Source organism: Oryx dammah, unplaced genomic scaffold, assembly GCF_014754425.2.
Source record: "Oryx dammah isolate SB20612 unplaced genomic scaffold, SCBI_Odam_1.1 HiC_scaffold_12, whole genome shotgun sequence".
In the NCBI taxonomy this organism is placed as follows: Eukaryota; Metazoa; Chordata; class Mammalia; order Artiodactyla; family Bovidae; genus Oryx; species Oryx dammah.
Genome location: NW_024070196.1, coordinates 23,284,609 through 23,356,697, shown reverse-complemented (window position 1 = coordinate 23,356,697; position 72,089 = coordinate 23,284,609).

The following is a 72,089-nucleotide window of genomic DNA, read 5'->3' as shown; positions in this document are numbered from 1 at the left end:
AAATTCACCCATTCCAGTCCATTTTAGTTCGCTGATTCCTAGAATGTCAATGTTCATTCTTGCCATCTCCTGTTTGACCACTTCCAATTTGCCTTGATTCATGGACCTGACATTCCAGGTTCCTATGCAACATTGCTCTTTACAGCATCGAACCATGCTTCTATCACCAGTCACATCCACAACTGGGTACTGTTTTTTGCTTTGGCTCCATCCCTTCATTCTTTCTGGAGTTATTTCTCCACTGATCTCCAGTAGCATATTGGGCACCTACCAACCCGGGGAGTTCCCCTTTCACTATCCTATCATTTTGCCTTTTCATATTGTTTATGGGGTTCTCAAGGCAAGAAAACTGAAGTGGTTTGCCATTCCCTTCTCCAGTGGACCACATTCTGTCAGACCCCTCCATCATGACCCACCTTTCTTGGGTGGCCTCACATGGAATGGCTTAGTTTCATTGAGTTAGATAAGACTGTGGTCCATGTGATCAGATTAGCTAGTTTTCTGTGATTAAGGTTTCAGTGTGTCTGCCCTGTGATGCCCTCTCACAACACCTATCATCTTACTTGGGTTTCTCTTACCTTTGACGTGGGGTATCTCTTCACAGTTGCTCCAGCAAAGCGCAGCCACTGCTCCATAGTTTGGATGAGGGGTATCTCCTCACAACCACCCCTCCTGACCTTGAACGTGGATTAGCTCCTCTCAGCCTCCACCCCTGAACTCAGGAGTGTGGTAGCTCCTCCCGGTCGCTGCCCTGACCTTGCCGGTGTGATAGCTCATCTTGGCTGTGGCCCTTGATCTACTTCTGGGGGCAGGAATCCCTTAGAAGAAATGGATTAGCCATCAGGGTCAACAAAAGAGTCTGAAATGCAGTACTTGGATGCAATCTCAAAAGCGACAGAATGAGCTCTGTTTGTTTCTAAGGCAAAAAATTCAATATCATGGTAATCCAAGCCTATGCCCCAACCAGTAATGCTGAAGAAGCTGAAGTTGAACGGTTCTATGAAGACCTACAAGACCTTTTAGAACTAACACCCCAAAATGATGTCCTTTTCACTATAGGGGACTGGAATGCAAAAGTAGGAAGTCAAGAAACACCTGGAGTCACAGGCAAATTTGGCCTTGGAGTACAGAATGAAGCAGGGCAAAGACTAATAGAGTTTTGCCAAGAGAATGCACTGGTCATAGCAAACACCCTCTTCAACAACACAAGAGAAGACTCTACACATGGACATCACCAGATTGTCAACATCGGAATCAGATTGATTATATTGTTTGCAGCCAAAGATGGAGAATCTCTAATCAGTCAGCAAAAACAAGACCAGGAGCTGACTGTGGCTCAGATCACGAACTCCTTATTGCCAAATTCAGACTTAAATTGAAGAAAGTAGGGAAAACCACTAGATCATTCAGGTATGACCTAAATCAAAAGTGAGACATAGATTTAAGGGACTAGATCTGATAGACCGAGTGCCTGATGAACTATGGATAGAGGTTCATGACATTGTACAGGAGACAGGGATCAAGACCATCCCCATGGAAAAGAAATGCAAAAAAAAAAAAAAAAGCAAAATGGCTGTCTGAGGAGGCCTTACAAATAGCTCTGAAAAGAAGAGAAGCGAAAAGCAAAGGAGAAAAGGAAAGATATAAGCCTCTGAATGCAGAGTTCCAAAGAATAACAAGGAGAGATAAGAAACCTTCCTCAGTGATCACTGCAAGGAAATAGAGGAAAACAATAGAATGGGAAAGGCCAGAGAGCTCTTCAGGAAAATTAGAGATACCAAGGGCACATTTCATGCAAAGATGGGCTCGATAAAGGACAGAAATGGTATAGACCTAACAGAAGCAGAAAATATTAAAAAGAGGTGGCAAGCATACATAGCAGAACTGTACACAAAAGATCTTCATGACCCAGATAATCACGGTGGTTTGATCACTCACCCAGAGCCAGACATCCTAGAATGTGAAGGCACGTGGGCCTTAGAAAGCATCACTAGGAACAAAAGTAGTGGAAGTGATGGAATTCCAGTTGAGCTATTTCAAGTCCTGGAAGATGATGCTGTGAAAGTGCTGCACTCAATATGCCAACAAATTTGGAAAACTCAGCAATGGCCACAGGACTGGAAAAGGTCACTTTTCATTTCAATCCCAAAGAAAGGCAATGCCAAAGAATGCTCAAACTACTGCACAATTGCTCTCATCTCACACACTAGTAAAGTAAAAGTAATGCTCAAAATTCTGCAAGCCAAGCTTCATCTGTACGTGAACCATGAACTTCCAGATGTTCAAGCTGGTATTAGAAAAGGCAGAGGAACCAGAGATCAAATTGCCAACATCCGCTGGATCATGGAAAAAACAAGAGAGTTCCAGAAAAAGATCTATCTCTGCTTTATTGACTATGACAAAGCCTTTGATTGTGTGAACCACAATAAACTGTGGAAAATTCTGAGAGAGATGGGAATACGAGACCACCTGACCTGCCTCTTGGGAAATCTGTATGCAGGTCAGGAAGCAACAGTTAGAATTGGACATGGAACAACAGACTGGTTCCAAATAGGAAAAGGAGTACGTGAAGGCTGTATATGGTCACCCTGCTTATTTAACTTATATGCAGAGTACATCATGAGAAACGCTGGGCTGGGAGAAGCACAAGATGGAATCAAGTTTGCCAGGAGAAATATCAATAACCCCAGATATGCAGATGACACCACCCTTATAGCTGAAAGTGGAGAGGAACTAAAAAGCCTCTTGATGAAAGTGAAAGAGGAGAATGAATAAGTTGGCTTAAAGCTCAACATTCAGAAAACGAAGATCATGGCATCCGGTCCCATCATTTCATGGGAAATAGATGGGGAAACAGTGGAAATAGTGGCTGACTTAATTTTTATGGGTTCCAAAATCACTGCAGATGGTGATTCCAGGGATGAAATTAAAAGACACTTACCCCTTGGAAGGAAAGTTATGACCAACCTAGATAGCATATTCAAAAGCAAAGATATTACTTTGCCAACAAAGGTCCATCTAGTCAAGGCTATTGTTTTTCCAGTGACCGTGTATGGATGTGAGAGTTGGACTGTGAAGAAAGGTAAGTGCCGAAGAATTGATGCTTTTGAACTGTGTTGTTGGGGAAGACTCTTGAGAGTCCCTTGGACTGCAAGGATATCCAATCAGTCCATCCTAAAGGAGACCAGTCCTGGGTGTTCATTGGAAGGATGATGCTGAAGCTGAAACTCCAATAATTTGGCCACATCATGCAAAGAGTTGACTCACTGGAAAATATCCTTATGCTGGGAGAGATTGGGGGCAGGAGGAGAAGGGGACAACAGAGGATGAGATGGCTGGATTGCATCGCCGACTCAATGAACATGAGTTTGAGTTAACTCCGGGAGTTGGTGATGGACAGGGAGGCCTGTCATGTTGTGATTTTGGGGGTCGCACAGTCGGACACGATTGAGTGACTGAACTGACTGAGGTGGCCAGGACTGAGTACAGGAGAAAGGGAGGGACCAAAAATAGAGTAATTAATAGGATAGATATGGAAAGTTTGGGCCCAGGATTCCTTCAAAGCCTTCATCGTGTCACTCTGTAGTCCCAAGTGTAACCTCATGAACCTCATAAATAAAGTGGTGATGCTCCTTTACATCTTCTTAATATGGATTGGCATGAGAGAAAAACAGGAAGAGGCTGCTTTGAACCTTATCAAAAATTACCTAGAAAACATACAAAGGAAGAGAGAAAATTTAAAAATAAAATATAGTATAGTTTACAAACCCAGATTAAATCTTTCTTACTTTTTTATTCTCATGGCTAATGGCTATTTTCTATAAGAGAGTTTCAATTGGAGGCTCTGTTTAAATTCCCCTGGCCCCTGCCCCTTACCCACACAGCCACAGCCAGGTTGTACACAAAATGGATAAATAGGTTTGGAACAGACTTTCAAAACTGGATATAAGCAACTTGCTTGCAATCAAAAGACAATGTTTTATTTGTGTTTATGTGACTAGTTAAAAATCATTAATCATTTGGAAAAAAAAAAGCAAACTGAAAAATCATGGGAATAAAATAATTGACCTGAGGAGAAGCAGAAATTACATAAAAAGAAAAAAAAAAAAAAACTTGATTTATTTCCTCAGGAGAGTCTACAAAGTGTTTGAGGTGGTGTTGAAATATCAAGTAAGATCAGTCACAAATGAAAAATAGCATAATAGGAGAACAAGAAGCATTCTTGAAAAATATGAACATAATTGATATATATGTGATGTGTGATAATTAAACTTGAATAAATGGTTATATCTAGCTTCTCATTTGGTGGGAATTGTAAATGTTAGCTATTCTCAATTATATAAGACAGAAATATTTAAATGCCATCTGAAAATTAAAATTAAGTTCTGAAAGAATACAAGTAGTGTGTAATTCCCTTATACTAGTAATATAAAATATGAAATTTCAATCAGTTCTGAAGCATAAAGGGAAAAGAAGCAAAAGATCACAAGATAGCTTAGCAAATAAAATGTATATAAAATATAACATTGAGTAGAGGCCAAACATAACCATACTTATCCAAATAGGAATAACCTATACTTTTTAAAGATAGAGACCTTCATATCATTAATTTTTAAGTTTGCATACTTTTCAGAAATATGTTTATAAAAATGATACAGGTTTTGTACATAGAATAATACAGGTTTTGAACAAGAATGCTAAATGAATAACAATATAAAAATAACATACAATCTGTGGCCAAGTCAAATATTGAATAAAAAAGATAATTTATATATTATTTATGCTGCCAGGTAAAAGAACATATATTGTTTATACTGTAAACAATTCTACATTACTGTTTATCTGTTTTAAAATAAATTGATTTAAACAGTATTATTGGGAGGAAGTTCTGACCCAGAAAGATATTCTTCCTAAAAGCCCCTACATAATAAGAGATGCAAAACTAAGAGTGTAAATGCCTGACATATTTGTTTGAAGGAACGTGACTAGCGTTCCACTGAGCAGTAATACAAGGTGTGCAACGTTGTGTAAGTTCAGTTCAGTTCAGTCGCTCAGTCTTGTTCAACTCTTTGTGACCCCATGGATGCAGCACACCAGGTTTCCCTGTCCTTCACTATCTCTCAGAGTTTCCTCAAATTCATGTCCATTGAGTCAGTGATGTCATCCTCTGTTGTCCCCTTCTCCTCCGGCCTTCAGTATTTCCCAGCATCAGGGTCCTTTCTACTGAGTCAGCTCCTCTCATCAGGTGACCAATATATAGGAGCTTCAGCTCCAGCGTCAGTCCTTCCAATGAATGTTCAGGGTTGATTTTCTTTAGGATTGACTAGCTGGGTCTCCTTGCTGTCCAAGGGACTCTCAAGAGTTTTCTCCAGCACTACAGTTTGAAAGCCTCAATTATTTGGTGCTCAGCCTTCTTTATGGTCCAACTCTCATATCCACACATGACTACTGGAAAAACTATAGCTTTGCCTAAATGGACCATTGTTGGCAAAGTGATGTCTCTGCTTTTGAGTATGCTGTCTAAGTTTGTCATAGCTTTTCTTCCAAGGAGCAAGTGTCTTTTAATGGCTGCAGTCACCATCTGCAATGATTTTGGAGCCCAAGAAAATAAAGTCTGTCACTGTTTCCATTGTTTCCCCATCTAATTGCCATGCAGTGATGGGACCAAGTGCCATAATCTTAGTTTTTTGAATGTTGAGTTTTAAGCCAGCTTTTTCACTCTCCCCTTTCACTTTCATCAAGAAGTTCATCCTTTTCACTTTCTACCGCTGGATATACTTCCTGCATATCTGAGGGTGTTTGATAGTTCTCCCAGATCTTTATTCCAGCATGAGCTTCATTCAGCCTGGCATTTTGCATGATATACTCTGCATATAAGTTAAATAAGCAGGGTGACAATATACAGCCTTGACATATGCTCCTTTCCTAATTTTGAATCAGTCCATTCAGTGGGTACCTCAGGTTTATTTGTAAACATCACTTCTCTGAATATATACTGCCAAACTGTTGAAGAGAGGTGAGATATTTGAAACAAAACAAAACAAAAAACACTCTTGCAGTAAGGGACAAGAAATCCATTTTTTTCTGGCTTACTTCACTCTGTATAATAGGCTCCAGTTTCATCCACCTCATTAGAACTGATTCAAATGCATTCTTTTGAATGGCTGAGTAATACTCCATTGTGTATACAGTATACTAATGCATATATATGGAATTTAGAAAGATGGTAATGATAACCCTGTATGCAAGACAGCAAAAGAGACACGGATGTATAGAACAGTGTTTTGGACTCTGTGGGAGAGGGCGAGGGTGGGATGATTTGGGAGAATGGCATTGAAACATGTATAATATCATAGAAGAAATGAATCTCCAGTCCAGGTTTGATGCAGGATACAGGATGCTTGGGGCTGGTGCACTGGGATGACCCAGAGGGATGGTACGGGGAGGGAGGTGGGAGGGGCATTCAGCATGGGGAACATGTGTACACCTGTGGTGGATTCATGTTGATGTATGGCAAAACCAATACAATTACTTTACAACTGTAAAGTAATTAGCCTCCAATTAAAATGAATAAATTGAAATTTAAGAAAAGAAATCCATTTCTATAGTAAGTGTGTATCCTTCACTCAAATTTGTGTCTTTATGACCATATTTTATACTCTTAATATGTGAGGGACATTAGGCCTCATGTACTTTCATATACAATTTTGATTCTCATGAAAACTTTTGAGATAGATGTTATTAGTATATTTTTTGAGATAAAAATTCAGGTCTTGGGAATTAAGAAAATTGTCAAGATCTTACATCTAAAAGGTGGCAGAGCCTAAATTTGAGCAGATTTCAGTCTGTTGTCAAATGTGTGTTCCTAACCACCTCATTTTATTGGTTTGCAAATTTTCCTGTGAAAGAAGATTTGAACTAAGGAAACTATTCTGCACTGTGCAGCCTTCCCTTTCAAGGACAAGGTCAACACATGCTTAGGTTATTCAAAGGGACAACAGATGACACAAAGTAAATCAGATGATATAGCTGTGCCATTAACATTCTTCTGCTTTAACCTTCCTATTTTTTCCTTTTGCGTTGACTAAGTGGTTTACTGGACAAATAAAACACAACAGCTTTTTGAAGAAAAAGCCTCCTGTTTGAGAGATCATCTGAAGAAAAGACAAATGATGAAAGATTAATGAATATAAAGTTTTTGATTTTTTCATACTGTATGTTTCCAATTTTAAAAAATTTGAAGAAAGTTATTTTTATACACAGTAGTTCACCACCTACAGGTCTTGGGAAACAGACCCTCAACGTTTAAAATATTTATGTATCTACAAAACTAAATTCCAGGGTAATATTTTATATAGTTTTTCATTGCAGCATTTTGATGTGACAGCATTAAGTAACAGACGTTCTTTATATGAAGAGGTAGAAGGCTTGGTGTTTAGAAAATTTCTTCACCATTGTGAGGAATTTAGCATATGTATTTTTGTGAGGAGAAGATATATTGTTATTTCTAAATTAAGGTGGTATTTTATTTTTGTGAACTTATCTGTAATGAAATTCCTTTTGAATGAAATAAAATGGAATTTCATAAATGTTTAGAGAATGGCAAGAAACCAATTGCAATTCCTTGTGAATGGAAAATTGAACTTTCATGACACTGTCTTTGAAAATAAAACCATTAATAACTTTAGATCCATGACAGAATTTCATACCTTTTACTGAATAGAATTAGGCTAACAAAATATTTTGGGAATGTTGATCCAGTTGGATTAAGAGAGTGAAAATAAAAATTACCAGCAGATACTTTTCTTAGATAAGGACTGACAGTAACCTTTACTGTTAATCACATAATTTTGTCTTGGAATAATTTTGGTAGTAATACCAATAAATCCAAGCATCTGTAGTTCTGCCAGTTACTAATTTTACACAGTCTCTCCCTTTTATAGTCATATGACATAGGGGAGGCACTGAATATGTACTAAGAATTCTTCTGTCATGTGAAGTAGGAATTCTTCCTATTTCCAAAAAAATATAAAGTATGCCTTTTGTGAATGATGAGATCTAAACTGCAATTGGAAAATCTTTTGTTAATGCCTTCATTATTTTCGGGTCACATAAGGTATGTCATCACCCTCTAAACTTCTTAATTCCTTCTCTAAGTAGAATGGTGTAGGAAAGGTAAAGGGAGATTAAATTTGATTCCAGTAAATGGCATGATAATTTTTAAATATTTATTTTATCCTTTTTAATTTGTCAGCATATCAATGTCTTTCTAAATTAAGTACATATATATATATATTCTGTGATATATAGCAGCAAACTAAAAGAAACATAAGTGTATGGTTTTAGTTATATAATACAAAAAAAATGACTCATTTTTTTCTGAGGTGATTTTATGACACTATATTTAACATTTTTTAGCAAAGCAATGACTAAGTACTTTATGGGAAGATAAAAGCTATTTATCCATAAATTAAGGTTGAGAAAGTAAACTTTGGAGACTTGCAGTAAAATCTTAAAAATATATACTAATAAATATTTTTACTGTTAATTGATGTAATTTCCAACATTTTAAGGGATTCTATATCATAATGTGTCATTCTGTACTGTACTAATACCCACACAAACTGTACACATATACCCACACAAAGTATGATTTTAAACATGTTAATATGCATATTATACATATATATATGTCCATTTTCTATGTCAAGATTATTCAAGTTAAAATTATTATTATATTTAGATTAATGTGTATTAAAAGTAAAAGTATAATTTTGGGAGAGGCTATGGATTTATTTATTTGTCTCTGGTTTGTTAAAATGGAAATGCAAAACAGGAGTAAACCTTCAGCAACAATGTACTCTTTCTTTACGATCACTCTTAATATGGGTTAAAAATCCTTAGTATACACTGAAGTTAGAAAGTGTGGTGGAAAGGATCAAATTTTACTGTAGAAACCTTGTCTTAGTTCTAAGTTAAACTTTAGATTCTTTTGTGAGAGTAGATGCATTGCTTAGCCTTTTTAGCCTTAGTTTTTAAAATCAGAGCACCTGGGTTAGGTTCCTTGTAGTAAGTTTCTTATGTTTTCAAATTAGTTTATAATAGAATAATATAGTAATAATTATAGTTGCTGCTGCTGCTAAGTTGCGTCAGTCGTGTCTGACTCTGTGCGACCCCATAGACAGCAGCCCAACAGTCTCCTCTGTCCTTGAGATTCTGCAGTCAGGAATACTGGAGTGGGTTACCATTTCCTTCTCCAATGCATGAAACTGAAAAGTGAAAGTGAAGTCGCTCAGTTGTGTCCAGACTCTTAGCAACCACATGGACTGTAGCCTTCCAGGCTGCTCCTTCCATGGGAATCTCCAGGCAAGAGGACAGGAGTGGGTTGCCATTTCCTTCTCAGAATAATTACAGTTAAGTGCACATAGTAGTTATAATTTCTAGAGCATTAATTTTGTGTCAGGCACTATTTAAGTACTTACATATTTGACTTAATTTAAGGCTCAAATCAACTCTATGAAATCGACAATATTATTATCCCCATTTCAATGATCAGGAAACTAAGGAATAATGAGATCCAAAGTTACACCTATTACAGTTGATATCTACTGAACCAAAAAGCAGTGACTGATAAAAGCATAAATTTTCAAAATTTCTTCAACTTTATCAATCTCTAAAATCTAAAATATTCTTGAATACACACAAATTTACTACAAATGTGCATTTTGTCATCTAAACATATATACATATGAAAATTATATTTATATTAAAATTTTATTAAATAATTGAACTTAATGGCAACAAATATTTTCAAAATATTAAAATATAAATTTAAATATGTAATGTAAAACAAAATAAAATTTAAAAATTAGATATTGCATCTCCTTAAATATTTTCTAACTGAAGAAATAACCTAAAAATTTTGATCATGAATAGTAAATAAAGGAACCACATTTTATTGTAATTGTCATCAATAGTTTATGTGATTTAAGACATGTTATGACCTTTGAATTAAGCTATGAAATGTGCATTTTTAAGATAATGAGTAAAGCTTTAGCTTTACCAGTGACTTCTGCAGACTTAAAAAAAAATGCCAGACGTGTTGAGAATTAAGTTTTATTTGAGCAAAATGAGAACTGCAGCCCAGGAAAAAGCACTTCATATAGTTCTGAGTAACTGCTCCAAAGAGACTGGGATGGTCAGTATATATGATTTTGGTGAAGGGAGAGTACATGCAATAAAGCACATATTTTTCCAGGCGTTTCTGTTAATCTCTTGAGGAATAGTTGTCACCATGAAGGATTTTAGTGCTTTTACTAGATATGAAGAGATTCAAGAATTGGGCTCATAAAATCGGGTCCTGAAAATATCTATTTTAAGACCTATCCTACCAATTTTCCCCCCAAGCACAGAGTGCTCTCAATCCTGAATTCCTTTTGTGCGTGTGTGCTCAGTCATGTCTGACTCTTTGCAACTCCATGGACTGTATGTAGCCTGCCAGGTTACTCTATCCATGTGATTTTCCAGGCAAGAATACTGAAGTGGACTATACCAATACCTCTCTTATTATCTGTACCTACACTTGTTAATTATATCTCTTCATATTCCTATGCCTACTGAAAATCTTCAGCATCATACTCAATATTTCCATTGTTTCTATATCCTCAGTGGTACTACTTACATATCTATTCAATAAATATGGAGGGGATTAGTTGATTACTTATCTCTACTAAATTTTCCCTATCTCCATCAAATTTTCAATCTTCCATAAAACTATCAAAAAGAACCCAAAGACTGTCTGGAATTAGGTTCTGTGTATTGGAAGTCTGTTTTACAATACAATTGTTACCTGATTTGTCATGTAATGGATATAATGGATATAATGATTCATTGCTTTTTGGAGCAGGTCAGGGGGCTTATTTCCTTCTTGTAGAAATTTCATTTTTAAAAAGGAAGCTGTTTTAGTGTAAAGTTCTTTTCCATTTTTATTCCCTTCAGTTCCCTATGCGATAGTGTTGCTGGAATGATTTTGCTGTTTTAGGATGTAGAAAAGAGACTAGAGAATATGAAGTATAGCTCTTTTCTTCTCACTGCTCATTGCTCTCCTGTTCCTGTCTGTACCTTTATTCCTAATTTTTTTTTAACTGTAAATCCTGTGACAGAGACATCTGTCCTAATGCATTACTGACAATGAGAAGATGGGAAGTCTGTCTCACTCCCAGACTAAATTTTTGGAAACTTAATTGTTTCAAATATGAACTGAAACCTCTGAGGTCAGCTTGTTCTGCAACAAAGACACACTTATCTCTACTAAGCCTTAGAACTTTATCTAATTTCTCAAGTAGTTCAGCACTTAATAAAATCAATGGTAAGACTATGATAATTTTCGCTTGAATACATGTGCCAGTCACTATTCTAAACATATTATATATATATATATATAATAAACATATTATATATAATATTATAAATTGTATATGTAATTTATAAAATATTATATATATAATTTCATGTGTATCATCCTTATCAGTTAGGTGCTATTATTTTCTCTATGACTTCAAAACTATTAATTGGCAAAGACTTGTTTCAAACCCAACAGCTTGGCTCCAAACCTCACTACATCATTTATTGGACTCCTAAATCTCCTATCCTGAGATAATTTCAAAAACAAGAAACCCACAAACTTTTCCTTTTGAACCAACCCATCTTTGATTTTATTTTCCATTTCAAGCTTAAGGGAAATAACTCAGTTCTAAAGTCAATAAAACTGATTTAACTTTTTCTTTCTTTGTCAAAACTTTAACATGTGCTTTCTATTTTTTGTTGCAATTCTTATTTTCTTGACATAAATACAAGCTCTTTAATTTAATTTATGGATATATTTATGCATTTAAATACTCTCAATAAATATACTTTTGAATTTATACAATGATTGAATAGTGCCCAATATTAGTAAGATGCTTATGTGTTGAATTAATTTTAAGAAATAAGAAACTTAGTATATAAATATGCCTAATAGTATCAATAAGTAAACCAAAGGTAATGGATTGAATTTAAAAGCACTAAAAAAGTACACCTAAAGTAAATGGATTTTAGAAAATGATTGCATACATATCATATGCATACTGGTACACACTAAAGAGGGAAATATATACTTTATAAAAAACTTAAGCCTGGACAAAGCAAAATCAAGAATAACAGAATAGAGAGGAATAAAAATTATAGATATCATATAGCAGATATAGATGGATTTTATAGAAATAATATCCAGAAAAAAATTAATAGATAATTATTTACTGGCTAACTACAATGCACAAAGCTAATTTATAAAACAATAGTCATTTCTGCAGCACATGGATTATAGAAATCATGGAAAAGGTAAATAAAAACTATAGCTGAGAAAAATTAAATTAGTGGTCAATAATTTTCCTTTAGTCATGTCAATTTTAAAAATTCATTTCCATTAAGTCATCAAATTTCCTTAATATCCAGAAGACATCCATTATTAATACATTGCTTTAATTTCTTCATATCCTGAAAAGGCAGAGATTGTCACATTGTAATACTGATTTGAAAGGGTGCCAAATCCTAGCACCTTTTGCATGAAGGCACAGGAGACTGCCCTAAAAGTGCCACATAAGATAAAGACAAAATTCTCTCTGCCTTGCCAGGGCTCAAATGATCACAGGCCGGCTTACAATGATTGTCCTTTATATTGGATATTTCATAATATCTAAATTTTACAATTTAGGTATTTTATATTATTTTATATTATGAATACAAGTTATAAAATTCAATATTTTCAGATTGGCAATATGCATATTTCCAAAAATAAGTGTGATACAGCAAGGGAGTCAACTTCAGATTTCGAAGTTCTGTATTATAAATTCATGTTATGTTACTATGGAACTGCAATGAACTTTCCAGAAATTTTATATGTGTGTGTGTCTATATATTACCCAACACTGCACGTTTATGTTTAGGCTTCATTTCTAGTTTTGTTAATTTTTCTCTACCTGTAGTTGTATAGTCAGAAAAGAAAGTGAAAATGAAAGTGTTAGTCCTTTGGTCTTGTCCAGCTTTTTACAATCCCATGAACTGTAGCTTTTCAGGCTCCTCTGTCCATAGAGTTCTGCAGGCAAGAATACTGGAGTGGGTAGGCATTTCCTTCTCCAAGGGGTCTTTCTGACCCAGGGATCCAACCCAGATCTCCCCCATTGCAGGCAGATTCTTTACTGGCTGAGCCACCAGGGAGAACACTCAATACAAGTATTGCAGAAAAGCATTTTTGGAATGGTGTTTGTAATATTCTAGTTAGAATTTATATTCCATAAAACACTCTTTTAAAGATAGAAAGCAGTTACAGTGAAATTTAAAAGGTACATACTTTTCCTATCCTTTTGCCCGGCTGGATTTCATAACCTTTCACAAAGAGCCAATGAAAACCTTATATAGACAGTAAGATGAAAAAGAAAAAAAAAATCACCTTAATTTAAGTTAAAATTTATCTTCTAAGTAAACCTCTCCTAAAAGACAAAGTGCTTTGATCTTATTGAATTATACACATTTAAATGTAGACTCTGAATAGCAGCCAAGGCTGTGTGGGAAACCTTTCCACTAATAAACAGGAGACTGAAAGCTCAGTCAGCTACAGTAGTTTGTTTTTTCCTCTAAGGTGAGGCTTTGATATATTTCAGGATATTGACTTTCAGATAATAATATCTTTACTTCAGAGTGTTAACATGATGGAGTCAGAGGAAGACAGAGGTACAAATTTTTAAAAAATTGACAAAACCAAAACACCTAAATTGTTTAGCCTCAGAGCTCCTATTTAATTTTGTTGGATTTTCTCCTCAAGCAACGTAAATTATTCTCCAAATGAGAATGTTCTCTTTTTTTTTTTCTTCTTCTTCTTCTTCTTGTTTCATTACAGTTTATTTTAATCCAGCTGTTCATGTCTTCCTGTGGGACAAGCAATAACCTACAATTAAATACAGGTGCTTTGTGAAAGGAGTACCCCTGTTCTTCCTAATTACTTGAGGGAAATGCAAAGAAAGGAGAAAAGAGTGAAACCTAAATATATTGCCTACTTAGTTAAATATGAGCTCTTTTTCCAGACATGAAAACAAGGGTCTGCTTTATATTAGGGATGTGATTCCCTTGGACAAGTAAAAGGGTTTTTAAAAGTATTATTATTAATTGGTTTTATAAGGATAAAATTAAACAACAGTGATGGGAAAGTATATGTATTCAGTTGAAAAGAGGAAAGAACAAGAAGGAAAGAAGAAAAGAGGAAGAGGGAAGGGGGGAGAGCAAGAGAAAATGGCAAGAAGAGAAAGAGGAAGGAGTCAGGCAAAGAAAGGAAAAAGAAAGAAAGGAGGGATTGAAGGAGAGAAGAAAAAAAAGAGGAAAAGAAAAAATACAGTGGCTTCTATAAAAATGCAAAAATGTTTAACCTCTAAAATGCAAAATAGTTCTGCTTTCATACTAACTAACAACAAACAGAAGAGCTTCTTCTTACACAGTATTTTGTTGATTGAGAAGTTGAGAATATTGTATGCTGATTATTATCTATTATATTAAAAATATTTTCACTTTTTGTATTTTATTTTTATTCATCTATACACAAGCAGTAGATGAATTTGACATATTAGTAGTTACATTGAATACACTTTTATAATTACCCAAGTAGATAACACATAATCTTAAAACATCAATTTGAAAAAAATCAACCTGACACACATTTTTAATTTCTTCAAAATGTTATTTATTTATTCAGAATAATCATCAAGTGAATTAATAATATCAACTTCACAAAACAAAATGTCATATATGAATTTGCTTCTGAGTGAAACAACCAAATGTAACACATATAAAGGCAGGAAAATAACACTATAAAATACCATGACCTTGCTTCCCAATTTAGTTTTTTTGTGTGTGTTAGTCGCTCAGTCGTGTCTTACTCTTTGAGATACCACAGACTGTACCACCAGGCTTCTCTGTCCGTGAAATTCTCCAGGCAAGAATACTGGAGTGGATTGCCATTCCCTTCTCCAGAGGATCTTCCCAACCAGGGATGGAGGGCTGGTCTCCTACATTGCAGGCAGATTCTTTACCATTTGAGTTCCAGGGAAGTCCTCAATATAGCTTTGCTACTGCCTAAACCTAGAGTTAAGACAGAGTTAAATGGGATTTCCTAACAATATATTCATTTAAAATCCATAAGTCTGCTTGTGTGTTAATTGATATACTGGATTACAGAGACCATTACTGATGGATACACGTTTTGAATAGTTATTAAGATGGCAAATCCATTCATTACTATCAGTTATGCAATAGAATTCAACTCAATATTCTATTCTATTAATTTCTTTGTCCATTTCATAACTGTAGAATATAGTTGATATTATTAGAATTTCAATATATGGTAGAGAAAGGTTCATATTATTGTCTATCTAAAAACTGTTGTGCAATGTATTATTTCTTCTCAATAATTTAAGAATCACAAAGATTCCAAAAAATGCCTATTCTTTGAATTTAGACAAATTTTATTTTACTATGCTTTTGTTATCTCTAATGAGAATGATTAATTTTCACAGTACTATTTTATAGACATTTAAACTAAGAGATAGAATGTAATAATAATAAAAAGTTTACAAGTTGTTATCAGATTAGTGTGAGTTCAAATATCAACTTTGCTACTTTTTTTTTTTTAATTTTTAGTGGAGTATAGTTGACTTACAATTTTGTGTTAATTCCTGCTGTACATCAAAGTGAGTCCATTATATGTATACATATATCTACTCTTTTTTAGATTCTTTTCCTATATCACTCATTACAGAGTATCGAGTAAATTATAGAGTATTGAATAAAGTCCTCTGTGTTATACATTTGATCTTTATTAGTTATCTATTTTATATATATTAATAGTAGTATGTATAGTTAACCTCAATCTGTCAATTTATCCTTCAATTCTGCTATTTAAATGCATGACATTGACAAATTACTCAAATATATTTAAATGCTTTTTTTAAGTACTGACATACATCATATTTTATAAATATGTTTTCAAATTAATGTTTATTGATATAATTAAATCATGATACAATTCATGCCTAGAAAAGGATGTATATTAATGTCAATTCAGAAATGAATACACTTAAGAAAACTAAATCATTTTTCAGATCCAATTACTATGAGGTCCTAGTATTATCAGGATCTAGGAATACAATAATGGAGCCTAGGCAACAGATACAATAAAAGAAAGAGAAGGCTATGGTTGAAATTGTTAATCAGAGATGTCTGGTACAATCTACTGTGCCACTCACATTTATTCATACCTTCACTATTACCATCTCCCAGTACTACAAGAGGGAACACGTGTGTAAATAAGGTGCTCTTATTTCTTATCTGAGAGAGAAGTTTCAGTCATCACAATCCTTTTCAAGTGTCTTTAAGAAACAAGTTCCAGTCCTGCTGATCCAACTGCTCTTATAGCTGAGAATTTTCCCACCATCTCCTTTAACATATTCTAGATTTCTCTTATCCTGGGCAGCACTTTGGTGAGGCAGCTATGCTTGTATGGTGAAATGATTACTATGGTCTGAAAGTTTTGTTCCCCTGAAATTCATATGTTGAAGCCTAATGACCAATGAAATGGTTTCGGAGCTGGGGTCTTTAGGAAGTGATTAGTTTATGAGGATGGAGTCTTGATCAATGGAAATAATGCCTTTATAAAAGAGGCCCTAGAAAGCTCCCTCGCTTCTTTTACCATGTGAAAATACAGTGAAAAGACACTATCTTATGAACCAGGATGTGCTCTCTCACTAGACATCTAATCTGCTGGTGCCTTGATCACAGACTTACCAGTGTCTAGAACTGTGAGAGATAAACTTAAGTTGTGCATAAATTATGCAGTCTGTGATAATTATTTATAGCTGTGCAAACATGCTAACTTAGAGACTAAACAGATCTATGCTTCAGGTGATGGAGTCTTAGTTGTTTTGCCTTTCTTATCACAATTGTTTTTTCCATTATCACAGAATATATATTCACCATGATAATCAATGTCCAGTGAACCAATAGGTTCCAAATGCTTTTCTTTCTGTTGCAATTGTATAGTAGCAATTACAGCTTCTCATGGTAATCAGGCTATACTTTCACTGACAGCAAATTGGTTTGATCCTTTACCAGCTGATCCATAGCCTAAGTGACCAGTGGGAAGTGGCAGCTCCAGTTCAGTGGACTTTATGCTGTGTCCCTTGGCAGAAATAACTCCTCTCTGCTCCCCATGGGCTAGGATCCTTAATCTAGTTTTCAGCATAGGATGAATAATTTATTATCATGCATATAGATTATCAGTAATGACAGTGAGAGGAGCCATTTTTATTTCAGCATTTCTTCTAATCCCATGTTTTAGAGATATTAATTACACAGTAAAACATAGTGCTATATTGCTTAATCCATTGAACTGAATATATCACTATTGACATGAAGCTGATATTTTCATTATTTAATATATTTATTTATTACTGAAATACAGTTTACTCACAATGTTGTGTTGGCTTCCTGTGTATAGCAAAATGATTCAGCTATACATAATAGGAAGCTGGTATTTTATGTTACCAAAAAGTAAAGTTAAATTATCAGTTAAACTACTACATAGCATTTTCATATCACGCAGTCTAGAATCATTTTATACCTCCTGAATAAGCTTTTACAAACTAACCATATTTCAATTAAAATCTAAGACAAAGCATTGTTTTCTACACTATCAAGAAAAACACCTTGAAAATTAAATTTAATATGTCATACATTGTAAATGACATCCTTATTCCATATATGGTAAAAAAGTGAAAAAATATGACTTTAACAAATGATAATATAAAATAAAGCAGGAAGGGAAATGATAACACCTAATTCTGACAGAGTTGTATTCTAATGCACTGTATGGTAGAAATTCCTACCTTGTTGAGAAATCAAGTATGTCAACATCTATTAAAGTGAAAATGCTCATGCTCTTAGAAACATTTTCAATACTGTTACTCTACTAGATAAAAATAGATATCATATTTCAAAAACTTTGTAGTAGATCATATTTACTATATTTGGTAATATTTACCATATATATATGGAAAAAATATGACTTCCCTGATAGCTCGGTTGGTAAAGAATACGCCTGCAAAGCAAGAGACCCCAGTTCAATTCCTGGGTTGGGAAGAGCCACTAGAGAAGGGATAGGCTACCCACTCCAGTATTCTTGGGCTTTCCTTGTGGCTCAGCTGGTAAAGAATTGGCCTGCAATGTGGAAGAACTGGGTTCATTCCCTGGGTTGGGAAAATACCCTGGGGAAGGGAAAGGCTACTCCAGTATTCTGGCCTGAAGATTTCCATGGACTTCCAAGATTTGCAAAGATTTGAACGTGACTGAATGACTTTCACTTTCACTTTCAATATTTACTGCAGAGTTGCTTATAGTATCAAAACTATCCACAAATTTGTTGAATGCCCAACCCATTTGAATTTCTGAGGAAGTTTTGACCATACAAGTGATAAAATAAATCTTAAGTTAATATAAAGAATTAATTAAAAGATTAAAAACATAATTACATGCAGTGACAAATAGGAAGAGAAAACATATAAAAGGAAACAATTTTCTTAAACAGTAAAATATCTTCCATGTATATTTTTATATTATTAATTAGTATGGAGAAAAGTATAGAGTAATGTATATACTACAGAGCCCCTGTTTGAGATTCCTGAGCCATACACAAATTCCAATTGACTATCTATTTTACATACTGTAATGTAAGTTTCCACGTTACTCATTCCATACATCTCACCCTCTCCTTCCGTCTCCCCGTGTCCATAAGTCTATTCTCTATGTCTTTCTCCATTGAGGCCCTGCAAATACATTTTTCAGTAACATTTTTTTTGGATTCCATATCTATGCGTTAGAATATGGTGTTTATCTTTCTTTCTGACTCACTTCACTCTGTATAATAGGTTCTAGGTTCATCCACCTCATTAGAACTGACTCACATGCCTTCCCTTTTATGGCCAAGCAATATCCCATTGTGTATATGTACCACAACTTCTTTATCCATTAATCTGTTGATGGACATCTATGCTGTTTCCATGTTCTAGCTATTGTAAATAGTGCTACAATGAATGATGGGGTACATGTGTCTCTCAGTTTTGGTTTCCTCAGGGTATATGCCTAGGAATGGGATTGCTGGGCCCATTTCTAGGCATATGGTGGTTTTATTCCTAATTTTTAAGGAATCTCCATACCGTCTTCCATAGTGGCTTTATCAATTTACATTTCCTCCAACAGTGCAAAAGCATTCCCTTTTCTACATAACCTCTCCAGCATTTATTGTTTGTAGACTTTTGGATGAGGACCATTCTGACCAGTGTGAGGTGATAACTCATTGTAGTATTGATTTGCATTTAGAGAAATATTGAGTGATTTTGAGCATCTTTTCATGTGTTTGTTAGCTGTCTGTTTTCTTTGGAGAAATGTCTGTGTAGGTCTTTTTCCCAATTTTTGATTGTGTTGTTCATTTTTCTGGTATTGAGTTGTATGAGCTGCTTGTATATTTTGGATATTAATCCTTTGTCAGTTGTTTCCTTTTCTATTATTTTCTCCCATTTGGAGGGTTGTCTTTTCACCTTGATTATAGTTTCCTTTGCTGTGCAAAAGCTTTTAAGTTTAATCAGGTGCCACTTGTTTACTTTTGTTTTTATTTCCATTATTCTAGGAGGTGAGTCACAGAGGATCTTGCTTTGATTTATGTCACTGAGTGTTCTGTCTATGTTTTCCTCTAAGACCTATAGTTTCTTGTCTTACATTTAGGTCTTTAATCCATTTTAAGTTTATCTTTGTGTAGGGGCTTCCGTGGTGGCTCAGAGGTTAAAACGGCTGCCTCTATTATGGGAGACCTGGGTTTGATCCCTGGGTCAGGAAGATCCCCTGGAGAAGAAAATGGCAACCCACTCCAGTATTCTTGCCTGGAGAATCCCATGGACGGAGGAGCCTGGTGGGCTACAGTCCATGGGGTCACAAAGAGTCAGACACGACTGAGCGACTTAACTTAACTTACGGTGTTAGGAGATGTTCTAATTTCATTCTTTTACATGCAGCTGTCTGGTTTTCCCAGCACCACTTATTGAAGAGGCTGTCTTTTCCCCATTGTATACTTGCCTCCTTTGTCAAAAAACAGGTACACATAGGAGCATGGATTTATCTCTGGGCTTTCTATTTTGTTTCACTGGTCTATATTCTGTTTGTGCCAGAACCATACTGTCTTGATGACTGTAGGTTTGTAGTATAATCTGAAGTCAGGAAGGTTGATCCCTCCAGCTCCATTCTTCTTTCTCAAGCTTGCTTTGGCTATTTGGGGTCTTTTGTGTTTCCATACGAATTGTGAATTTTTTTTGTTCTAGTTCTGTTAAAAATGCCATTGGTAATTTGATAGGGATCACATTCAATCTGTAGATTGCATTTGGTAGTATAGTCATTTTCACAGTATTGACTCTTCCTACCCAGGAACATGGAGTATCTCTCCATCTGTTTATATCATATTTGATTCCTTTCATTAGAGTCTTATAATTTTCTGTGTACAGTTCTTTTGTCTCTTTCAGTTCAGTTCAGTTCAGTTCAGTCACTCAGTCTTGTCTGACTCTTTGCAACCCTATGAATCGCAGCATGCCGGGCCTCCCTGTCCATCACCAACTCCCAGAGTTCACTCAAACTCACGTCCATCAAGTTGGTGATGCCATCCAGCCATCTCATCCTCTGTCGTCCCCTTCTTCCCCTGCCCCCAATCCCTCCCAGCATCAGAATCTTTTCCAATGAGTCAACTCTTTTCCCATGAGGTGGCCAAAGTATTGGAGTTTCAGCTTCAGCATCAGTCCTTCCAATGAACACCCAGGACTGGTCTCTTTTAGGATGGACTGGTTGGATCTCCTTGCAGTCCAAGGGACTCTGAAGAGTCCTCTCCAACACCACAGTTCAAAAGCATCAATTCTTCAGTGCTCAGCTTTTTTACATCCATACATGACCACTGGAAAAACCATAGCCTTGACTAGATGGACCTTTGTTGGTAAAGTAATATCTCTGCTTTTGAATACGCTATCTAGGTTGGTCATAACTTTCTTTCCAAGGAGTAAGCGTCTATTTTTAATTTCATGGCTGCAATCACCATCTGCAGTGATTTTGGAGCCCCCCAAAATAAAATCTGACACTGGTTCCACTGTTTCCCCATCTATTTCCCATGAAGTGATGGGACCGGATGCCATGATCTTAGTTTTCTGAATGTTGAGCTTTAAGCCAACTTTTTCACTATCCTCTTTCACTTTCATCAAGAGGCTTTTTAGTTCCTCTTTAGGTAAGTTTATTCCCAGATATTTAATTCTTTTTGCTGAAATGGTGAATGGGATTGATTCCTTAATTTTTCTTTCTGATTTTTCATTGTTAGGATATGGAAATGCAAGTGATTTCTCTGTATTGATTTTGTATCCTGAAACTATTCTAAATTCACAGATGCACTCTAGTAATTTTCTGATACTATCTTTAGGGTTTTCTATATAAAGTATCATGTCATCTGCAAACAGTGAGCTGTACTTCTTCTTTTCCAATCTGGATTCTTTTTATTTCTTTTTTCTTCTTTGATCACTATAGCTAGGACTTCCAGAATTATCTTGAATAATAGTGGTGAAAGTGGACAACTTGTCTTCTTCCTGATCTTGGGAACACTTACCATTTTTCACCATTGACAATAATGTTTGCTGTAGGCTTATCATATATGGCCTTTACTACGTTGAAGTAGGTTACTTTCATGACCAGTTTTTCAAGAGTTTTAATCATAAATAGGTACTGATTTTGTCAAAGGCTTTTTCTGCATCTATTGAGATGATCATATGGTTTTTGTCTTTCAATTTGTTAATACGGTGTATCATGTTGACTGATTTGAATATATTGAAGAATCCTTGCATCCCTGGAATAAACCCAAATTTATCATGGCGTATGAGCTTTTTTGATGTGTTACTGAACTATGTTTGTTAAAAAATTTTTGAGGATTTTTGCATCTATATTCATCAGTGATATTGGCCTGTAGTTTCCTTTTTTGTGTGTTGTCTTTGTCTGGTTTTCATATCAGGGTGATGGTGGCCTTGTAGAATGAATTTGGAAGTGTGCCTTCCTATGCAATTTTTTGAAAGAGTTTTAGAAGGATAGGCATTAGCTCTTCTCTAAATGTTTGATAGAATTCTGTGAAGCCATCTGGTTCTGGGCTTTTTTTTGATGGGAGATTTTTTTTTTTATCACAGCTTCAATTTCAGTTCCTGTAATTGGTTTGTTCATAATTTCTGTTTTTTCCTGGTTCAGTCTTGGAAGATTGAATTTTTCTAAGAATCTGTCCATTTCTTCCAGGTTATCTATTTTATTTCCATATGGTTGTTTATAATAGTCTCGTATAGTCCTTTGTGTTTCTGCATTGTCTGTTGTAACCTCTCCTTTTTCATTTCTAATTTTGTTGATTTAATTCTCTCTTTTTTTCTTGATGAGTCTGGCTAAAGTTTTGTCAATTTTGTTTATTTCTCAAAGAACCAGCTTTTAGATTTATTATACTTTACTATTGTTTATTTCATTTCTTTTTCATTTATTTCTCCTCAGATCTTTATGATTTCTATCCTTCTACTAATTTTTGGATTTTTTTTCTTTTTCCAGTTGTTTTAGGTGTAAAGTTAGCTTGTTTATTTGATGTTTTTCTTGTTTCTTGAGGTAGGATTGTATTGCTATAAATTTCCCTCTTAGAACTGTTTTTGCTGCATCCCATAGGTTTTGAGTTGTCATGTTTTCACTGTCATTTGTTGCTAGAAATTTTTTTTATTTCCCTTTTGAATGCTTCAGTAACCTGATGTTTATTTAGAAAAGTGTTTAGTCTCCATGTGTTTGTTTCTTATGCTTTTTTTCTTGTAATTGATATCTAGTCTCATAGCATTGTGGTCAGAGAAGATGCTTGATATGATTTCAATTTTCTTAAATTTACTGAAGTTTGATTTGTGACCCAAGATGTGGTCTATACTGGAGAATGTTCCCTGTGCACTTGAGAAGAAGGTGTATTCTTCTGCATTTGGATGGAATGTCCTGAAGATATCAGTGAGATACATCTCATCTAATGTATCATTTAAGACTTGTATTTCTTTATGGATTTTCTGTTTTGATGATCTGTCCATTGGTGTGAGAAGGGATGTTAAAGTCTCCTACTATTATTGTGCTACTGTAAATTTTTCCTTTTATATCCTTTAGTGTTTGTCTTATGTATTGAGGTACTCCTATGTTGGGTGCATAGATATTTACAACTGTTATGTCTTCCTCATGGGTTGATCCCATGATCATTATGTAGTGTCCTTCCTTATCTCTTATAATCTTCTTTATTTTAAGGTTTATTTTGTCTGATATGAGGATTTCTACTGCAGCTTTCTTTTGCTTCCCATTTGCATGGAATATATTTTTCCATCCTCTCACTTTCAGTCTATATATGTCTTGAGGTATGAAGTGGGTTTCTTGTAGAAAGCATATTTAAGGATCTTGTTTTTGTATCCATTCAGCCAGTCTATGTCTTTTGGTTGGAGCATTTAATCTATTTACATTTAAATTAATTATTGATATAGATGTTCCTATTGACATTGTTTTAATTGTTTGGGGTTGATTTTGTAGATCTTTTTTCTTCTGTTGTATTTCTTGACTATGTAAGTCCCTTTAACATTTGTTGTAAAGCTGGTTTGGTGGTATTCAGTTCTCTGAACTTTTGCTTGTCTGAAAAGCTTTTTATTTCCCCATCAATTCTGAATGAGATCCTTGCCAGGTACAGTAATCTTGGTTGTAGATTTTTCCCTTTCAGTACTTTAAATATGTCTTGCTATTTGTTCTGGCCTGCAGAGTTTCTCCTCAAAGATCAGCTGTTAAGCATGTGGGGTTTTCCTTGTATGTTTCTTGTTGCTTCTCCCTTGCTGCTTTCAATATTCTTTCAGTTTAGTCATTGTTAGTTTGATTAATGTGTGTCTTGATATATTTCTCCTTGGGTTTATCCTGTATGGGACTCTTTGTGTCTCTCGGACTTGATTGACTGCTTCCTTTTCCATGTTGGTGAAATTTTCAACTATAATCCCTTCAAAAGTTTTCTCATACCTTTTTTCTCTTCTTCTGGAACCCCTATAATTTCAATGTGTTTGATATGGTCCCAGAGGTCTCTGATACTGTCCCTGTCCTCAGCTCTTTTCATTCTTTTTACTTTATTCTGCTCTTTAGAAGTTATTTCCACCATGTTATATTCCAGCTCACTGATTCGTTTTCCTGCTTCAGATATTCTTCTATTGATTCATTTTTAACATATTTATAATTTCAGTAATTGTGTTGTTTTTCTCTGTATGTTTATTCTTTAATTCTTCTAGGTCTTTGTTAAATGATTTTTGCATTTTCTCCATTTTGTTTTCAAGGTTTTTGATAATCTTTATTACCATCATTCTGACTTCTTTTTCAGATAGTTTACCTATTTCCTTTTCATTTGTTTGGACTTCTGTGTTTCTAGTTTGTTCCTTCATTTGTGCACTGTTTCTCTTTTCATTATTATTATTTTTTTAAGTTATTATGTTTGTGGTCTCTTTTTCCCAGGCTTCAAAGAAAGTTGACTTCTTTCCTTGAAGAAGGTTGAATTCTTTCTTCCTTTTGGTTTCTTCCTTCCTTTGTGTGAGCTTCCTATAGGGTGAGAATTGTGCTGAATTTTTGTTTGTTTATCCACTGATGGGCAAGGTTGAGTGAGGTGGCAATCCTGTCTGCTGATGATTGGGTTCGTATTTTTGTTTTGTTTATTGTTTAGATGAGGTGTTCTGCACAGGGTGTTACTGGTGGTTGGGTGATGCCAGATCTTATATTCAAGTGGTTTCTTTTGTGTTAGTTCTCACTATTTGATACTCCCTAGGGTTAGTTCTCTGTTAGTCTAGGGTCTTGGAGTCAGGGCCTCCACTCCAAAGGCTCAGGGATTGATCTCTGGTCAGGAATGAAGATTCTACAAATGGTTTGTTATGGCATTAAGTGAAATCAAAACAAATATCCAAAAAGAGAAACAAAACCCCAGACAAATGGCAGTTACAAAATCAGGCAAATAACAATTAAAATATGTAATATACACATACACATATACACCCATGAGCAAAGTGAAAACAGTCCAACAAAAATAAGGTACAGTAGGTTGACCCGGCAAACAAAGGAAATCAAAAATTATGTTTAACAGTTAAGAAAAAAAAAAAAAAACTTACTTAAGCACAAACTGAAAAATAAAACTAAAGCAAGGTGCCAAGTTTCCTTCTCCAGGGATGAAGGGCTACCCTGGTGGCTCAGAGGTTAAAACGTTTGCCTGCAAGGTGGGAGACCCGGGTTCAATCCCTGGGTTGGGAAGATCCCCTGGAGAAGGAAATGGCAACCCACTCCAGTATTCTTGCCTGGAAAATCCCATTGACGGAGGAGCCTAGTAGGTTACAGTCCACTGGGTCGCAAAGAGTCAGACACGACTGAGCAACTTCACTCAACTCACTCACTGAGAACAAAGGAAACCAAAAATTATATCTTCCTGAACAAAACTAATTAAAGCACAAACTGGAAAACCAAACTGAATCAAGGTGCCAACTGGGGAATAAAGCAATGAAAATAAAACTAATAGATATGTTGACAGAAAAAGAAAAGAAAGAAAGAATAGACACACAAAGTTAAATAGAGGTAGATAAAGAAGATTTATATACATTAAAGATTAACTACAAGGGGTAAAGAACAGTATTAAAAGCAAACAATGAAATAAATGTGGAAAAATAATAATAGGTTTTAAAAATTAAAATTAAAAAAAAGAGAAAAGGAAAACTCCACAGAACTGCAAAAGCCCAACATAGAGGCAGAGGTGTATGACAACAACAAAAACTGTGACTGAGGAAAAAAATTAAAAGCTCAAAAGTTTAATTGGATTTCTTAGTGTCAATAAGGGCTTCCCTTCTAGCTCAGATGGTAAAATTGACAACTACAACAGAGGGGGAAAAATAAATTAAAAAATCCAGAAGAATCTTCAGAACAAGTCATAAAATAATAATAAATGTTTTTTTTTGAGTCACTGCTCTCAGAGTCCTTTGCCTCGCTGGAAGTCATATTCCACCTTACCTCCCTAGGATGCCCTCCAACACTGTGCTGATCTCTGGACCTGCTGTGGGGGCAGCTCAGATTCTAATCTGGTCCTAATTCTGTGTGTTCTTGCCTCCAATGTCCACAGCTATCAGAGCTAGTGCATTTTCCTTTGTTGGAGCTCAGTGCCCTTATATATATATTCTGTAGACACAGAGTCTGCTTAGTTGATCATGTGGATTTAATCTGCAGCTTTTACAGCTGGTGGGAAGGTTTTGGGTCTTCTTCCTCAGCCACACTGCCCTGAGTTTCAATTGTGGTTTTATTTCCATCTCTACATGTGGGCCATCCATTGGGATTTAGCTCCTGAGGCTGCCCTGAAGAGCTTATGTTTGCCCCTGTGCAGGCAAAGTGTTGAGGCGGTGCAGCCTTTTGGGTTGCAGGGGTTCTGGCAGCACCAGATACTCAGGGTGGTTGGTGGCTAGTGCAGCAGGAAATATATAGTGCTCTAGAAGGGTATGGCAACCAGTATTGGCCAGTCCACTCCATTATTCTTGCCTGGAGAACCCCCTTGACAGAGAAGCCTGGCAGACCACAGTTTATAGGGTTGCAAAGTGTCGGACATGGCTGAGGCAACCCTGCACGCATAGACACAAGACTTTTTGCTGTGGCAGCTTTGCCCCAATGATAGTTGAGCATGAAGGTGGCATAGCTGCTTGGCTTGCAGGGACCCTGACAGCACCCTGTGTGCAGAGACATGGACTGACTTGCCCACATGAGTTATGGTCCTATCAGATCCTTTTTCTGAGCCTCTTGTAGCTGGCAATTGGAAGCCCTCTTTGGCCGGTCTTTCTCCATAGTTCCACCTGTTCAGGCAATTAAATGGCTCCCTTTCCTGGGGTACTTCTCTGTTGGTTGGTGTGTCAGGCACATAGAGGGGGCACCCCTGGCTGGGGTCCTACTCTGTAGATCTGCCCATCATGCACTTAAAACGGCACCCTGGGATGGGTCCTACTCTGTAGTTCTGCACATCAGTCAATGAAAGGAACACCCCGAGTGGGGTCCTACTCTAGTTCAGTGTGTCAGGCGTTTGATGGGCCAGACTCTCTGTTATTCAGCTGCCAATGCTGGTGCATGGGGAGGGAGAGGCTATGGTGATGACTCCACCCCCTACATGTGACTCAGCAGTATCGCCTTGCTTCCATGGCTGCCTGGCTTTCCTCCATGGGCGTTTCCCACCATGATCTCCTCCCTCACATCTCCTCAATCCATCTCTATGCCTTCAACAGCAGCCCTCACCCTGGCATTGCTCCACAATCCCTAAATTCCAGCTCCCAGCTGCTGTACCTTCCAGGTGACCAGCATACCTGTCTGAGCTATGTATGACTGTGGCAAGGACTGTCTGATTCTCATTCCATTTAGGCTGCCACAGATCAGCTGTTTCCCTCTCAGCTTTAAATGTTTCTCCTCTGACTCAGACAGTTGCCGTGCTGTGGGAATTGGACCCCTGCTTCAGTTCCCCCACCCGCTGAGGGCAGGTCTAGTCCTACTAACATTCCTGGTTTTCCCCCTAGTTCCTCATTCTACTGAGTTTTCATGTTTCTATGTATTCTTTTCCACTGGTCAGGTATTCCTGTCTATTCTCAGCTGGTGTTCTGCATGCACGTCTGTGTCTAAAGGTGTATTCCTGATGTATCCATGGAGAGAGATGTTCTCCACATCTACCTGCTCCTCTGCCATCTTGTTATCCTTCACGAGAGCATTTTTTGATAATCACAAATTATTGGAAAATTATAAATATATATTTATATCTATGAACTTTTTTAAAACATGAGAATATTGATTTTCTATTTTGCAAAGACTAAAAATACTGCACCAGTGAAAACATTCACTTTATCTCTTTATAAATCTAAACAGATTTTTTTTTAAAATTTCTATTGGTTCTTCATAACATATCAAATAATATTTTTGGAAAAAGAAATTTGATAATTATCTCTGCATAAATTCATCTTTAAAAAGTTACCAGCTTGCTGAATTGAATAACTTTTATTTTAAATTATATTTTTCTTATATTAATGTAATAAACAGCTAAGGTACATTTTACTATCACTGATCTGAATTTTAAAGTCTTGAGTGTAGTATTTAGATATATAAGTGAGAAAATAAGTGATGATAAGAAATGATTCAATCAACCATATGCATCATTCTGGTTATCTTAATGATACTTTAAAGGGTTTAAACTTTATTTTCTAGTTTTTGTTAGAGAATGAGTATATGTTTGAATTTCCTCATCATTTTAGAGCAAATAGTATTTATACCAGTATTTTGTCAAATTATCAGTGCAGAGAAATACATTTATCAAACATAACAGTGCAAGCTCAAGGCACACGAAACAAAGAGGTTGCAATACTGAAGTCACAACAGATCAGCTTGTGATCCTAAAAATTTACTTAATTTCCCTGGTATCTCAGTTTTCTCATGTTAAACAGTTCAGTTCAGGCACTCCCGCATGGACTGCAGCACACCAGGACTTCCTGTCCATCACCAACTCACCGAGTTTATTCAAACTCGTGTCCATTGAGCTGATGATGCCATCCAACCATCTCATCCTCTGTCGTCCCCTTCTCCTTCCACCTTCAATCTTTCCCAGCATCAGGGTCTTTTCAAATGAGTCAGTTCTTTACATCAGGTGGTCAAAGTATTTGCGTTTCAGCTTCAGCATCAGTCCTTCCAAGGAATATTCAGGGCTGATTTACTTTAAGAAGGACTGGTTGGATCTTGGTGCAGTCCAAGAGACTGTCAAGAATCATCTCCACTACAGTTCAAAAGCATCAATTCTTCGGCGCTCAGTTCTCTTTATGGTCCAACTCTGAGGTCTGTACATGACTACTGGAAGAACTATAACTTTGACTAGATGGACCTTTGTTGGCAAAGCAATGTCTCTGCTTTTGAATATGCTGTCTAGGTTGGCCATAGCTTTTTGTCCAAGGAGCAAGCATCTTTGAATTTCATGGTGGCAGTCACCATCTGCAGTGATTTTGGAGCCCCACCCCCGCCCCCCCAAAATAAAGTATCTCACTGTTTCCACTGTTTCCATTCTATTTGCCATGAAGTGATGGGACTGCATGCCATGATCTTATTTTTCTGAATGTTGAGTTTTCAGCCAACTTTTTCACTCTCTTCTTTCACTTTCATCAAGTGGCTCTTTAGTTCTTCTTTGCTTTCTTCCATAAGGGTGGTGTTATCTGCGTATCTGATGTATTTGATATTTCTCCTGGCAATCTTGATTCCGGCTTCTGCTTCGTCCAGCCCAGCATTTCACATGATGTACTCTGCATATAGGTTAAATAAGCAGGGTGCCCATATGCACCCTTGACATACTAGTTTCCCGATTTGGAGCCAGTCTGTTGTTCCATGTCCAGTTCTAACTTTTGCTTCCTGACCTGCATACAGATTTCTCAGGAAGCAGGTCAGGTGGTCAGGTATGCCCATCTCTTTCAGAATTTTCCACAGTTTATTGTGATCCATACAGTCAAAGGCTTTGACATAGTCAATAAAGCAAAAAGCTATGTTTTTCTGGAACTCTCATGCTTTTTCAATGATCCAGTACATGTTGGCATTTGATCTCTGGATCGTCTGCCTTTTCTAAATCCAGCTTGAACATCTTGAAGTCTGATTTGGAGAATTTTGAGCATTACTTTTCTAAAATGTGAAATGAATACAATTGTGCAGTAGTTTGAACAATCTTTGGCATTGCCTTTCTTTGGGATTGGAATGAAAACTGACTTTTTCGAGTCCTGTGGCCACTGCTGAGTTTTCCAAATTTGCTGGTATATTGAGTGTAGCCCTTTCACAGCATCATCTTTTAGGATTTGAAATAGCTCAACTTCAATTCCATCACCTCCACTAGCTTTGTTCGTAGTGATGCTTCCTAAGGCCCACTTGACTTCACATTCCAGGATGTCTGACTCTAGGTGAGTGATCACACCATTGTGGTTATCTGGGTCATGAAGATCTTTTTTGTATAATTCTTCTGTGTATTCATGCCATTTCTTCTTAGTATATCCTTCTTCTATTAGGTCCATACCATTTTTGTCCTTTTTTGTGCTCACTTTTGCATGAAATATTCCCTTGGCATCTGTAATTTTCTTGAAGAGATCTCTAGTCATTCCCATTCTGTTGTTTTCCTCTATTTCTTTACACTGACCATGGAGGAAGCCTTTCTTATCTCTCCTTGCTATTCTTTGGAACTCTGCATCCAAATGGGTATATCTTTCCTTTTCTCCTTTGCCTTTTGCTACCCTTCTTTTCACAGCTATTTGTAAGTCCTCCTCAGACAACCATTTTGCCTTTTTGCATTTCTTTATTTGGGGGATGGTCTTGATCACTGCCTCCTGTACAATGTCGTGAACCTCTGTCCATAGTTCTTCAGGTATTCCCTCTATCATATGAAAACTGATTTCGGTATCTACCATCTGGTGATGTCATGTGTAGAATGTTCTCTTGTGTTGTTGGAAGAGGGTCTGCTATGACCAGTGTGTTCTCTTGGCAAAACTCTGTTAGCCTTTGCCCTGCTTTGTTTTGTGCTCCAAGGCCAAATTTGCTCTTGCCTTCCTACTTTCTCATTCCAATCCCCTATAATGAAGAGGACATCTTTTTTGGGGGAGTTAGTTCTAGAAGGTCTTGTAGGTCTTCATAGAACTGTTCAACTTCAGCTTCTTCAGCATTACTGGTTGGGACATAGACTTGAATTACTATGATACTGAATGGTTTTCCTCGGAAATGAACAGAGATCATTCTGTCGTTTTTGAGATTACATCCAAGTGCTGCATTTTGGACTCTTTTGTTGACTATCATGGCTACTTCATTTCTTCTAAGGGATTCTTGCCCACAACAGTAGATATAATGTTCATCTGAGTCAAATTCACCCATTCCAGCCCCTTTTAGTTCACTGATTCCTAAGATGCCGATGTTCACTCTTGCCATCTCCTATTTGACTGCTTCCAATTTGCCTTGATTCATGGACCTAACATTCCAGGTTCCTATGCAATATTGCTCTTTACAGCATTGGACTTTACATTCATCACCTGTCATATCCAAAACTGGGTATTTTTGCTTTGACTCAGTCTCTTCATTCTTTCTGGGGTTACTTCTCCACTCTTCTCTAGTAGCATATTGGGCACCTACCGACCTGGGCAGTTCAGCTTTCAGTGTCATTGTTTTTGCCTTTTCATATTGTTCATGACTCACAGAACAAAGCATTGAGCAAATACCAAAGGAGAGCTAGCAGTCTCCTTACCATCTCTTCTCCACATTGAGGAAGAGTCAGGCTTGCTACAGCCAAAGCCAGAAGGCATGGTGCTGCTGCTATCTCAGCCTCAGAGATGGCATCTTCCAACAAACTGTGAGCAGGCCCCAGCTGCTAGCCATGTATTCCTGAGATCCTGGATGGTTGACATCCACCAGGAGGGTTGCAGCCTGAGGTCAGCTCTCCAGAGGAGATATATGGCACATCTGAGATGGTGCTCTTGCAGTGCACCTGGGAAACCGAGCATCCAGGACTGGGGAGGTGATTAATATGCACGGCCTACCTGGGTCAGTGTGCTTGCCAAGCACCTGGTCGCCTGAGCTGCTCAGACCTGGGAATGGTACAAAACGCATGCCCAACCCACAGTGACTGAGCCAGAACTGTGTCTGAGTGTCTTCTCCTGCTGAGGTCTGGGTCAGCAGTGGCCTGCCACAGGGGTGGGGGCTCTGGGTGCAGCAGACCTGGATATGGCATGAGCCATCTTGGAGGAGGTCGCCATTAACCCCACTACAGAACCACAAGAACTTACACAAGCCTGGGGAAACAGACTCTTGGAGAGCACAAACAGAACCTTGTGTGCACCAGGACCCAGGAGAAAGGAGCAGTGACCCCACAAGAGATTGACTCAGACATGCCCATGAGTGTCTATGTGTCTCCGGCAGAGGCATGGGTTTGCGGTGGCCTGCTGCAGGGTCAGGGGCACTGAGTGAAACAGTGCATGCATGGGACCTTTAGAAGGAGGTCACCATTATTTTCATTACCTCCACTGTAGTTTGGCCTCAAGGACAATTATTTGACCTAGTTTCTCTGATGGCATGGTAATAAACAGTAGAGTAATTCACATCCATACTCCTTCCTGTATCTTGCTATAAACTACTTTCATGCTGTAAGCTTTATTAGACATTAATTAACCTCAATTTTCAAACATTAAGAAAGTAGACACAAATTTCCTCTCTCTGTTTTCTTTGTGCCACCCAATGCATAATATGGCCAAGACCCAAACATTGATATAGTTAGGCAAGGAAAATAACAATAGGAAATGTATGTTATCTGGAGAAAAGAGGTGGCAAATAAAACACAACAGAAAAAGAAAATATTTTTGTTTTCAGCCTGGCCAATATTTCAGATCATCTTTGCTGGTTTTTCAAAATCTACAACCTATTGTTTTTCAGTCACTAAGTCACATCTGACTCTGCTTCCACATGGACTGCAGCACACCAGGCTTCCCTGTACTTCACTATCACCTGGAGTTTGCTAAGGTTCATGTCCATCAAGTCAGTGATGCTATTAACCATCTCATTCTCTGCTGGCCCCTTCTCCTTTTGCCTTCAAACTTTCCCAGCATCAGGGTCTTTTCCATTGAGTCGACTATTTACATCAGGTAACCAATGTATTGGAGCTTTGGCAAAAGTCCTTCCAAGAAACATTTAGGTTTAATTTTTCTTAGGATTGATAGGTTTGATCTCCTTGCAGTCCAAGGGACTCAAGCGTCTTCTCCAGCAGCACAGTTCAAAAGCATTAATTCTTTAGTGCTCTGCCTTCTTTATGGTCCAGTTCTCATATCCATACATGACAACTGGTAAATCCATAGCTTTGATTATACAGACCTCTGTTGGTAAAGTAATATCTCTGCTTTTTTATTAGTTCATCATATTGAATTTTAAAAATTTTAGAAAACATTTTACTGTCTCAATAAATGCAGATAAAACAGTTAACAAAACACCACAGCCATTAGTGATAGAAATTATCAAAATGTTAAGATAGAGACTTCCTAAATTTAATAAAAAATGTCTACAAAAACCTACAACTAGCATCATTCGTGTGTCCTGCTCGGTCACTTCAGTCATGTCCAACTCTTTGCGACTCCATGGACCATAGCTTGCCAGATTCCTCTGTCCATGAGATTCTCCAGGCAAGAATACTGGAGTGGATTGCCATGCCCTCTTCCAGAGCTAGCATCATATCTAATGGCAAAAAATTTAATCTTTTATTCTGGAGATATGGCAGAAAACAAGGTCATCTATTTCCATCACTTCTGTCTGTCATTGTCCTTGAGATTTTTGTCAATATAGTGATATGAGAAAAAAGAATAAAAATCATCCAAATTAAAAAGGAATATTTTCATCTGATGATCTTCTAATTTTTTTGCAAATAGTTTGATTAACATTTTGATGGAATATGTAAAACTCACTGAAACAAATAAGTGAATTGAACACAAAACCTAATAAATGAGTGAAGGAAAAATATCTGTATATAAAAATCAATTGTATCTTATATAAGAACAAGGAATAATCAGAAATTAAATTTATAACCAATACCATATATAATAGTGTCAAAGCATGTAACATACTGAGAGAAAAATCTACCAAAAATATAAGAAAGACCTGTGCAATTATAATACACTAGTGTGATAAAGAGACCAAAATAAATAAACAGTATACCACTTTTATGAGTTCAAAGACTTGATATTGTTGGGAGAAAATTTCTGTCCAAATTGATATACAGATATAAGAAATCCTAATCAAAATCCAAACAGATGCTTTACAAAAACTGAAAAATTGATTTTCAAATTTATATGGAAATGCAAAATTATATAATACTAAAAAAAGCTTTGAGACAGAAGAATAAATTTGTAAAGTTGACACTACCTTTTTCAAGATAGTATAAGGATTCAATAATCAAGATGTGTGGTAATGGCATAAATTCAAACAGACAGACAATAGAACAAGTGAATAGTGATATTGTTGGAAGACAATTGGGAAATGATAGACTTAAAAAAGCAGTGCTGCAACAGTTGGATATCCATACACACAAAAAAATGTCCTCAGACCCATACCTCACACCATACAAAAATTAAGTCAAGATAAACTGGAGATCTAAATGTAAATCCCAAATATAAATATAAAATGTAAATATAAAAGTTCTGGAAGAAAACATAGAAGAAAATCTTTGTTTCTACGAATTAGACAAAGATTTATTGGATACGACACTAAAAAGATGCTTAATAAAATCAGTTTATAAATTGAACTTCATCAAAATTAAAAATCTGCTCTACAAAGATACTGCTAGGGAAATGAAAGGACAGTACAAAAACTAGGGAAAATACTGGCAAATCACAAATCTAATAAATTATTTTTATACAGAATATGTAAAGACCTTTCAATTTAATTTTAAAAAATTAGGCTGTACAAGAGATTTAAATAATCACTAAAGTGATAAATACATGATAAATAAGCACATGAAAAATAGTCAAATATATCATTAAAAAAGGCAAATTAAATAATACTACACAACACATAGACTAGCAATTAAAAGTCCAGACATACCAAAGATTAGTGAAGATGTAAAGAAACTAGAATTTTCATTCACTGAATCACCTAGAAAAATAGTTTGACAATTTTGTTTTTAATGATATACCTACCTATGATATGATCTAGTCTTTTTACTCCCCAGTACACACCTATGAGATATGTTCTAATACTTTTTGTATGCCCATACATGCCCATACTTTTTGCATGCATATTAATAAAAGCCTTTCTTGTAATAACTCGGATCTGGAACTAATTCAAATGGTCATCATTAGTTTCAATGCATAAACAAACTGGTATATCAATACATTGGACTATTACTCAAGAATAAAAATAAATACGTGCTACAGCACTCATACAATTCCATTTTTATAAAATTTTGGAATGTGCAAAATGAATAGATATGAAAATCAGATCAGAGGAAGCCGAGAGATGAGGAAGGGAATAAGGAGGAGGGAAAGAAATACAAAGAAGCATTAGAAAACTTAGAGAGCAATGAATATGTTCAGTGTCTTTTTACAGTGAGGGCTTCATGAGTGTTTACAAATGTCAAAACTTAAATTGTATACTCTCTGTATAACTTATTATATGTGAATTGTCCTTTAAGACTGCTGCTTGAAAATTTAACTTTGGATGCATTGCTGCTGCTGCTAAGTCGCTTCAGTCATGTCTGACTCTGTGCGACCCCGTAGACGGCAGCCCACCAGGCTCCTCCATCCCTGGGATTCTCTAGGCAAGAATACTGGAGTGGGGTGCCATTGCCTTCTCCATGTGTATGCATTAACTTCTTGTTATTTTATAATTCTTAGTAGTAATAGAAGAACATATTAGAAAGCTTGGGTTGCAGTCCCAGAAGAAGTACTCCTGAATTCCAAATTCAGGATTTGGAACCTCCTGTGGCTGACAAACTCCTTTGCACATACTCCAAACTCTTCTGGCTGACACTGCAACATAAAATGTTGGAGTGAAAAAAGAATAATACAACCTGGGAATTTAATAATGGAATTTATCATTGATATAAGTAATATTTATTCAGTATTTACTATGTACTAGGTCTTTTTCTAAGAGCATTCCATGTGTATTATTCATGTAATATCACAAGCCTCTGCACAGTCTTCCTTTGGAAATCTTGAATAATCATCTTGATAGCCAAATGGACTTTTGGATATTTTCCATGGAAGATCCCCTGGAGAATGGAATAGCTACCCACTCCAGTACTGTGGCCTGGAGAATTCCATGGACCATATTCCATGGGGTCACAAAGAGTCAGACACAACTGAGTGACTTCCACTTACTTAATTCTAATCTTACCTGGAAAGAGTTGGGTGAATAACCTGCCTCCACTATTTCCAGAGCCTGGTCCAATAAAGTCATGGCCACTGTCTTTTAAGATATAATTTACATGTGCTCTGATAAGTAAGTGAACAAAAAATAATATTCTGAACTTTTTGTCTCTGTTCTCTGAAAACTTCTCATGCATGCTCCTTGTTAATTTTATTTATTATTTTTTTGAGTATAGGGAAGAAGATTGAGTCTCATGGTCACAATAGAAAGAGGTAGCAGTGGATACATTGTAATTAGATATCATTACTGGTAAATACATCAAATGTATACAGATTAAAGGCAAATTTAATGATTTGGAAGTAGTTACTATAAAAATTCAAGATGCTTAACCATTTACAGATTTCTCTTTCTGTCTGCTCAGTTGATGTTGTCTGAATCTCACCTCTAATGCTCCTGAACATGAGGATAGGATCAGTATTTTCATTTTGAATACTTAGCACTTGGAAAAGTGAATACATAGCATGAGCCTACTGTGTGCCTCTTTAACTCAATTGGATTCAGAAGAGGTAGTTCTCAACTTGTTCTAATAAGTCTCTTCTTTGTCCTTACATTCTTCTTTCTCTCTGCCTATGCTATATACTATTCAATGGCAGTTGTATGATATTTCACCAAGAAAGTTGAATAAAATAGGAATATAGAAGAGGTAGTATTTCAAGGTTGATTCATGTGCAATGATTTTCATGATTTCTAATTTTTTTGATTTCACATTTCATATAATTTTAAGTTGCAAACATATTCATCAAACCTGGGAGTTTTAACTTCCTGATTAAAGAGGTATCCTTTGGGCTTTGTCTTACTATACTTGGGGCTTCCCAGGTAGCACTAGTGGTAAAGAACCCAGGTAAAAAGCCAATGCAGGAATTGTGAGATGCAGGTTCGATCCCTGAATTGGGAAGATCCCCCAGAGGAGGGCCTGGCAACCAACTCCAGTATCCTTGCCTGGAGTATCCCGTGGACAGAGGAGCCTGGCGGGCTATAGTCCATAGGGTCACAAAGAGTTGAACATGAGTGAAGTGACTTAGAACACCTATGGTAATAATTATATGATTTTTTGATACTGAATATACAATTTGAATTTTCAGGGGCAACTTGATCTTTTTCGGTGGAGTGACTTTCCCCATCAGTGCAATAGTATAGTCTCTAATGCACATCTCACTCTGAAGGTTTCAATTATATAAGCATCTATGCAATTGCTTATCTAATAATTTCAATGATCTCTCTCTCTCTCTTTCTCTAGCACAAACCCAAACACATACATACATACACAAAAAGAGCACTCCTACCCCTTCATTATTCATGCATTTACTTTGAGTCAGGAAATTTTTCTCACAGGCTAGAACACAACCATAAAGACAGTTGGTTGATTTTGGGAAGAATTATTTCCATTTAAAATGAGTGATAATAGAAGTGGACCCATCATATCAGGTGTAAAAATTCCTACAGAGATAATATATGATCAGTAAGACAGCACAGAGAAAAAGATACACAGAGAATTTTTGTGATGTCTTGAGTTAAATTCATGTTCATAGATTCCTTTTAAAAATTACATAAGCAAATAAAACTATAAATATATTTTAAAGTTCTTAGAAAAATTCTAGAATCCTATAAAATATGGAATATAAACTACAAAAATTCAGAAAAGAAGAGGAAGATAATACAAAGGTATTATAGAAATAAAGAATTATTTTAAGTCCTCCAAAAAGAGAATGAACTTAACTTACAACCCAGGAATCAAACTGGGGTCACCTGCATTGCAGGTGGATTCCTTACCAACTGAGTTATCAGGAAGCCCTTACTTAATACAGTTATCAGCTCAAGTGCAACTGAGCAAAATAAAGAGTAATAGCAAAAGTTTTTTATTAGATATTTCATATATGCACATGATAGTAGAGTATATTCTATATTTCCATTAATATATTCCAAATAAGGTGGTTTTAAACAAAGAATAAAAAATTAAAAATTTTTCCAAACATAAATGAATTCATAATAAAACAAAGATTTCATAATATAACAAACATATCAGTTCAGTTCAGTTCAGTTGCTCAGTCATGTCCGACTCTTTGCGACCCCATGAATCGCAGCACGCCAGGCCTCTCTGTCCATCACCAACTTCTGGAGTTCACCCAAACTCATGTGCATTTAGTCGGTGATGCCATCCAGCTGACTCATCCTCTGTCGTTCCCTTCTCCTACTTTTCCCAATCCCTCCTAGCATTAGGGTCTTTTCCAATGAGTCAACTCTTCGCATCAGGTGGCCAAAGTATTGGAGTTTCAGCCTCAGCATGAGTCCTTCCAGTGAACACCCAGGACTGGTCTCCTTTAGGATGGACTGGTTGGATCTCCTTACAGTCCAAGGGACTCACAAGAGTCTTCTTGAGCACCACAGTTTGAAAGCATTATTTCTTTGGCGCTCAGCTTTCTTCACAGTCCAACTCTCACATCAATACATGACCACTGGAAAAACCATAACCTTGACTAGACAGACCTTTGTTGGCAAAATAATGTCTATGTCTCTGCTTTTGAATATGCTATCTTGGTTGGCCATAACTTTCCTTCCAAGGAGTAAGCGTCTTTTAATTTCATGGCTGGAATCACCACCTGCAGTGATTTTGGTGCCCCCCAAAAATTAAGTCTGACACTGTTTCCACTGTTTCCCCATCTATTTCCCATGAAATGATGGGACCAGATGCCATGATCTTTGTTTTCTGAATGTTGAGCCTTAAGCCAACTTTTTCACTCTCCTCTTTCACTTTCATCAAGAAGCTTTTTAGTTCCTCTTCACTTTCTGCCATAAGGGTGGTGTCATCTGCCTATCTGAGGTTATTGATATTTCTCCCAGGAATCTTGATTCCAGCTTGTGCTTCTTCCAGCCCAGCGTTTCTCATGATGTACTCAGCATACAAGTTAAATAAGCGGGGTGACAATATACAGCCTTAACATACTCTTTTTCCTATGGAACCAGTCTGTTGTTCCATGTCCAGTTCTAGATAATCACGATGGTGTGATCACTCACCTAGAGCCAGACACTGGAATGTGAAGTCAAGTGGGCCTTAGAAAGCCTCACTACAGACAAAGGTAGTGGAGGTGATGGAATTCCAGTTGAGCCATTTCAAATTCTGAAAGATGATGCTGTGAAAGTGCTGCACTCAATATGCCAGCAAATTTGAAAAACTCAGCAGCAGCCACAGGACTCGATAAGGTCAGTTTTCATTCCAATCCCAAAGAAAGGCAATGCCAAAGAATGCTCAAACTACCACACAGTTGCACTCATCTCACATGCTAGTAAAGTAATGCTCAAAATTCTCCAAGCCAGGCTTCAGCAATACATGAACCATGAACTTCCAGATGTTTAAGCTGGTTTTAGGAAAGGCAGAGGAACCAGAGATCAAATTGCCAACATCCGCTGGATCATTGGAAAAGCAAAAGAGTTTGAGGAAAACATCTATTTCTGCTTTATTGACTATGCCAAAGCCTTTGACTGGGTGGATCACAATAAACTGTGGAAAATTCTGAAAGTGGTGGGAATACCAGACCACCTGACCTGCCTGTTGAGAAACCTGCATGCAGGTCAGGAAGCAACACTTAGAACTGGACATGGAACAAACATATATATGTATATAAATCATCTTACAGTACACGTCAAGCTAGTACAACCTTGTAAACTAACTATACGTCAATTAAAAAATATAGACCACAATATATCACACATTATTCCAAATAAGAAATGTTAAAAAGCAATAAAAACTGTGTCATGTTTATAAGGTAAAGAATAAATCCTTTGAAAGTACAGGGAGTAAAAATGATCCTCTAACTTAACAACAACAACAACAAAAGATGAGTTTACATACTAAAATTGTAAATTCAAAGCTAGAAGAAAATTAGCAATGACTGAAAGGTCTTTGGGAAAGAAAGAGAGTACAAAGAATTTTGAACTGTGTGAAACCACATTTAAATATAATAACAAAAAGAAAATACTTTCAACCGATAAAACATTTAGAAAATCTTCTCATTTTAAGAAAAACTGCTGGACAAAAGGTTGTAGTCAACAAGAATACATGTAGTGACATCAGAAAGATGGTGGTATAAGAATTCCTATAGAAATTTTAATTTCTAGCACTGTCCCCTCCCCAAAACATTAATTTCAATAACTATCTGCACACACACATACAAAATTACTTTCACAAAGAGTTAAGGATTCCAAGTGAGGATTTATAGCACCTGAATGAAGAACAGAAATAGTCACTGAAGAGTATAAGAAAGATATATCCACATTATCCCCATTAGTAAGCTCAGACTTAAGCCCAGGTAGCTCAGCACTAAGAAACACACCTATGGGAAAAGGAGAGTGAAATGAGCAGCTGACTTTGCTGTAAACCCCAACACTGGCCTGCTCTAGCATAAGGCCAACTTCTACAGTTTCAGGTGGAAAACTCTCATGAAGACGTCTGTAATTCACTTTGTATCAACAATACGTTTTGTATCAATTTTAATGCAGAAGATAATTATCAAATCAAAATAAATATTAAGAAATATTTTAGCAAAGTTTTGGTATTTTTGAGTGATGAATTTTATGAGGGAAAGCACAGATAAAATAGAAATGAAGAAATCCTTATAGAGGTATTAACAATTTCCAAGTCTCTTAGTGTGTCCATCAGTATTTCTTCAGAAAGTTGTACTGACATTGGACAGGGAAATAAAGGTTCTGGAAGTTAGTACAATTTCTCTCCAGTGGATTGATGTTGAACCTATGGACCTGATAGGTAGATACCATGGTGAACGTAAGGGATGATTAATGATTTAAAAATAATTCCTACACTAGAGCTTAAAACTAAGTTTAGTTGTCATCTACCAGCTTTGGAAATGTGCAAGACCCATGAGATTTCAACTATGAGATACAACTATAAAAATGACCACATACAAACTGACTTGAAAAGTACTTTAGATAGGTTTCTGAGTTAGTTGAACAGTGAAACCTGTCATGATTCAGTCGTGAGACACACACACACACACACACACACACACACACACACACACACACATATTCAGACATAGATGCCAACTAAAATTATATTTGTGATGTGAAGAAAAAGAAAATATTAATTGGCTAAGGAAATCCATTTTATTATACTGACAATGATATGTCATTCTGTCCTTTTCTTTTTCACTTCACAAAAATGTATAATGAATACATTTACATGAGATGAAGGAAAGAATAATGTGAATTGCAATCATGTAGCTAGTTGAATTGTGCTTATATCGAAAATGAAAAATAACGTCCTTAATCCCAGATTGAGTCCACTTAATGAGAAAGCTGGTAAGTAGACATTTTTGTTTAAAGTCTCAAAGATTTCATTAGTGTGACTTATAAAATAATTGAGAATGAGACAACTGTCCAAATGGGAGTTTCTAGAGTTTTAAAATGAAAAGTATATATTTTAAAATATACTATTTCATGTTATATGTTTATGTCAAATAATCAGACATATAATTATCCTTTCATTTGCATAATTTAAATGCATATTTAATATTTAAAACCCAATTAGATAGGTTGATAATAGTCTGTGGCATGTTTGAGCCTGGTATGGAGTCAACTGATAATGAGACACTAGTGAAGTGGTTTTCTCTTTGATCCTGACATTAGAATTCTTACTTAACCTGCACATATCAGTTGGGAGAGCTGACACTCATCTATTTGTCATGATGGCATAATGCCCAATCCTTGGTCAACTGAAGTATTTCTTTAACATTTAAATAATGGCTCTTCTTACTTTTCAATTTTTAAGTGATTTTAATGCCACAAATTTGACAGCTAGCCCCTTCAAAAATGCAAATACTCTGGAAATAAGTACAGTGAATATTGTATCAACTAGTGAATATCTTTCATTTTTTGGGATATCACAAAATGGCCAGCAGATGTAAGTTTCACAGTGAATATTCTATAGTCATTACTGTTATTGTTGAGATTACTTACAAAAGCAGCAATCATGGAAATGTGAGGATGGATCCTGTTACCCATGCAGTTTCCCCTAGGGAAATGGAATGGAACGGCCAATTCAGGAGATGGTATTGGTAGTTTTTTTTACATATTTCCATAAGTAATTAGAAGCATGTAAGACTTATAAGCAGAACTGTTCTATGACATTGAAGGAAACCTCTTGTTCTAAAGTTATGAAGAGAAGTCATTTCACACATCTACATTCATTGTTAGGTGGATTATTTTCGTGGAGAAAGGTTCAGTGAGGAGAAACAAAAGCAATGGCTAAATCCTTGAAAATTTGAAAGTATGCTAAAGTTTTAGTTCTCTGTGTAGGTTGGTATGTCTTTTCTGATATTTGTAACTGTGTTCCTAAACAATCAATATACATTTTTGTATAAACTATATTATTGAATGCTGCATGATTTATTTCATATATATTCAATGTATTTGGGTACTATTGTTATTATTTTATTTAACACAATGTGTTCGTTATTTCTTAATGAATGGATTTAACATTATTCTACTTAGTGCTGCCCAGAAGTGTCAAAGGAGTTTATAATCACACACCCACATCCATAGGCATCAGAAAAGACTAAGAGAAGAAAAGACTAAGAGAAATAAAGACAGACACTCTGTGTTGAAATGACTTTGTTTTACTATTCATCAGTAAATAGTGGGAGATCATCATTAATTTCAGTTCATGCTTTTTTTACTTCTACTTTAAATCTCTTCTTGACACCTCTTGAGATTATATAAATTATTATATCAGCAGGTATGAGGTACTGAAGCATGCAGTTTCATGCAGGGAGAAATCAAGCAGTTGAACCATTAAAATTAATGCAAATAGCCTGTTTCTATTTAAGACAGAGAAAAGAGTAATTTCAAGGAAAAATTATACATAGTATAACAGAACTGTCTATAAGTTATTATTAAAATTGTATATTGTTTTAATCTAACTATTAATACATTTTCAATATCAACTTTCCATGTGTATTAATTCACTACAAATTAGTTATAAAAAGGCCAGCCTTAAAGTATACATTTACTTTTATTTCCATTTCTTATCAATACAAGGTGTGTGTGTGTGTGTGTGTGTGTGTGTGTGTGTGTGTGCGCGCGTGTGTGTATGTGTGTGTGTTTAATCTGTTTTCCAGCAGGCCCACAAGAAGTTTTGATACCCATTTCTTTGCATTGTAATTTTCTGTTTTCAATAATATAACCCACACTAACTGGAAAGAAATTAATTAAAGATTTGCTTAAGCATAACTCACCTCTCCTTGAATATCTGCTACATGAAAATCCAACCCATAGTCAGAGTTTCTCTACATTTATCTTGAATCATTACTAACAAAATTTCAGGTCCTATCCTAGGGAATGAGGAAAAAAAATTATTTATCATAGACATATTAAATCATCTTTTATATCACTGCTAACAATCTTTTCACAGAACGTAGTAATCTTTTATAGAGTTCTCACATTGTCTAACGTTCTTTGATTCTTTTTTTCAAATGCTGTGTTCCCCAATTTCCTCCATTATTATTAACACATAACAGGAAAATGTCCAAATTGTGTATTTCTAACGTAAGCTGTTTATATAGACAGTTTGGTTATGTAGAATTTATTCTTCATGTGGTGTTAAATCCTGGGTTCTAGTTTAGCCATTTGTCCTTCCAACACTCCAGAGCCTTTTCACATTTCAATATCTTTATATTAAAATAAAATAAGAGTCTCTGTCTTTTTCTTAAATATAATTTAGGTCTATAAGTTTCTTAGCATATTTTAAGTTTAAGGAATTATTATAGTAAAAATACTGTAAGGCAGACATAAGAATTCTAGAATTCTCAGAAAAATGAGGTTGACTTTTATAAACATTTGATTTTAGAAACTAAAGTCACTAAACATTTTTCCAATATCTGCTTTTCACGTTTGTAAATTATTTTGGTTGTGACTTGGGTAAATGAATCAGCTGGTGTAATGGAGAGTTTTAGAACCAGTGAGATCGGGATTGTCTTTGACACTAAATCATTGCAAGGAGAATGGCTTATCAATGTGAATGAAGAATACCCAACCTCTTCCTATCATGAGCAACTGATGGTATTGCTTACTGCTTGCTTTCCAGTGCAAAATAATTATCTGGAGTAGATAAGATCACAAGCTGGTTAATATCACAGCCTGGCCCTGTTGCTTATATGATCTTATCAGTCACTGACTGATCACTTTCTCTTGGGAGAAGTATCAGCCTGTGCCCCTTTATTTAATTTTTTTAAACTGGTCTTAAGTTGAGAAGCAAATACTATACATTACAATAGGAAAATGAGCTTTCACTTCTTTTTTCTTTAATAAATATTTTGCTCACAAAGCTTGTGTTTACCTCATGGGACTGTTGCCAAAGGCAGAGGTTCAATTCCATGTGCTGAAATATATCATCATGCTTTGGCATAATTGCATTTCTAATGGCCTCTCAGAGAAAGGAATGCATAAGTGCCAATTACAGCATGGTAGAAATAAAACATTATTATGAGCTGTCGTACAATCTGCATAATGGCAATATAGTCATATTATATTACATTCAGTTATTTCTATTTCCTTTATTTGAATCTCTCTGTCAACACATGATTTTTAAAGAAATGCTCCAGTGTGATTTGAATGCAATAAAAGTAACAATTCCTTTGTCAATGATGTATGTAAAATAATTTATGTAAATGTGTATGTATAGATATATAAATATAGAGAGATCTCATATACAGATACATGTATGATACCCATTTGTAGATACAGCTAGAGATATGCATGCCATATATAGATAGAGATGCATACATAGTAGGGGTTTTCCTGATAGCTCAGTGGTAAAGAATCCATCTGCCAATGCAGGAATACAGGTTCAATCCCTGGGTCAGGAAGATCCCTAGAGAAGGAAGTGACAACCCACTCCAGTATTCTTGCCTGGGAAATTCCATGGACAGAGAAGTCTAGTGGGCTACAGTCCATGGGGTTGCAAAAGAGTTGGACATGACTTAGCGAATAAACAACTATACACATACATAATGGTTTACCACCTCTTTGGTTGTAGTATTCAGTTATCCAAATTATTGTTCTGAAAAGAAGAAAATGACTTGAGTAGCTAGTTTCAGCCTCGTTAATATATGAGAAATATGAGAAAGTGAAAACATTTAAGCCACTGAAATAAAAAATGACAAATAATAACTCAAAAATAAATATAAGGATAAGACACAAGCACCAAAATGAAATACAGTGTTCCTAATGTTTGAGGTCAGGAGGGGCAGCCGTGAGGAGATACCCCTCATCCAGGGTAAGGAGCAGCGGCTGCACTGTGCTGGAGCAGCTGTGAAGAGATACCCCACGTCCAAGGTAAGAGAAACCCAAGTAAGATGGTAGGTGTTGTGAGAGGGCATCAGAGGGCAGACACACTGAAACCATAATCACAGAAAACTAGTCAGTCTAATCACACAGACCACAGCCTTGTCTAACTCAGTGAAACTAAGCTATGCCATGTGAGGCCAACCCAAGATGGGCAGGTCATGGTGGAGAGGTCTGACAGAATGTTGTCCACTGGAGAAGGGAATGCCAAACCACTTCAGTAGTCTTGCCTTGAGAACCCCACAAACAGTATGAAAAGGCAAAATGATAGGTTACTGGGTAGGTGCCCAATACGCTACTGGAGATCAGTGAAGAAATAACCCCAGGAAGAATGAAGGGATGGAGCAAAAGCAAAACCAATACCCAGCTGTGGATGAGACTGGTGATAGAAGCAAGGTCCGATGGTGTAAAGAGCAATATTACATAGGAACCTGGAATGTTAGGTCTATGAATCAAGGCAAATTGGAAGCGGTCAAACGAGAGATGGCAAGAGTGAACATTGACATTCCTAGGAATCAGTGAACTAAAATTGACTGGAATGGGTGAACTTAAATCAGATGACCATTATATCTACTACTATGGGCAGGAATCCCTTAGAAGAAATGGAGTAGCCATCATGGTCAACATAAGAGTCTGAAATGCAGTACTTGGATGCAGTCTCAAAAACGACAGAATGAGCTCTGTTCATTTCCAAGGCAAACCATTCAATATCACGGTAATCCAAGTCTATGCCCCAACCAGTAACGCTGAAGAAGCTGAAGTTGAACGGTTCTATGAAGACCTACAAGACCTTTTAGAACTAACACCCTGAAATGATGTCCTTATCATTATAGGGGACTGGAATGCAAAAGTAGGAAGTCAAGAAAGACCTGGGATAACAGAAAATTTGGCCTTGCAATGCGGAATAAAGCAGGGCAAAGGCTAATAGAGTTTTGCCAAGAGAACGCACTGGTCATAGCAAACACCCCTTCCAATAACAGAAAAGAAGACTTTACACATGGACATCACCAGATGGTCCACACTGAAATCAGATTGATTATATTCTTTGCAGTCAAAGCTGGAGAAGTTATATACAGTCAGGAAAAAAACACCGAGAGCTCACTGTGGCTCAGATCATGAGCTCCTTATTGCCAAATTCAGATGGAAATTGAAGAAACTGGGAAAACCACTAGACCATTCAAGTATGAACTAAATCAAATTCCTTATTATTATACAGTGGAAGTGACAAAATAGATTTAAGGGACTGGATCTGATAGAGTGCCTGATGAACTATGGAATGAGGTTGGTGACATTGTACAGGAGACAGGGATCAAGACCACCTCCATGGAAAAGAAATGCTAAAAAGCAAAATGGCTGTCTGGTGAAGCCTTACAAATAGCTGTGAAAAGAAGAGAAGCAAAAAGCAAAGGAGAAAAGGAAAGATATAAGCAGAGTTCCAAAGAATAGCAAGGAGAGAAAAGAAAGCCTTCCTCAGTGATCAATGCAAAGAAATAGAGGAAAACAACAGAATGGGAAAGACTAGAGATCTCTTCAAGAAAATTAGAGATACAAAGGGAACATTTCATGCAAAGATGGGCTTGATAAAGGACAGAAATGGTCTGGACCTAACAGAAGCAGAAGATATTAAGAAGAGGTGGCAAGAATACACAGAAGAACTGTACAAAAAAGATCTTCACGACCAAGATAATCATGATGATGTGATCACTCACCTAGAGCCAGACATCCTGTAATGTGAAGTCAAGTGGGCCTTAGAAAGCATCACTATGAACAAAGCTAGTGGAGGTGATGGAATTCCAGTTGAGCTGTTTCAAATCCTGAAAGATGATGCTGTGAAAGTGCTGCACTCAATATGCCAGCAAATTTGGAAAACTCAGCAGTGGCCACAGAACTGGAAAGGTCAGTTTTCATTCCAATTCCAAAGAAAGGCAATGACAAAGAATGCTCAAACTACCACACAATTGCACTCATCTCACATGCTAGTAAAGTAATGCTCAAAATTCTCCAAGCCAGGCTTCAGCAATATGTGAACCGTGAACTTCGTGATGTTCAAGCTGGTTTTAGAAAAGGCAGAGGAACCAGAGATGAAATTGCTAACATCCGCAGGATCATCAAAAAAGCAAGAGATTTCCAGAAAAACATGTATTTCTGCTTTATTGACTATGCCAAAGCCTTTGACTGTGTGGATCACAATAAAGTGTGGAAAATTCGGAAAGAGATGGGAATACCAGACCACCTAACCTGCCTCTTGAGAAACCTATATGCAGGTCAGCAAGCAACAGTTAGAACTGGACATGGAACAACAGACTGGTTCTAAATAGGAAAAGGAGTACATCAGGGCTGTACATGATCAGTCTGCTTATTTAACTTATATGCAGAGTACATCATGAGAAACGCTTGGCTGGAAGAAGCACAAGCTGGAATCAAGATTGCTGGGAGAAATATCAATAACCTCAGATAGGCAGATGACACCATCCTTATGGCAGAAAGTGAAAAGGAACTCAAAAGCCTCTTGATGAAAGTGAAAGAGGAAAGTGAAAATTTTGGCTTAAAGCTCAACATTAAGAAAACGAAGATCATGGCATCTGGTCGCATCACTTCATGGGAAATAGATGGGGAAACAGTGGAAACTGTGTCAGACTTTATTTTGGGGGGCTCCATAATCACTACAGATGGTGATTGCAGCCATGAAATTAAAAGATGCTCACTCCTTGGAAGGAAAGTTATGACCAACCTAGATAGCCTATTCAAAAGCAGAGATTTACTTTGCCAACAAAGGTCTGTCTATTCATGGCTATCATTTTTTCCAGTGGTCATGTATGGATGTGAGAGTTTCACTGTTAAGAAAGCTGAGCACCGAAGAATTGATGCTTTTGAACTGTGGTGTTGGAGAAGACTCCTGAGATTCTCTTGGACTGCAAGGAGATCCAACCATTGCATTCTAAAGGACATCAGCCCTGGGTGTTCTTTGGAATGACTGATGCTAAAGCTGAAACTCCACTACTTTGGCCACCTCATGAGAAGAGTTGACTCATTAGAAAAGACTCTGATGCTGCGAGGGATTGGGGGCAGGAGGAGAAGGGGACGACAGAGGATGAGTGGGCTGGATGGCATCACTGACTCAGTGGACTTTAGTTTGAGTGAACTCGGAGAGTTGGTGATGGATAGGGAGGCCTGGCGTGCTGCAATTTATGGGGTCACAGAGTTGGACACGACTGAATGACTGAACTGAACTGAACTGAATGTTTGAAGCAAACTCTTTTCTATTATTGAAATAAATAAAATATTATGTGATACGTGAATAATATATTAAAGTTCGAGGAAAAATGTCTTAAAGGTGCACATGGTCTTGAAAATGTTGTGAAGACCCAAGGGGATGCTTGTTCTAATGTCATCATTGGAAATCTGTGGAGTATTTTCTGCTCTTGATCTACATGACAAGTCAAAGAGAATTGTTCACTTTAGTTTTTTATTTTTATTTTTTTTTACCAAGTCAGAAGCTATTTGACAACATGGCAGGACTACCCAGGAAAGGAATTTACTTATTTTGACATCTAGTTTAAAGGGAGAGAAACCATAATAAGTTTGTGATATGATCATTATACTTTTAGTGTCATTTCTTTAGCAACAAATTTAAATCTGTTAGTGAGGATGAGAAGTTTTTGATGTTTAGAAAAAATCACTTAAAAAATCTTTATTTCAAAATTTTTAGTTTTACAATAACAGATTTGTACTTGTTGTTCAGTCTCTAAGTCATGTCCAACTCTTAACAACCCTGTGAAATGTAGACTGCTGGGGTCCTCTGTCTATGGGATTTCCTAGGAAAGAATACCTCATTGGGTTGTCATTTCCTTCTCCAAGGGACCTTCCCAAAACTGGGATTAAACCTGCATCTTCTGCACTGGAAAAAGGATTCTTTACCATTGAGCCACCAAGGAAGCCCACCGATTTATTGAGAGCTGCTTATTTCAAATGATGTTTATACAGTATTAAATATATTTATACAATATTAAATATAAAAATCAAGAAAAATAAAGATCTATTAAGAAAGTTCAAATGGCATATTTATAAGAAATATATATATTATATATATATGTACATATTGGGCTTCCCTGGTAGCTCAGTGGTAAAAAGTCTGCCTGCCAATGCAGGAGACACAGGTTCAATCCCTGGGTCAGGAATATCCCCTGGAGAAGGAAATGGCTACACACTCCAGTGTTCTTCCTTGGGAAATCCCATGAACAGAGGAGCCTGGCAGGCTACAGTCCATGGGGTTGCGAAAGAGTTGGACACAACTTAATGACTAAGCAGACAGACGTATATGTGTATATATATATATATATATATATATATAGAGAGAGAGTACATACTGCAAAAATGCCAGAAAAAAATACTTAGAAGATGAGATGGCAGTGTGGAGGAGAGGAAAGAAGAGATTAGAAATGAGACAAACCACTGTAAGTAACATTGATTGTATAATGAGGACTTCGCTTGAATCAAGAGATTTTGACATCTTTCAGTGAAATTTTCTACTAGATAAAAGCAAAGAAATTAGAAGTCTGTTTAGTGGCTTAAATAGTCAACCATTTTGCCACTGAATTAGCAAACTTTATGAGGCATCAGAAGATACAAATATTTAACTCCAAATAAATTAAAGACTAGATTACAGACCTGAAACCATTAAACTCGTAGAAGAAATCATAGGTGGTAAATTCGTGTCATGGGTCTTAGAAATTATTTTTTTGAATTTGACACAAAAGCAAATGAAAAAGCAATAAAAAGCAAAAATAAACAAATGGTAGTACTTTAAACTAAAAATCTCCTCCATAGCAAGGGAAACCATTATCAAAATGAAAAGGCAAAAAAAAAAAAAAAAAAAGAAAAGAAAAGAAAAGGCAACATATGGAATGGGAGGACATATTTTCAAATCACATATCTTATAATGAATTAATATCAAAAATGCATAAATAACTCATAAAACTCAATATCAAACAAACAATTTGATTAAGAAATGGGCAGAGGATCTGAATAGACATTTTCCCGGGGTAAACATATCCAGTAGGTATATGCAAAAGTGCTCCACATCATTAATTATCAAGGAAAGATGGATCAAAACCACAGTGAACTATCACCTCAAGTTATTTAGAATGACTGTAATCAAAAAGTCAGGAAATAACAGAAATTGATGAGAATGTGGAGAAAAGGGAATTTTTGTTCAGTCTAGGTAGAATATAAGCCAGTGAAGCCAGTATAGAAAATAGTATGGGTTTTTTCAAAAAATTCAAAATAGAGCTACCATATTATCCAGTGATTCCACTTCTAGATCTTTATCCAACAAAAACAAAAACATAAGCTAGAAAAGATACATGCACCCTTATGTTCATGGCAACATTGTTTACAATAGCCAAGATATGGAAGGATCCTAAGTATACATAGATAGATCAATAGATTTTTTAAAATATGGGATATGTACATAAAGACACATGTAAACAATGGAATATTATTCATCCACACAAAAAATAAAATCTTGCTATTTGTGACAACATAGATCTTGATCTTGGAACTTTGTTCTTGAGGGAATTTATGCAAAGTAAAATGTCAGATCAGTTCAGTTCAGTCTCTCAGTCGTGTCCGACTCTTTGCAACCCCATGAATCATAGCAAATGTCAGATAGGGAAAGACAAATACTGCATGATTTCTTACAGTATGTGGAATCCAACAATAACAACAAAACAACTGAACTCGTAGATACTAAGGGCAGATTGTGGTTGCCAGATCTACCAGAAACGAGATGAAGAAAAGGTGACAAGAATAGACAGAAGAACTGTACAAAAAAGTCTTAATGACTGGGATAACCATGATGGAGTAGTCCCTCACCTAGAGCCCAACATCCTGGAGTGTGAAGTCAAGCGGGCTTTAGGAAGCATTACTATGAACAAAGCTAGTGGAGGTGATGAATTCCACCTAAGCTATTGAAAATCCTGAAAGATGATGTTGTTAAAATGCTGCGCTCAATATGTCAGTAAATTTGGAAAACTCATTAGTGGTCATAGACCTGGGAAAGTTCAGTTTTCATTCTGATCTCAAAGAAATGCAATGCCAAAGAACGTTCAAACTACTGTACAAATGAGTTCATTTCACATGCTAGTAGGGTAATGCTTCAAGCTAGGCTTCAACAGTACGTGAACTGAGAACTTCCAGATGTACAAGTTAGATTTAGACAAGGCAGAGGAACCAGAGATCAGTGTCAACATCCTTTGGATCATAGTAAAAGAAAGTAAATTCCAGTAAAACATCTATTTTTGCTTTATTGACTACACTAAAGCCTTTTGACTATGTGGTCACAACAAACTATGGAAAATTGTTAAAGAGATAGGAATACCAGACTACCCTACCTGTTTCCTGAGAAGCCTGTATACTGGTCAAGAAGTAACAATTGGAACTGGACATGGAACAATGGACTGGTCCAAAATTGAGAAAGGAGTACGTCAAGTCTGTATATTGTCACCCTGCTTGTTTAACTTATATGCAGAGTACATCAGGTTTCCCAGGTGGGTCAGAGGGTAAAGAATGTGCTGCAATTTAGGAGATGTGGGTTCTTTTCCTGGGTTGGAACAGATCCCTTGGAGAAGGGCATGGCAACCCATTGCAGTATTCTTGCCTGGAGAATCTTACAGACAGAGGAGCCGGCAGGCTGCAGTACATAGGGTCACAAAGAACCAGACACGACTGATGCAACTGAGCACACACTCACACAGAGTACATGACGCGAAATGCCAGGCTGGATGAATTACAAGCTGGAATCAAGATTTATGAAAGAAATACTAATAACCTCAGATAGGCAGATTATACCACTCTAATAGTGGAGAGAGAATAGGAACTAAAGAGCCTCTTTGAGGGTAAAACAGGAGAAAGAAAAAGCTGGCTTAAAATTCAACATCCCAAAACTAAGCTCCTGGCATACTGGTCCCATCACTTCATGGCAAAGGAATGGGGAAAAAGTGAAAATAGTGACAGATTTTATTTTCTTGGGCTCCAAAATCACTGCAGACAGTGGCTGCAGCCATGAATTAAAAGATGCTTGCTCCTTGGAAGAGAAGCTATGATAAACTTAGACAATGCAATGTATGAAAAAGAAATTAAAAAAGGCAGAGACATCACTTTGCCAACAAAAGTCCATGTAGTCAAAGCTGTGGTTTTTCCAGTAGTCATAAGTGGATGTGAGAGTTGGACCATAAAGAAACCTGGGCACAAAATAATTGATGATTTTGAAGTGTGATGCTGGGGACAACTCTTGAGAGTCCCTTGAACAGCAAGGACATCAAACCAGTTGATCATAAAAGGAAATCAACCCTGAATATTCACTGGACAGACTGAGCTGAAGCTCCAAAACTTTGTCCACCTGATGCGAAGAGCCAACTCCCTGAAAAAAATCCCTGATGCTGGGAAAGACTGAGGGCAGGAAGAAAAGGGGTGACAGAGGATGAGATGGTGGAATGGCATCATCTACTCAATAGACATGAGTTTGAGCAAACTCAGGGAGATAGTGAAGAACAGGGAAGCCTGGTGTGCTGCCGTCACTGGGATCACAGAGAGTCAGATATGACCCAGGGGCTAAACAACAATAACAGAGGTAGGCAGTCATGGTGAATGAAAGTAGCAAAAAGGTAGAAACTTGCAGCTATAAAATAAATGATTCAAATAAGTCATGGGATATACAGCATGGTGACTATGTTTAATAGTTCTGTGTCGAGTATTTGAAAGTTGCTAAGTGACTACATCTTAAAAGTTCTCATCATAAGAAAAAAACTTCCAAACTATATGTGATGATGAATGCTAACTGAATTTTTATGATAATTTTGCAATGTATACAAATATCAATTTTGTCATACACTTGACTGTATGACAATATAACATATAATGTTACATATCAATTATATCTCAATTTTTAAAAGCTACAAGTGAAATGTAGTGTTTGTGATCATCAAATACCTTTGTCTAGTTTACAAGATTTTGTGTCCTTTCATTACATTGTTCTTATTTCATCAGATTTAAAAATTGTATATATGTAAGTGAATGAATTAATCACAAAGAGAAAAAACAAATATCATATTAACACATATATATGGAATCCAAAAAAGTGAACCTATTTTCAGGACAGGAATAGAGACATAGACATAGAGAACAGACATGTAGACACAGTGGGAAGAAGGGAAGGGTGGGATGAATTGGAATAGAATTTTTATAATTCTATGGAAGATATATGTGTGATATAGCACATATATAAGCTAACTGTGTGAAAGTGAAAATGTTAGTCGCTCAGTCCTGTCTGACTCTTTGAAACCCCATGGCCTATAGCCTGCCAGGCTCCTCTGTCCATGGCATTCTCCAGGCAAGAATACTGAAGTGGGTAGCCATTCCATTCTCCAGGGGATCTTCCAGACCCTGGGATCAAACCCAGGTCTCCTGCATTGCAGCCAGTTGCTTTACCACTGAGCCACCAGAGAAGCCCGTGCACATGTTGAAGCAATATGTGTAACAATATATTAATTCAATGTTAATGAGAAAATTTAATCACATATATTGTTGGTATAAGTTAAAGAATAACCGAAAAGGAAAAGGTCTTCCTCCTTTTATTTCTCCACAGGTAAATATTTCTTCTAACTTTATTTCATGTAAAATTAAACATCTTTAATTCCTCATAAAAAGACCAGAGAGTATCATATTTTTTGATACTAGTAATAAATTGAAAAATATCATTAACCTTAAAATTCTCTAAGTTTTTGTGAATGCTATTATGGCAGAGTATTTTGTGCAATTTTACAAAAGCAGATAATCCATCTTGTTAGCTCTTTAACCATATTGTGAAAGTATAATTGTATTCTGTGCATTCTTGGTTGACATTAAAATGATCTGTTAGTTGTGCCTCGCAAAATGTCATCCTTTCTGCATTATGTATGTAGATTACCTCACTCAGCAACTTCAGATCAACAATGTGTTCCTATTCACCCATCTGTAAGAGTGAAAACTAGAGGTAGGTTTACTAATTTGTTAAGATATCTTCTCTATATATCTTAAAAATACAAAAGAGCATTTTAAAGGCATGTTAAAGTTTGGATGACCCTACAAATACAAGTAAGTCAGGATTATTGAGTAGTAGAGCATATTAAAGGGAATTATGACTGTCCACATATTAAATATTTAAGATTATTTGATGTGTTTACTTGCCTTTATTATATGAAGACATATTTTTATAAATTTTTTTCAATAATTTCTGTTTCAAAAAATTGTGTGAATTCCTTATTTCATTAGAACCTTTTAATTATATCCGCTTTTGAGTTTCCTCACAAGGCTGCTATAATGTGGCCTTCTTCCAGTTTAAATATATTCCCTTGAAATGACTATTCATGCTTTGATTCTCTTAACATGTCATATTCATCCACAACATTTGATGTGCTTCATTCTGACTGGCATTTTTTCCTTTATTCCTTCCATTTATTTATAATATTTTTATTTCCAAATGCAAAATTTAAATATTCTATTAGTTTTCTCAGCTTACTTTATTCAAGGATCCTTCCATCTGCTTTCTTCCAAGAATTTATATCCAAGTTATTGCTATTAAAAACACTTTATATTAATAGGATACCATAAAGAAAAAGAAAAGACACATGACAAATATGACAATCATGTTCATTATTATTAATTTAAAAATTCCTACAAGCAGCAAAGACATATTGTGCGGCACAGGGAAATATAGTCATTATTTTGTAATAATTTTAAAAGGAGTATAATCTATAAAAAATATTGAATAACTGTTGTATACTTGCAACTAACATAAAACTATAAATCAAACATGTTTCAATAAAGAAACTATATAAAGCTGTTTTGTCAGAAAATTTGAAGTAGTAGTTAAAAATACGTTTAAATCTCCTTCCCCAAAAGAACATTTGCCAATATGGGGAAATATACACATATTGTTTCATGGGTAATTAAGTCTATGAAACTATGTATAGTACAGCATAATTCTTTTAAAATTATTATATATATATATACATACATACATACACACACACACACTATAGGCATAGAAAGGAAATACATCCATGATTTAACCGTGATTATCTCTGGGTATGGAATTATTGGTGATTTTTTCTTTTCTACTTATTAATCTTCTGTATTTTTCAGATTTTCTAAAATAAACTTTAAGATTTATAAAAAATAAAGACTTCCTACAGGTAAGAAAATACTAATGCCTAACAGCTAAACATTAAAGAAAATGCTCTAGTAATTCACATAATCAAAAATTTTAAATAAGTATAGGTTTTTCATCATAAAATACAAAATAATACTTTAAACTGATATAGACACATTGTCAACAAAAGATTCTTGTATTTTTTAAGTTATAAGAAATAGTGTATAAAAATGGACACTGTGATATATTCTTGGTACCAAAATAGAAACTAGAAAGCAATTTCCCATTAAATAGTACCTTTAAGCACATACATATTTCTGTCATGGCAATGTGACATATGTGACTTATTCCTAGAAAAATAATGAAAATAATTATAAAGTTTACATATACAAAAGTTTCAGTCAGTTCAGTTCAGTTCACTCGCTTAGTTGTGTCTGACTCTTTGCAACCCCATGAACTGCAGCACGCCAGGCCTCCTTGTCCATCACCAACTCCCGGAGTTCACTCAGACTCATGTCTATCGAGTCGGTGATGCCATCAAGCCATCTCATCCTCGTCCCCTTCTCCTCCTGCCCCCAACCCCTCCCAGCATCAGAGACTTTTCCAATGAGTCAACTCTTCACATGAGGTGGCTAAAGTACTGGAGTTTCAGCTTTAGCATCGTTCCTTCCAAAAAACACTCAGGACTGATTTCCTTTAGAATGGACTGATTGGATCTCCTTGCAGTCCAAGGGACTCTCAAGAGTCTTCTCGAACACCACAGCTCAAAAGCATCAATTCTTCAGTGCTCAGCTTTCTTCACAGTCCACCTCTCACATCCATAAATGACTACTGGAAAAAACATAGCCTTGACTAGACGGACCTTGGTTGGCAAAGTAATGTCTCTGCTTTTGAATATGCTATCTAGGTTGGTCATAAATTTTCTTCCAAGGAGTAAACGTCTTTTAATTTCATGGCTGCAGTCACCATCTGCAATGATTTGGGAGCCCTCCAAAAATTAAGTCTGACACTGTTTCCCCTGTTTCCCCATCTATTTCCCATGAAGTGATGGGACCAGATGCCATGATCTCAGTTTTTTGAATGTTGAGCTTTAAGCCAACTTTTTCACTCTTCTCTTTCACTTTCATCAAGAGGCTTTTTAGTTCCTCTTCATTTTCTGCCATAAGGGTGGTGTCATCTGCCTATCTGAGGTTATTGATATTTCTCCCAGCAATCTTGATTCCAGCTTGTGCTTCTTCCAGCCCAGAGTTTCTCATGATGTACTCTGCATATAAGTTAAATAAGCAGGGTGACCATGTACAGCCTTGACATATTACTTTTTCTATTTGGAACCAGTCTTTTGTTCCATGGTCAGTTCTAAGTGTTGCTTCCTGACCTGCATACAGGTTTCTCAAGAAGCAGGTCAGGTGGTCTGGTATTCTCATCTCTTTCAGAATTTTCCACACTTTATTGTGATCCACACAGTCAAAGGCTTTGGTATATTCAATAAAACAGAAATAGATGTGTTTCTCTGGAACTCTCTTGCTTTTTCGATGATCCAGCGGATGTTGGCAATTTGATATCTGGTTCCTCTGCCTTTTCTAAAACCAGCTTGAACATCTGGAATTTCATGGTTCACATATTGCTGAAGCCTGGCTTGGAGAATTTTGAGCATTACTTTACTAGCATGTGAGATGAGTGCAATTGTGCGGTAGTTTGAGCATTCTTTGGCATTGCCTTTCTTTGGGATTGGAATGAAAACTGACCTTTTTCAGTCCTGTGGCCACTGCTAAGTTTTCCAAATTTGTTGGCATATTGAGTTTTGTACTTTCACAGCATCATTTTTCAGGTTTTCAAATAGCTCCACTGGAATTCCATCAGCTCCACTAGCTTTGTTCATAGTGATGCTTTCTAAGGCCCACTTGACTTCACATTACAGGATGTCTGGCTCTACGTGAGTGATCACACCATCACGATTATCTTGGTGGTGAAGATCTTTTTTGTACAGTTTTTCTGTGTATTCTTGCCACTTCTTCTTAATATCTTCTGCTTCTGTTAGGTCCATACGATTTCTGTCCTTTATCGAGCCCATCTTTGCATGAAATGTTCCCTTGGTATCTCTAATTTACTTAGAATTCCCTAAATATGTATTCAGAATACATTCACTGATAATGATTTGCTCTCATTTCTTTTGGTCTGCTATTAGAATCCAGGATGTCCTTCTTTATCCCAGCTTCCTTGTTTTGTCATTGATTCTGTATTATTTTAGTCACTCCTCCTCAAATCTTAGTTCAAATCTGCATTATCTTTCCTTTAAATCTGTTTTTTCCTCTTTGCTATTCTACCTGTCTCCAAACTTATTCAATTAAAATTCACACTTCATTTCCTGCCTAGGGGATCTATGTATAATGTAAATCAGATTGTGTCACTTTCCTTAAAGTCTGACTTCAGGATAAAATCCAAGTTCCTTGACCTTCTGTGGCATATCTCATCTGTCATCTTCCATCTCTGTTGAAGCTTCATTAACACTCAGTCCCTTTAGCTATCTTCATACTGTGCTGTTGCTAACTTTGTTTATATTCTGCCTTTTGCCTTGAAGATATTCTTGCTTGTTTCTTACCTGATAATTTCTTCTTTTCAACTTTCATGATATAAAATATGAAGTACAATATTCATATTTTATGAAGAGTACATCAAGGCTGTACATTGTCACCCTGCTTATTTAACTTATATTCAGAGTACATCATGTGAAATGCCAGGCTGGATGAAGTTCAAGCTAAATCAAGATTGCTTGGAGAAATAACAGTAACCTCAGATATGCATATAACACAACCCTAATAATGGAAAGCAAAGAGAACTAAAGAGCCTCTTACTGACTTTGAAAGAGGAGAGTGAAAAAGTTGGCTAAAACTCAACATTCAAAAAACTAAGATCCAGTGATGGGCATCCAGGCCCATCACTTCATGGCAAATAGATGGGGAACCAATGGAAACAGTGACAGACTTTATTTTCCTGGGCTTCAAAATCACTGCAGACAGCAGCGGCAGCCATGAAATTAAAAGACACTTGCTCCTTGGAAGAAAAGTTATGACCAACCTAGACAGCATGTTAAAAAGCTGAGACATCACTTTGCTGACAAAAGTCCATCTAGTCAAAGCTATGGTTTTTTTAGTAGTCATTTATGGATTGACTGAGCGCTGAAGAAATGATGCTTTCAAACTGTGGTGCTGGAGAAGACTCTTGGAGAAGTCCCTTGGACAGCAAGGAGATCAAATCAGTCAATCCTAAAGGAAATCAACCCTAAATATTCATTGGAAGGACTGATGCTGAAGCTGAAGCTCCAATAGGCCACTTGATAGAAAGAGCTGACTCACTGAAAAAGACTCTGATGCTAGGAAAGATTGAGGGCAAGAGGAGAAGACGGCAACAGAGGTGAGGTGGTTGGATGGCATCATTGACTAAATGGACATGAGTTTGAACAAACTCCAGGAAATAGTGAAGGACAGGGAAGCCTGGCCTGCTGCAGTCCATGGTATCACAAAGTCAGACAATAGAAGCTGTAATAATTAATTATAAATATAAAGGATCTTATTAAAACAATTTTATATTTTATTCCAAAACATATTTCCTTTATTGTTGTTGTTGTTGTTGTTGTTTTGTAATTCTAAATTAAACTAAAAAATGAGCATTTAGAAATGTCAACCTGGCCTCATTTGGATCCTTTTTTGCCATATTCTTGCTTATTTTATATATATATATATATATATAAATTGCTGTTGTGGTTCACTTTTTTCTGACTCTCAATGATCTCATGGACCCTATCTCGCCAGGCTCCTCTGGTTGATTTCCTCTAGGACTGATTGGTTTGATCTCCTTGCAGCCCAAGGAACTCTCAGGAGTCTTTTCCAGCACCACAATTTGAAAACATTTCTGTGGCACTCAACCTTCTTTGGGCTTCCCAGGTGGCCACTAGTGGTAAAGAATCTGCCTGCCAATGCTGGAGAGAGAAGAGATGCAGTTTAGATCACTGGGTTTGGAAGATTCCCTGGAGGAGGGCATGCAACCCACTCCAGTATTCTTGCCTGGAGAATCCTATGGACAGTGCAGCCTGGGAGGTTGCAGTCAATAGCAGTCTATAGTCACAAGGAGTCAGACATAACTGAAGCAACTTAGCACACATTCAGCCTTCTTTATGGTCCAACTCACATTTTTGCACAACTGGAAAAACTATAGCTTTGACTATATGTATCTTCGCTGGAAAAGTGATGCCTCTACTTTTTAACATGCTGTCTAGGTTTTTCATAGCTTTCCTTCAAATGAGCAAGTGTCTTATAAATTCATGGCTGCAGTCTCAATCTGCTATGATTTTGGAGCTCAAGAAAATAGTGTCTGTCACTTCTTCCACTCATTTCCCTTCAATTTGCTATGAAGTGGTAGGACCAGGTGCCATGATCTTAATTTTTTGAATGTAGAGTTTTAAGGCGCTTTTTCACTCTCCACTTTCATCCCCATCAAGAGGCTCTTTAGGTCCTCTTCACTTTCTGCCATTAGAGCAGCATTATCTCCATATCTGAGGTTGATATTTTTCCCAGAAATCTTGATTTCAGCTTCTGTTTCATCCAGCTCAGCCTTTTGCTGATGTACTCTGCATGAAATTGTAAAAGTGAAAGTCAATTGCACAGTCATGTCCAACTCTTTGCCACCCCATGGACTCTAGCCTGCCCAGCTCCTCTGTTCATGGACTTCTCCAGGCAAGAGTACTGGAGTGGGTTGCCACTTCTTTCTCCAGGGGATCTTCCCAACCCAAGGATCCAACTCGGGTCTCCTGCATTGCAGGCAGATTCTTTACCAACTAAGACACTAGGGAAGCCCCTACTGGCTCTGCATAGATGTTAAGTAAGCAGCATGCCAATATATTACTTCAGTTCAGTTGAGTTGCTCAGTCATGTCTGACTCTTTGTGACGCCATGGACTGCAGCATGCCAGGCTTCCCTGTCCATAACCAACTCCCAGAGTTTACTCAAACTCATGTCTGTTGAGTCAGTGATGCCATCCAACTTCATCCTCTGTTGTCCCCTTCTCCTTCCTACTTTAGTCAATATTTCCCAGCATCAGGGTCTTTTCTAACGAGTCAGTTTGCATCAAGTGGCCAAAGTATTGGAGTTTCAGCTTCAACATCAGTCCTTCCAAGGAATTTTCAGGACTGATTTCCTTTAGGATTGACTGGTTTGGTCTCCTTACAGTCCAAGGGACTCCTAAGCATCTTCTCCAACACCACAGTTCAAAAGCATCAGTTCTTTGGTGCTCAGGTTTCTTATAGTCCAAATTTCACACCAATACATGACTACTGGAAAAACCATAGCTTTAACTAGATGGGCCTTTGTTGGCAAAGTAACATCTCTGCTTTTTAATATCCTATCTAGGTTGGTCATAGCCTTTATTCCAGGGAGCAAGCCATTTTTAAAAAATTTCTTGGCCACAGTCACCATTTGCAGTGATTTTGGAATTCCAAAATATAAAGTTTGTCACTATTTCCATTGTTTCTCTGTCTATTTGCCATGAAGTGATGGAACCATTTGCCATGATCTTATTTTTCTGAATGTTGAGTTTTAAGCGAACTTTTTCACTCTTCTCTTTCATTTTCATCAAGGGGCTCTTTAGTTCTTCCCTTTCTGCCATAAGGGTGATGTCATCCTTGCCATAAGGGTTGCCAATGTATAGCCTTGTACTACTTTCCTAATTTTGAACCAGTCTGTTCTATTTCTGGTTCTAAATGCTGCTCTTTGACCCTGTTTTCTCAGGAAAGAGGTAATGTGGTGTGGTATACCCATCTCTTTAAGACTTTTCCACAGTTTGCTGTGATCCACAGTCAAAGTTTTTAGCATAATTAACAAAGCAGAATTTTTTTCTGGACCCCCTTGCTTTTTCTATAATCCAATGAATACTGGCAATTTGATCTCTAGTTCCTCTGCCTTTCTAAGTCCAGCATGTACATCTGGATGCTCTTGGTTTACATACTGCTGAAGCTTCACTTGAAGGATTTTGAACATTACCTTGCTGACATGTGAAATGAGCACAGTTGTATGGTAGTTTGAATATTCTTTGGTATTGTCTTTCTTTGAATTTGAATGATTTTCTAGTCCTGTGGCTACTGCTGAGTTTTCCAAATTTGCTGACATATTGAGTGCAACACTTTAATGCCATCATCTTTTAGAATTTTAAATAGCTCAGCTGGAATTCCACTACTTCCAATAACTTCCATAGTTCATAGAAATGCTTCCTAAGATGTATAGATAGATAGATATGGATATAGATATGTCATTAAATAACAAAAGGCCACTTCTCCTTTTGAGTGGTCAATCTTCTGTCAACTGACATACCTGGATCAAAGTTCAACAAACTATAGCCAAGAGTCAGCTGCTTTTTTTTTTTTTTTTTTTGATAAAGCTTTGTTAGGACACAACCACACTCAATCCTTTTTACTTAAAATTTTTGGCCTTTGATGACCCTCAAAGTCCCCAAATATTCACTGTTTCTTCACAAAATTTTTTGCTGACCTCTAATCAAACCCATCCATTTTGTTCAATTGTGACTCTACCTTAAGAAGAATACTGTTAGTTGTTTCACTCATTCTCTGTACCTATTCCACAACCTCTATATTTTGTCAGTTTCCTTTATTAATATATAAGCAGTTTAGAGATGTTCAGGGGAGTGAAATGGTTATCTTTAGCTGTTTTCTTTATTCATGTTTAGCTTTTATTTCTATAATTCATATATATTCCACAGGAAAAAAAAACAGGTTTGTTAATTATTGAGTGTAAGGACAGACAAGTCAGTGATTTAAGACTAAACAAGTGAGATTTACTCATTGCCAAACACACTCAGCATTATTATGTCATTCATGAGAGCTGTCAGTTCTTCTTCTGGTCGTAAATTAACCCTCTTATCTGACTATTAAAGTCTTTAGTACTTTAGGAAGGTAATATATTATTTTTTTTGAGTTAGATAACCCATTAAAATAGTTTTACATTCTATATCCATTTATCTAACTGATGAAATTTAATATGATGTTATGAGAAAATATATGTTTGTGTTTTAAATGTTTATCATATTTTATGAAAGGGGAAGAGAAAACTCTGCCAGTTCCAAAATAAAAGCCAGAGGTACATACTTCTACAACACAAGAAGGATCAGTTATTTTCAATTCAGTCCTTAATTGAGCCTTTACAAATATATATATATGTATAGCAGATTTATAAAGCTTCTAACTGCAAGATCTAGGCTATCATTTATTTTTGTCTTACCGATTGGAAATATGTTCCATGATAACAGGGAATGTGTTCTATTTACCTAGAAGCTAAGCAGCACACAATAGGCACTCAGAACAGCATCTGTTAAATAAATGAGTTGAAGTTACCTCACTAGAAACTTCCTACAACAGTGTAAGTTAGGCACAACACTGTGAGTTAAATGTTGCTATTCTCAATTTTTAAAGGAGGTAAGTGAGAGGCAGAAAAATTATCTGACTTAACCTAAGTCACACAGCTTTTATAAAGAGTCAAGATAAAAACAAAACAAACAAACAAAAACTGTTTTCTGCCTTCCAAATGTGTCTTTTTATTTTTTTTGGATTATACAATATATTTTTTGCTTATAAAGAAACTGGAATTGGTTACCTCAGAGAGCTAATTTATGAGGATTTAAGAAGAATAAATGATTTTTAATGTATTACAAATTTTTTTTAATATCTGTATAAACCCAAGACACAGAAAATAAAATGCCTTTAATTTGAAGTGGGGATAATTCAGGTAATGACAAGAAACTTTTTCTTGATCTTTCATTATCTTCTTGACTTGGACTCAGCAGAGATATTCATCTGCTTACTTCTGCATTTTAATTATCACCACCTGCTAACTGTATTAACTACCAGAAAAACAGAATGGGTAACAAAGTGCTGGAATGTAGTTTCTCCACCCACAGAGAAGCATTGCAGACAGCAAAAGATGGTTCAGTAGTTCTTTGTGACATAGAGGATAAGGGAGAATGCAAAAACCTTCTAAAATCATCACATTTAAAATGCTTTGAACATAGGTATCATATTTAAGATTCATTAATTTTGATATTTTACATAAATTTTATTTTTAAGGCTGAAGTATCATTTAATAGTAATGAGTCCTAACATATATTTTATATGGAAGTAGTTTTCCCCAAACTTTCCACAAATAGATATTTGATTATTTTACTAAACTCACAGTTAACAAAGATGAAAGTGATGAGAGAAAATGTTGGGCTAAAAATGTCTCCTTTTCACTTTTCTTAATCAGAATGGATGAATATGAAATGATTTGATTTATTTAGCTTGAAAAAAACAATGAGACCATTATGCTCAGTTTTATCACAGTAATTTAAAAAAATAACTAAAGACAAAGGATCATGTCCTTTATATATAATCAGATATAAAAAGCCAATATCAAAAGAAACTATATATTTAAAATTCTAATCATAAAATAGTAACTAGGTCTCAGTGAATTTTTGGCTGATTTACAGCAAATCATTATTAACAGATACTTTCAATGTTATATAAATTCTGCTAGAGAATGAAAATAGGAAAACTTTCATATTAAATTTTAGGAGTTAATCTAATTTTGATACAAAAATCATGGCAGAAATAAAGAAAAATGAAGCTATAGAATAAGCTAAATATGAATATATAAAGGAAATATTAAGTTATTACCAAAGACGTGTAAGGAAAAATGCATCATTACTACAGAATGAAAGCAGGATTTCAAATTAGCAAATGTGTTAATATAATTTATAAATAGAGAATATAATTGATGGGATCTATTAATTAATGCTGAGGGAATTAGATAAAATTCAAAAATTTCCCCCCTAAAGAAATGCCTAAGGAAGCTGGCAGTAAAAGAAACATCCTAATCTAGTATGGAGAAACAAGGCTTCCCTGGTGGCTTAGCTGGTAAAGAATCCTCCTGCAATGTGGGAGACCTGGGTTCGATCCCTGGGTTGGGAAGATCCCCTGGAAAAGGGAAAGGCTACCCACTCCAGTATTCTGGCCTGGAGAATTTCATAGAATTTTGATAGAATCTATGGAGAATCTATCAAAAACCTATAATAAACAATGCTTAATGATGAAGTTTTAGAAGTATCCTCACTAAAATATTTCTGCTCTGTTTCACTTAACATCGTACTGGAAGTCCTAGATGACATAGGGAAAAAAGAATAAGATGATAACATTTAGAAAGTAAAAACTAATACAGTCAAAATTATCAATATTGTCTCCAGTTTTTGAAAAGAGCAGCCGCCTCACAGTGTTTAATCACAGTGAGTTCTAAGATGTCATAATCTCCAACTACTTGGTTAATTTCAGCCAAGTTAGTTCTCTCTCTATAGCCATTAGAGCTATGAATTAAGGAGGGTCAAGAAATGGCAACCCACTCCAGTACTCTTGCCTAGAAAATTCCATGGATGGAGGAGCCTGGTGGGCTACAGTCCATGGGGGTCACAAATAGTCGGACATGGCTGAGCAACTTCATGAAGAGCTTAGTAGAGTGGAAGACAGCTGCCAAGTGTCAGAGTAGTCAGTTAAAGAAATGTGCCAAAATGGAAGTAATCATCAAGCCTCTAATCACTTACTATGATAGGCTAGGGACTTCCCAGGTGCCTCAGTGGTAGAGACTCCATTTGCCAATGCAGGAGACACAAGTTTGATCCCTTGGTCAGGAAAATCCCCTACAGAAGGAAATGGCAAACTAATCCAGTAGTTTTACCTGGAAAATCTCATGGACAGAGGAGCCTGGCAGGCTACAGTCCATGGGGTGGTAAAAGAGTTGGACACGACTTAGTGATTAAAACAACAACGTTGTGGTATAAGTAAGAGGCTAAAATGGAAGACAGCATCAACTCACTCCTTTTCCAGTTTCATCCTTGGAATGAAGTGGCAGACAGGATCTGGATCAGCACAGATATGGTGGTCATATCAAAGCTGAGGGACTCTTGAATTAAAGGATATTGTAATTTTAATAACCCAGGGGCTAGCAGAGACCACAGGGACAGGACGAGGAGTGGAAAAGAACTAGGTACTGACTCAGAGAAATAAAAAGTGTTTTCAAGATTTCCCTATAAAGATACTTCCAAATGGAGGTGTCTGGGCTGGGAATGAAGACACACAAAAGAGAATGTCATCCAGAGAGCCTTGGCTGTAGCCTAACTGTAACGCCTTTCAGAGAGTGCAATGCATTGGCTATGTATCGTGTCTGGTGAAGAGACAACTGTTATCCCCTATGAGGCCTGCCAGGGAAAGACTTTATACTTGCCTACGATTGAGTCTGAAAAATCACACAAAGGGATTTTGGCAAGGAGCTGGACTGCTCATTTAGTTTCTGCTGTATGATGAAGTGAATCAGCCATATGCATACATGAATCCCCTCCCTCATGGGCCTCCCCCACCCCATCCCACCCATCTAGATCATCACAGAACACTGAGCTGAATTTCCTGTGCTTTATAACAAGTTCCCACTAGCTGTCTATTTTATACATGGTGGTGATGATAGTGTCTGTGTGTATATATATACATATATATATCCCAGTTTCCCACTTCATCCCATTCTTCCCTTACCCTGCTGTATCCACATGTCCATTCTCTATGTCTGCATCTCTTATACCTGCCTTGGAAATAGATACACCATTTTTTCTAAATTCCATGAATATGGATTAATATATGTCATTTGTTCTTCTCTTTCTGACTTACCTGACTCTGTATGACAGACTCTAGGTCCATCCACACCTCTACAAATGACCCAATTTCATTCATTTTTAAGTCTGAGTAATATTCCGTTGTGTATATGTACATATCTTTTTTATCCATTCATCTGTCTGTGGAAATTTAGATTGCCATGTCATGGCTATTGTAAATGGTGCTGCAATGAACACTGGGGTACATGTGTCCTTTTGAATTGTGGTTTTCTCAGGGTATATGCCCAGTGGTGGGATTTCTGGGTCATATAGTAGTTTTATTTTTAGTTTTTTTAAGGAATCTCCATACTATTCTCCACAGTACCTGTATCAATTTACCTTCCCACCAGTAGTGCAAGAGGCTTCCTTTTTCTCCACACCCTCTCCAGCTTTTATTGTTTATAGATTTTTTGATGATGACCATTTTAACTGGTGTCAGGTGATATAATTCTTAAAACTGATGAAAGTATTATATTCATGGTTATGATTTATTACATAAAGGGATACAGATGTAAATCAACAAAGAAAAGAGGTATATACAGCAAGGTACAGAAGAGATCAGTTGCAAAGCTTCCAGCTGTCTTGTCCCAATGGACTTGTGTGGACAGTGCTAATTTCTCTCAGCAATGATGTGTAACAATAACACATGGAGTACTGCCAACCAGGGAATCTCACCAGAGTTTTGTGTTCAGAATGTGTAGTGGGAGTTGGTCACATGACCAGTGTCCTAACGGCTGATCTTACTCTCTAGCTTCTCCAGGGATCATGCTGGTATCCTGTGTTCCAAGCTCCCACCGTAGATCACATTGTTAGCGTAAATTACCTGGTATGGCCCCAAATCTCCAGGTAAGCAAAAACACTCCTATGGGGTAGGACATTCCATGGGTTAAGAGGTTCCCTTCCAGGAACTTGGGGCAAAGGGCCAAACCTTTCTATGGTCAAAGTTGACATTTTACTACAAATTATTTTTCTTCCAGAATCATCTATTTCTTCTGTGTTTGTGTATCATTTCCATAAGCATACAAATACCATATAAGATATGTAATATTAAGTTTAAAAACATTAAGAACAAGAATGTAAATTCTCTTTGATTCTTGGTCCTTCTTCAGCTGCTACCTCACTGCTTGATTATGCTTCTAATGTAAAATATACTGAACTCTCCAGTCAGGGTGTGTTTTATCATTAGCCATCTCCAGGGCAGTTTCCTCAATCTGACTCAATCTCTATACTACACTGACTATAATTAAGGAAGTCACTGTCAAACAATAACTCCTTTGTGCTTCAGAGAACCTAGGTTTCCTTTGATCCACTCTGGCATAGTTACTCGAACCAGGAATATCACTGAGGCTGTTGAAATATTACCCGATGAAAATAGATCTGTAAATAATCTATTATAAACAGATTACTTATAATAGTAATTGATTATTTTTTATTTCATATAAATTCTGTTTTCTAATTTATTCCATTCTTTGATGCATTCTTTATTCCATTTGCATTTGAAAGTATATATCTTATAAATAGCTGTGTATGTAATTTTGCTTTTAATTAGTTTTTAATTTGTAGCTGTTTCTCAGTAGTTTTCATGACCAGCGAGGAGATTTTCAGTCTTTCTTTCGATTATTTTTTTATAAATTTAGAAAGTTAACAGAGTTGATGATTAGTATAGTTCTCCATTGAACAAATTTCCAAACTAGAAAAAGAATCACAATACAAAAAAGTAATAGCATATTATAGTACAGAAAGCTAATTTCCTGTTGCTGTTATAGATTCACTCATTTAAAATGTCAAGACAATCTTATTTCATAATTTTAACACAATAGTAGAGAGCTGTTGTAATAGAGTAAGTATTTATGATAATTAGGTTTTGCTGAATAATGTGGTTCTTCAAAGGTGATAGTTGTGGATATTGATTTTCCAAATGGACTGAATCATTGATTGAATGCAGTTTGAAGAGGAACCAAATTAGTCTCTTGAATTTACCTGGGGCTGCTACCAGTGGAATACATTATCTGAGGAATCCCATGGCTATGTTTAACAGGTCAAGGACTCCCCCTGTCTGTTGGTACACTTGCGGAATCATTTCTTAGTTAATAATGTTTATTTGTAAAACCATAGGTGACTCCAAGGAGTTGTTCAGTGATTGATTTTTTTTTTTTTGCTAAAATAAATAAATTTCAGTATTGAATATAGAATGCAAAGCTTTCTCAACCCTACAACAAAATGAGGACATAGGATGTTGATTACATTATGCAAATATAAGCTATTATCAGGAGGTAAGTAGAAGTATTTCTTCTGAGACAACTGACATAATAGTGAAATAAATAAATATTTCTCAATGGAAAATATCTTCATATGAAAAGCTATAAATTATTCTTTAATTCCTGTTGAGCAAGAAATACTTCACCCATTGGGACTATTATAAAGGCCAACTAATTAGTGAGCTGTCACATTTCTAAGATTCTAAGCAAATTTATTTTTTCATGTTTTAGTCTTTCTGAAATTGGAATATCAAACATTTTGTGTGCATATTTATTATAGAATGTAATTTCATTTTACTAATTGATGATATTGATGACATTAAATTGATAAACTTTACAATCAATAGGAAAAGTTAAATTCTATGGAAATATTGTTTATTTAAAAATATATTTGAACTATTTATGGGCTTCCTGGATGGCTCAGTGGTAAAGAATCCACTTGCAAGAGACACAGAAGATCAGTTCAATTCCTGGGTTGGGAAGATCTCCTGGAGAAGAGAATGGCATCCCATTGAGTGTCCTTGCCTGGAAAATTCCATTGAGAGGAGCCTGACAATCCATAGTGTCACAAATAGACACAACTGAAGTGGCTGAGAACACACACACATGAACCATTTATAACAACAACAACAACAAAAAAAAGATCAAGGAATAAGAAATGCCCAGTACTAGTATTTTATTTTCATCTAACAAAAAACAAAAGATAAATTTTAATGTTTTTCTATATATATCCATCTGACCTATTTCACATTCCTTTCCTCTATCTATTAGGAGTAGCAGATGAGAAAAGAAATTTGAAAAATTCTGAAATTTGACAGGTGCCAGTCATGTGGTAAAGAATCCATCTCCAATGCAGGTGACCATGGTTCAATGCCTGGGTTGGGTAGAACCCCTGGAGAAGGGCATGGTAACCCAGAGTAGTATTCTTGCCTGGAGAATCCCCATTGACAGATGAGCCTGGTGGGCTACAGTCCATGGGGTCACAAAGAGTCGGACACAACTGAGTACTCAGCACAACACATTCATGTGCATGGTTTATACTACTATTAATAAAAATTTATACTATAGATATAGTATATACCTTGAATATTGCATTCCTTTTTTCTAACATGAAGTAAATTGAAGTCGCTCAGTTGTGTCTGACTCTTTGTGACCCTGTGGACTATAGCCTACCGGGCCCTTCCAGCAATAGGATTTTCCAAGCAAGGGTACTGGCGTGGATTGCCATTTCCTTCTCCCAGGATCTTCCTGACCCAGGGATCAAACCCAGGTCTTCCACATTGTATGCAGACACTTTACCGTCTGAGCCACTAGGAAAGTCACCATTCTAACATATTTTATATATTTAATATCTGTAAAATCACTTTCAATGACACCTTAAAATAGAAAATGGCAGTAATGACACCTTAAAATAGAAAATGGCAGTATTTTGTTCTCTTTTATTATGTTAAAATTGTTATTTTTATCTTCACCATGTTGAATATCATTTATTTCTACTAGTTTTTATTGATGTTTATGAGACATTATTCATTCATTTTAATCAATCTCATTTCTCTCTGATAAAGGTTATGTTTTATTTTATTTTATTATATATATGGTGAAGTTTCAATTATTACATGTCTACAAAAGTTTTATATTTATTTATACTTCTTAGTACAGTAGGCATACACACACACACACACACACATATATATGTGTATATATATATATATGGACCTAGGTTTTTCAGTTTTGAATAATTTTAACATATTGAATAATCAAATATTTCTTTGCCAATTCATTCATTTTAGCATTTGCAACTGCTGTATCCTCTGACAAGTCATTTTATCATCTCTTTTACTTATCCATTTCTCAGTGCAGTGTTTTGGAATCTATCTTCCATTTCAAAATCTTTGTGAAGTTATTATGCCCTCAACTGAGTCCTTTTTTTATTTCAATATTTATTCCTTATTTCCAGCATTTATAATTGAATGTTTTCCCTGTAATTGGTTAAGCAAGATCATTTATTTTCTGTTGTATAGATCCTGATATATAATGGCATACTCATTTTTGTTATTTCATCTTTTCTTAACATTTTAATTTCACATTTTTTATTATTTTTAGTGGCTACCATAAATGTTACATAATTTTTTACATACTACAATGGTATAAATACTTACTCTGTTGCATTCTTGAAAATACTAGAACCTTAGATGGCCTATTATATTGTTGTTATTATGTATTTTGATTCTACATACTACATGATAACTAACATGAAGTATAATGTAATGTATACCAACATGATGGCCCATGTTGGGCCCTTTTGATTGCTTTTTTCCTGTCTGTATTTTTATGCTGTTTTATACATATTATACCCTATACTACATAAAGTACCCCAGTTGGGTTTCAAACAGAAATTTTTATTGCAGATGTGAAGTAGCAAATTCTTTGTCTATTTATTTTATCCTATAATTGTATCACTTTTAAAAAATCTGGAATAGAATTCTACATTGACAATGATTATCTTCTAATATCATGACATTCCATTGTCGTCTGACTTCCATTGTTTTATGATATTGGCTGCCAGTTTTATTCGTACTTTCTGAAAGAAATGTTTCTCTTCCTCTGGTTGCTATTAATGTTTTCTCTTCATATTTGGTTTGTATAAATTTATCTCTAATAAGCTTAGTTGTGCTTTCTTATGTGTCTTTTCTCATTTTAATATGTAGAGTTTCTTTTGACATTGACTGATGACTTACAACAATTTTGGGAATTTCTCAATTAATAACACATACTGTATTGTTTCTTTATTATTCCTATCTGCTCTCTCTGGAACTTCCTTAGCATGTATGTAAAATTTTTTCTTTGTGTGCTATGAGGCGAAACAGCTCCATTGTGGCTTTCTGTAAATTTTGCTTGTTTCATACCAGATACAGAAGGGAGGCTCAACCATAGTTTTGGCAGAATGCCATGTGATCCTCTCCTGGAATCTAAAATGATAGTCAGTCTTGTGAGGAGCTGTCACAAGGCCATTTTTCAACTGCCTTATTAATTTTCAGATGGCTCCCTATCTTGCAGGAGGCTGCCTGCTGCTAATCATCTGCCTTCATGGTTCCAGTGAGGCATTGAATTTTTACATTTTATACCTATTTAGATATAAAGCTGTAGACTATAAAGCCTCTTACTTGAAGCTTAGAAAGTATTCTTTATTACAAGGCAATCAATTGCTTGTGCCATCTGTCTTCTTGCTTATTCATTTTAGAGTTATTTAGTGGAACAAGGGGGCTTCCCTGATAGCTCAGTTGGTGAAGATTGCACCTGCAATGCAGGAGACCCCAGTTCAATCCGTGGCTCAGGAAGATCACCTGGGGAAGGGATAGGCTACGGACTCCAGTATTCTTGGCCTTCCCTTATGGCTCAGCTGGTAAAAAATCTGCCTGCAATGTGGGAGA